General features: G+C 40.7%; 2 protein-coding genes across 3 annotated transcripts; both read right to left on the bottom strand.

Annotated features, from left to right (window-relative positions):
- Positions 1-3,713: 3,713 nt before the first annotated feature.
- Positions 3,714-14,128, bottom strand: AMER2 (APC membrane recruitment protein 2). 2 transcript variants are annotated; one of them, XM_027677866.1, is made up of 2 exons: positions 13,209-14,108; positions 3,714-13,034 (listed from the first exon to the last, which is right to left on the bottom strand). In XM_027677866.1, exons 1-2 carry the CDS (start codon positions 14,026-14,028, stop codon positions 12,157-12,159), a joined length of 1,698 nt encoding a protein of 565 aa, XP_027533667.1. In that variant the 5' UTR covers positions 14,029-14,108; the 3' UTR covers positions 3,714-12,156. The 2 variants fall into 2 exon arrangements, with proteins under 2 accessions (XP_027533667.1, XP_027533668.1); XM_027677867.1 differs by having other exon boundaries at positions 3,714-14,128.
- Positions 14,129-44,280: 30,152 nt separating this feature from the next.
- On the bottom strand, positions 44,281-71,781 carry MTMR6 (myotubularin related protein 6). The gene is made up of 14 exons (XM_027677865.1): positions 71,668-71,781; positions 67,303-67,419; positions 65,222-65,384; positions 64,136-64,293; positions 63,289-63,417; positions 62,102-62,236; positions 60,841-60,973; positions 56,279-56,388; positions 55,064-55,189; positions 53,752-53,801; positions 52,790-52,990; positions 51,998-52,132; positions 51,792-51,918; positions 44,281-50,014 (listed from the first exon to the last, which is right to left on the bottom strand). The coding sequence occupies exons 1-14, from the start codon at positions 71,689-71,691 to the stop codon at positions 49,754-49,756; spliced, it is 1,869 nt and encodes a 622-aa protein (XP_027533666.1). The 5' UTR covers positions 71,692-71,781; the 3' UTR covers positions 44,281-49,753.
- Between the last annotated feature and the right edge of the window lie 308 nt (positions 71,782-72,089).

Raw genomic sequence — 72,089 nt, 5'->3', positions numbered from 1 at the left:
TTGCTTTCTGAAGCAGTCATTTATTTTAAATCGGTCTGAATACATGTTACATCTTGAGAAAGAATTGAGATCTGGCATAGACAAGTTAACTTGACTGTGTAATCTGGTCCAACTGTTTTTCCATAAAACATGCGGATTTATGGTATTTTCTATCAGACCCTAGGAAAAAAATACAGGCAAATTCAACAGCATGTAGTGATGATAGACATAAATATTTTAAGCCCCTGAGAAAGCAGCAATAGGCAGCTCTGCAAAGGATGCAAGCACCATTTCTGCAGTTGCTGCATAGGAGTATTTCTTACTGATTTTCAGACGCAGCAGCTCCATAATCAGAAACTAAGTCTGGCATGACAATGACTGGATATGGTCTAATTGGGAGGATCAAAAACTTAATTAGTTAACCGGGGGAAAAAAGACATCTATAAGCAAAAGAGTAGCAGGAGTGATTTCTTCACTAGAAGTGTTGCATTTTTGTATGACTTGTTATCCATCAGTAAACAAAACCTATTAGTGCAGAACATGAAAGGTACAAAGTCACAGAAAGACAGATATAGATGCAATATATCCCAATTATAAGGACAGACCCAGACTAGCTAAATTCTTTTCTCTCTCTATTTTTCCTTAAGAAATACTCAGAACAATCCTGGTGATTGTTGTTTTCAACATTTTTCTGATCCTCCATATTACTTTAGGAGAACAGATTATTTTTTCATGTCCACTTTAGATTGTGGTCAGTATCCTCACAGCCATAATCAAAAGGAGGTTTTACACTACTCATATTTACTTGGACACATTTGACTTCATTTATTCAAATGTATTTTGTTGCAAAATTCATCTTTATAGGAGAACAAATGGAGCTGGGTAGGAATGGAATAGATTTGCTTTACATGACATACAGATTAAGCATAAATTCTGTCCTTAAAATAGTGTTTTGTCATAGGATTTTTGTTTTCTTTGCATTCTGCATGTCACTCTGCATGTTCCCAGCTCCATGCAAGGAGCTCAGCACCATTTGTTCCCACACTGTGGTAGCCTACAGCTGAATATGTTCTTGAAGCACGTTGAGCCACACAGGTGCCCTGGAGGCAACCATCTCCCTGTGAAGCAAAAGAGGACACTGCTGCCCTCAAGGTTTCTGGCTGCCCCAGGTTTCACTGCCTCAACCTCTCCCACCACCTCCATGATTCTACCCAGTCAACCTCTGCTCATTCAGGACCTTTACCCAGAGGATCTTTACGCAAGTCTCTTCTCCGTCCAAGTTTCAAGTTACACCAACAGTGACACCAACAGAGAAGGCTGATGAGGCCAGAGGAAGGGCTTGTCCGTGAGTCCCACCACAACACATGGGAGAGCAGATCCAGCCATGCAATGCTTTTGAGCCTGCCTGGTGCAAGAGCTTAAGTGATAGCACAATTTTATCATAAAACCTCAGACCACAAGTTTTGAGCAACACCACAGTTAGGTGCAGCTGATTTTGTGGATATGACTTTAAAATGTGGCATCTGTAGGCTTCTGTAAGTTGAGAAAGGAAGCAGTGGAAAAGGGACTCGGACCTCCCTGATCCAGGACAGTGCTCTGTCAGAAGGCACAAGCCCTCTCTCCCCCTCTGATGGCAACACTTGGCTCCAGGTCACCTCTCACTGGCGCTCACACGGGAGTGCTGCACAGAGCCACTTTGTGAAGGTACTTTGCATAAGGACACAGCATCAGCATGGGTCATTTGTTAGTCTTCAGAGTAGCTGTGGGGAGTTGTACTTAAGTGACTCTTTGCATTTGTCTTAAGCTGGTAAAAATATACATATTGTTCAAGGACAAGTCTCTTTCATTAGTCAGAACAGGAGACTTCCTGCTCCAAGATCTAAATGAATACCTGATCCAAGCGCTAAGGGTCTTTGCAGAGCAAAAAGAGTGATGTGTCATTAGAGATGAAGCAGGTTCTTGGTCCTCAGCTGCCATAGCAGCGTCCATGGCTGCTGAAATAACCCTTTGAAGAACCTTTGAGCCTCCTTCCCATCCCCCTCAGGGCACTGTGGAATGGCTTTAATTGGAAGCAGATGTGCAATGTGGTAGGTAGGAGCAGGCGTCTGCTCAATGTGAGCTCCTAGTAAACAACTCCTGTACAATCACTTTGAAAGGGAAAAATACCAGGATTCAAGGGAAAGGTTTTAAAATGAGGCTAGTACTCACTGATGGTCAGCTGACTGGTCCATTAGACTTGCCAACACTCCTTACCAATTATTTGGAGTCAAAAATATTATCTTCTCTTTGTTGCTTGATAGATTTTGGATGCATCATTCATCTTCAATGAATGGGTCACAGAGAGATTTCCAGGTCATCACTTCCATTGCAAACACTTTTCCAGTAAGGTGGCCATGAAAGTCATAGAGATGTACCATCAGGAATGACTGATTTTGGTTTGAATTAGGGAGGGACTTTTAGCTCAATATGAGAAACTACATCTTGGTTTCAAAAGGAATATTTGGGCTATTCAGGAGATTTTTCAATTTTTTTCTATCACAGTGGATCTGTCAGGTTACTGTCATCTAGTTTTGTGGAAGGTGGTAACAGCTGCATCCCACATCTACAATTATCAAGATTCATAAGTTGTTGTACATCTGTCCTGCACTTCACTGAAACCCCTTTGTCCCCCAGAATCCCAGTAGCTATACTTGGACACAAGCAAGGTAATCACTAGGCAATCTTCTATGGCAGAGAATTTAAACTATAACTCCTCTGCTTTCAGATGCATAAGATAAACAACATGAACATGCAAGGCTGAGAAGGCCTGAATGTAAAACTGCTTGTGCGTTACATCACTGGGAAAACCTTTCTTCAGCCTCATTCCAGCTACTGGAAAGAGGAGTTACGCTTTTGTGAACATAGGATCAATTTATACTGTGTCACCATGTCCTGCTCCTTACTAGCATTAATGAGCTTTTCATACCTGTTGTTTTGTTATTGCCTGAAAACTTTTGAGGAGATTTTACTCCAGTACTTACTCTGGCAGGTTCAGTATCTTCCGTGGGAGAACCCTTAGCAAGGCGGTGCTACTTAGCTAAGCAAAGTAAATGAACTTAAGGATTAAAACTTGACTGATGCAAATACTTCATGTGTCTTCTAAATGTAAGAAATTTAGAGAAAGTTGCAAAATAGAGGTTCTAATAAATGTCATTTCATAGTTATAGCAATGAAGTTCCAGTTTTAAAGGTGGGAAATGTAGCTTACAGCAGACTGCATTTTCTGGCTGTCATACCAAAACTGCAACTCCCAAGTCAATTTGTGCCAAGAGAACCAGCTTCCCTGCTGGCTTCCCAACCGGGAGAAGCAGGAAACAAAACTGATTTAAAAAACAGAATGAAGCTCAGTCCATTTCATTGTCTAAGTTGTTTAAAGGGAAAGAAAAAGAAAAACCAAAACCAAACAAAAACTACATGCTGATGAAATGGAAGACCAGAAGACCAAAACTCTCATTTCTGAAAGCCCCTCTTTAAGTAACAAATTTAGTCTAGTTATTCTATGATGTTATTAGTAGAATTGCTAAAGGCATGTCTATATAAAAATCAAAGTGCACACAAGCCCAAATATTCTCTTTTATGGTATTTTGGTGACATAATTTCCTAATGTCTTGCTTTCAAAAGTCTAGTATTTTCCAGTGCACTGTATAGATTGGCTCTATCTCTAGATAAAACATCAAAAAGTAACCTTCACATTCATCAATGAAAAGTGACAACTGGTTTTATTAACTGTATTCATTATAGCACATGACAGTGGGAATATTTTTCACTGTTAAGATTTTTGAATGGAAGAAAAGTGCAGTTAGTCTGAGTTCCTTACATTCATTAGAAGCAAGACTATTGAAACCATCAACATTTACAATGACACATAAGCAAACACCAGAATCAGTGCCAATAAATACACAGAGTACCAAAATAAATATTTACAGAATTAAAAATATAATAAACACTGATTAGTATATCCTTGTGAACTGCCAGGGAAGAAAGACATCTATTGCTATCAGTTAAGTTGTAAATACATTAAGAATACAGTGATTCGAGGAGACACATACTCATCAAAGTTTGTAGAAGTGGAAAGGAGCAGAGTGTGTTTAACAGTCTCTGTTATAAAAACGCCCCCTGCCCGGAATATTGTGAGCTTTCACTAAGAAAAAGTTGGTGCACACAGACTAGCCAGATTATTACCAAACCTTTTAGATAAAAGGAGAGGAGAGTTCTGGCTTACTCACTCATTACCTTGAATAGGTCATATGCTACCTTGCTGGGGGTGGTTGACACAAAATACGAGGGAAAATTGTAATTAACAGTGATCTGTCAGCTATAACACATCTTATAGAAACAGGCTAAGTGACTCCTAGCTGGACACATATGTCCCTTTCAGCACGTAGGAAACACCAAGAGCATTGGTTTGTCCCATGCAGTGCGGAGCAGTCCATGCTACCATTTCCTCATGCATACCATGATGCTTAAGCAGAGTTGGGCTGTCATTAAAGACTGAAGTCATAAAACACTGGATTTATTGAATCTGTATTTTCCACCAACCACATTCATACTTCATCCCCCATTTCAAAAGGGCCACAAGCTTCAACACTAGAACTTTTCTGAGGCAGATTCTACTAACAGAGCAAGGAAAATTCAGATGGGATCAAATTATGGAATTTTCACTCAACCTTAATAACAACTGGCACTGCTAGCAGATCCACTGATTTCAGAGAGAATATTGGTGGAATAAGATATTGTCTAGCTGTTACAATTTCACCCATGGCAGAGGACTTATTTTAATTAAAAAAGAAAAAAAAAAGGAACAGTTTTAGTCTTGCTCCCTCTTTTGAAAAGCAGGATAATGTTGCTTTTATCAAGCCACGTGCCTAGTACTTGGTAGTGCTGCTGCACTGTGTGTGCCACACTCCCTCCCCACTTGTACTTGGGCTGCAAGGGTGCAGCCAGAGCTCCCTACTCTGCCTAGGGCTTGCGTCTTCACATCTTCCCGGAAAAATGAGGACGGAAGAGCAGTGAGATGCCATGAATCAGTGCTGGGCTACAGAGGATTTGTGGACATTTCTGTGCTGAAACTGTCTTTAGAAACTAAAACACTGGGCACTGTTCAGGTGTCGATGAAAGCAGTCATACTGTAGTCCACCGGCAGGAGCACTGGCTTCAGCACATGCAGACTCACACCAGCTCCTAACCCAGTGTAACACAGCAATCCAAGCATCAATGCAAGAAAAAAATGTATAAATCTCTTTTTCCACAAGGACAAGAAGTTCAGCCCTTGCTTTCATTCCATCTCCCAGACGCCCTATCAACCCACCCACTCCAACACAGTACCACCACCCTGGTTTTTCCTGTTGTTGTCCAATTGGGCTGACACCTGCACATGGTGACAGCCTACACCTCTCTGCTGGGACCATATGTCAGGGTCAGACAGCAAATGCTCCCAGTGACTGGAGGTGCCTTGCTCCCCCAGTCTACAGGGTGCAGGTGAGTTAGGACACACCTTCCCATCTGATGCCATTAACCAATATTTTAAGATCAGGCTTAATTCAAAGCAGATTTAGCCAATTTTCTTTTATGAGCACATTATGTTCAAAGCTCCCAGTGCATCTGCATAAAAAGCCTATGGAAACAACCCGATACTGATTTAGCAACTGTTTTGATGCAACATCATCCAAAATAATAAAAATCTGTTAAAGATCTTACCATTCAGTCCCTACATACTGGTCCCCCTAACAACATATATTAAAAATGTGGCTGTGTAATCGTTAAAGGGAGGCTTCATTAGTTACCATATCAAAACCACAAACAATAACAAAATAAGCAGGGGGTTTAGAACTGTGGAAAGAATCTGGTCCTGTTCTTGCCATCAAGAGTTAAATTAAGGAAGCCAGTGATTGTGTTAGCTGTAATTTAAACATGCTGAGCACTGGAATTATGTGCAGGAGTGCAGCTTGTTAAGATGGAAAAACAATGGACAGATATGTTTTGTATTCAGACCAGTGAAAACACTACCACAGTAATATAAAAGACTGCACAAACATCTGAATAATGCTAATATTTGGAGGAAAAAAGGAAGACTTATTTAAGGAACACTTCCTATTTCCTTAAGATAAGAGATTAAGGACCTTTGCCAGTTCTTACTGGAGTCAGTGGAAGCTTTGCCGCAGCAGAACTGGACCTTGGAATGAGATTGTCATGTTGGCAAATGCCCCTTTTCTAACTTTGTGGCCATAGCTGGTTTAGCTTTTATTGCAGACCATTGCTTGGAGCTGAAGTCAAAGTAGGTAAAGCAATCTTCTTCTTTTAGCCATTGCTACAAGAAGCCTTTCAGACTAGCAGTTGAATCTCCTTACCCTATGAGGTACATAACCTTTTCCTCTCTCCACTACAACTTTGGCTCTATTTAAAGTATGTACAGAAAGGAAAAAGGAAAGCAGTTCTTATCAAAGATAAAGAAAATCTGGACACAGATTCCATAACAAACAGCTCCTAGGCTTTCCTACAAGAGTGACATGCTTCCCTGACAGATTTGCTAAATTGTCCACAAGAGGAAAGTGGAGGGATGCATTCCATGCTATGCAAAATATCACTCAACATCCTCACCCATGTGTATGAGATCACACAGCAGAGATCTCCATTTAAAATATTTTTGCAGCTTATTCTGAGGGGAATTTAATTTTTTTTCAAGACCAAGAAGTAGAAGCAAAGATCTCCTGAGGAACACACTGACAGCAGCTCCTCTTTTCTAGTGCTGGAAGGCTAGATCAAAAATCTCAGTTTCCCAAGCAACTGCAATATGGCTGAAAGGGAAAGAGAGATATAGAAGGAAAAAAAAAAGGGTCCTAGGCAATAGTATTCACTGTTTTGGATGGAGAAGTCTTCTAAGGCAAGAAGAGCTTTAACAACCTGCTTTTGCAGGAATAAAGACCCACATGATGTGGTTCAAGTAGGTATAGCTATTATTCCTTTGCATATGACAAGTTTTTCTATTTCTCTGTACATGAAATGGACGTAGGAAACACCAACTCAGTGCTGACTGTTCCTAGCTGAGATGCTCACAAGGAAGACAAGATGTGAACTAATGAGCTAAAAAATTCTGTGAGTCAAATTAAAAATAAACTGTCCCCTGAACACAAACAGCAAGACAGATTGAGATACCTCCTGCACACAGTAAACAGCACGTGTACTCATGACAAGAGAATCCTGTCATCCCATCCCTCCCATCCCTCAATGGAAGGGAGGGATGATCAGCAGGAACCAGTCCCAGGCCACTGAAGACAGCTGACAGTGTATTCTCAGCACTGAATCTCAGAAGAGTCAATTGTTGTGCAGTTCTGCTCGGACACGTGGGGTTATGTCATTATAATGGAAGCATAAACAAAGGGGTGAAAAAAAAGGAAAAGCCAAAATAAAACACAAAACCAAACCCTGCAGAAGCTGTCAAGTGTAAACTCTGCCAAGACGCATTTCTGCGGTGTCTTTGAGTTGGTGTCAATTTGTTTTTCCAAGACAGAGGCCTCAGCCTTTCATATCAGTAGCTATGAAAACACATTTTCAGGCCACCTTGCCTAGAGTCCCCCGTTGTGGCTGTTGGATAACCATCTGTCTTGTAAGTGGCTATTGTTACTGTGATCTGTCTCTTTTGTACCACTATCTTGCTCAAAAGCCTTTTCGGAAAGTAGTCCATTAGAGCACGGAAAGAAAAGCCTCGGTGCATGGCCATGCCGCAGAATCAATGGCTCCCTTTGATCTGCAAGCTCAGTCAGTACAAAAAATTTAAGAAACAACAAGGTTTTGCTTTGCTAAGCAAAGCCTGTTAATTTGGCTCATCAGCACTCATAGCATCTTACTGAAAATGCCATCTGCATCAGATGTTTTAAGACTTTGGTGCAATATTCATTTAGCTTAGATAAATAATTAAGTAAGAGTCATTAAAAAATAATCAGTGAATTAATTTTCATAGTGTACATCTATGCATGTAATTTTTAAAATTCAGTCCTCTACTACCCTGAATGATGGTAGTGAGAATATTCACAGTGGATGAAGAAAATGCTGGTGATTGATGGAATAAGACTGAACATAGATTTTTCTTATTTAAGTCATAGAATTTCTTGTGAAATCTATTACATGTAGTTGAGTCCTATTACTGGCAAGAGCAAAATGCATATGCACTACATGGAAAATAAGACCTTTTATGTCTGTTGCAGGCCACACATATAGTACAGAAACTGAGCTCCTATCATGACAAAAGAAGTCCACAAAAACATCATTTCATGCTACCGAAGGGAAATCCTCTGTGCTGATATAAAGGACGGGAATGTATACCACTGAAATCACTGTAGCTAGCTATAAAACACTACGCAATATATAGAAAAATTCTAGGAATATATAAAATTTACCAGTAGGGACCTGAAAGTGCAAAGAGTACACATAACTAAATACTGAGTCCTGATCTATAAAATCCTTTATGAATGGCATACAGCTGTTAATTACAAAGCATCATTCAGACCACCAAATAACAAATAAAACAAATTTTAAAAAGTATTGTTTAAGAAAATCAAAACAACGACAGCATTGGGAATGTGATCTTTGGGACTCAGAACACCATTTCTACCTCAATTCCTACCAAAGCCAAGAAAAATATATGCTTGAACAGGGTAACATAAATAAGAATGCAAGCCACAACAGAATGCCTCAGGACTATTGCCTCTTTTTGTCTCAGCCTTTAAATCCAGGAAGCCATTAACTGTTTGTTCTTAGGCATCTCACAGTATTTTATGGGGATCTTTCAGGAATTAAATACAGGTCTAAAGAAAGCCTTTGAACCTCCTTCCAATGATTGTTTTAGGCATTGTGTGGAGTTATACAAATATATTTGTGTGAAAATTGAAAGCCCGAGTAAATATTAGATTTTCTATTACCTTTTGAAATAAAGAACATAGATGGCTTAAAGACAAAACTGAATTTTATAAATACAAAGTTAATTTGAACATTGAATTTTGTCTTTACTCTCACACAACCATTACCCTGAATAAACGTCAGTATGCTGCAATGATTCAAAATACTGACGCCCTACTACTAGCTATTTTCCTGTTTTCCTTTTAAGGATATGATTGTCCTTAAAATATGTACATAGCAAGCAGCCAAACGAACCACCAAGAGATTTGCAAAATGTACTTACACTGGGTATGCAACAGAAAGCTTGAGAGAGCGACTGGGGAGCACCTGGCATCGGCAGGCAGGGCGGCTGCCCTCCCACCCATGCTCGACTGCGAGCCCAGGGCTCCTTGCTCCAGGGATTAGCACCGAGGGGGAAGCCACCCACCAGCATGCAGAGGATGGAGGAAAAACATGGCAGAAAACAAAGGAGAGAGAAAAAAATGAAGGGAAGACAAAGCATTTTAATGATGATTCGTGTTAATGGTTACGTGAGAGGGAGTTAGTCTAGTGTTATACTGGTTTCTCAATACAGACATGCCACAACGCAAACAAAAAACATATATGGTGAATAATTTGCCACACACAAGTCCTGTACAGATGACAGTTGGTATCTCCTAGCGGTTTTAAAGATGCACCGCTCCTACTACCTGTACTCAATGCTTCCAATTTTTATGGTACTACCCCCACATCCTCCCTCCCTCTCAACTTCCAGTACCCTATAGAATCTTTCAGCACAATTTGTCCTTAGAACAAAATGGGGAACTAGGATTTTTCTGCAGAGTTGTCATGAAAGGAAAGATGTGTCCCTTACAGTCAAGCAAAAACAAAAGAACAGAAAAAGGAATGTTAGATTTAGGGCTGAGGAGCAGGATAATATTCCATGTTCTGTACATACATCCTTTTGAGGGTATTTGAGCTTTAACTTTCTAAAATGCACAAGTAGAGTCAGGCCAAATGCAAATCCCTTTCTCAGGCGAAGGAAACCATCGCCAGCATGTTTGGAGACAGATCCCCTGAGCCTGTGCGTGGGAGCGGGCACACATGGCTGTGCTCACATGAGCATGGTGCACGTACCCTGGGAGGAGCTGCGTGTGACTACACATGCATATGCACAACACAGCTGTGTGGGGAGGCATATAGGAAACCACACACGTACACGTAAGAAAGAAAGCATATAAAATAATCTTCCTTGAAGTGTATTAGGGTTCTTTCTCAAACCATGAAAACAGGGACCGGTCAGGAAAAACTAACACTTTCACTGGTGTGTTGCAACTCGGTATTAAATCCTGCAGCAATTTCAGGACTAGATGCCAATTTTACCTTTGTGACTCTAAGGTCATTTCCCCAGTGAACCATGAACCACACATATATATATATACACAATTCTTATTATGGTATATCCTGGCTTTTTATGGTTTGCCTATAACCTTAATATCCTTCAAATGTATATTCTGTATATTTATTTTCCTTTTTTTCTTTCGATTTAAGAGACAATAAAACCAACTGCTATGTAAGATCAGACCCATTAGCTTCAGTGATGTGAATTTAGGATTCTCTGCATAATATAGACATGTATATTTTTAAAATGTATATTATTTTTAGATACACTGGAGTATATATTTTATATTAAATGTGGTCTGATGATTAAATACATATATCAAAATATTTTGTAAATACATAACATTTACCTTTAAACTTCAGTGAATTTTGGAGCTTTTTCAGTGTATCATAAAAATATGTCCTCAGGCACATTAAAACCCTATTAAATTTCTTTAAAATGTTGCCAATGCCCATGTACAGTAGCCATTATTTAAAAATGTCCTGGCCATTAATACATTTCTCATAAGAGACAAGCTCATCAGACCATTTTATGTACCACTAGCTTACCATATTTTCTTTCTCTCTCTTAAAGTAAAATTATTCTGACATTATTAAGAATGAAAATAAAAAGCAACAAGAACCCAAACTTTCTTTAAATAGTCAAAAACTAATTTTATATATTTTAAAAAATAATACTTAAAAAACACATTTCTTTGCTGGGTTCCTTCTCTGTAAGGTTTAAGCCCAGAGCAACTGTGTCTAAACCCCTGAAAATAGAGGTTTGCAGTGGCAGTGCTGTCAGAACCTCAGCTCTGAGCCATGGAATGTGCCACTAGGATAAAATCAGCACTTCAGACTTACTTATCTGGGGATGCATGAGCCCATACAAACCAGAGTTTTGCTCTAATTTAAGGTACTTACACGAAGTTCTATCATTTTAGAACTGTAAAACTATCTACCTATAAAAACTAACTTTTGCTTAAACTCTAGATAATAAGGACGGGTGACTTTTTTTTCATAAAAAATCTGTAGCACTGAGTAAATCTGCTAAAACATGTATATATTTACACATAGCGAGAAAGTTATTGTATAAATGTGGACAGTGTGTATATATTGGCATTTAGTAAAATGTTTCCCTGAACCTGATTGTATGCATTATCTGACAAGTATTGATGTAAACATCTGAATCTATGTCAGGTGTCTGTGTTACCCATTTACATTAGACCAGATCAAAACCAACCAGAGAGACAGACAAACAAAAATACGTTTTCCTGTTAGACAAGTCCACCTAACTCCTTAGTTAGCTCCTGCACACAAGTCAATCAAGTCTGCTGCTGAGCAGTGCTCTCGTTCTTACAGCAGGTAAAATACCTGTTATGTTGGTTGTTTTTTGCTTGGCATTTTTTTCCAATATCTCGAAGAGCAAACATCATTTTCAGAGCCAGGCACCCACCCTTCACTCCTCCCCCAGAAATGATTAAAAGATAAGTGTATTGAAGAACCTCTCATGTTGCTCCTTTTTGTAACTTTGTTCCTTTGAAGAACTCATGATACTGCTTTGCATGAGGAAGGATGGTCATTTAGGCTCATAATCCAAGTCCTACATCCAGAAAGGTGTGTAAAAATGAACCTCCCCAGAGTTTAGTGTTGCAGAAAAAAGATACAAATGTAAAAAAAAGTGCTCAAAAAGAAGTCGACTTTTTATATTCAGCCAAACAGTCTAGTAAGAAGAGATTCAGAAGTGCAGGCCCATGGAGTACAGTGAAGGAAGCCTTTTAGGTGCCTTTCTTCAGGTGATGCAAAACTAATTCATTATCTGTGGTCCCTTATGCAGACTTTCACATATTGACCTCGTTGTCTGTCTTTGTCTCCACCTCTTACTCAACTACTTTTTGGCACTGTCCTGGTAAGTGGCAGCTTTCACTGTTGTCCCTGCTACGCCCCTGCTACTGACCCGGCGTACCAGTACTTTAGAGACAGGGATTTTTGTTCTGTGCATCTCGCTCTTGGCTAGGTGATGGTGTGCCACATGATGGCTGTTACTGGCATCTGCTCCATGGCTGGCGGGATGCGAGGAGAGGTGTTTAATGCTGATGGGTATCTTGGAGTCCTTCGCTGTGCTTGAGGGTGTTTTCAGTGAGCTCGTGGTCGTTATTGGCGACACGGGCTTGGAGCGTGGCACGCTGGTGACTTCTTCGTTCGTAGGCCCCACTGGTGGGTTCTCATCTGGCTCAGCATAGAGGTCGTAGAGAGCATCCCCGCTGTAACTGTCCCTGGGAATGGTTTCCTTCTGGATGCTTGTGGAACCATCTTCCTCAGGACCAGGGGTGGTGGAATCCCAGTAGCCCTCGTCACTGTTTGGGATGCCTTCGTGTTGCTCCTTCTCTCTCCCCTTCTGTTCCTCTTTGTGGTTGACGTGTATGGCAATCTGGTGGAGGTCACCACGCTTCACCACCACCCTATTCTGGGCACCTTCGGTACCTAGGTTTTCCTTCAACTCCTCGGGCTTCTTTGTCCCGCCTCCACTTCCTCCTCCTTCTGTCTGAGTGTCGTCTTTCTGTGACAGCATATCCCAGAACTCCTGTAGGCAGGTGTCATCCACCTGGTCCGGGCTGGCCATCTCCTCCCCTCCTCCCTGGTAGGCCACCATGGTGGGGTGCTTCTTGGTGGCACCCAGCTTGCCGGCCACGGGGGTGCTCTTCTCGCAGACGCCACTCCCGCCGCCCACATCCTCCTCGTGGTCCGCAATAATATCTCCGCAGCCTGTAAGAGAGTCAAAGCTTTTCAGTGAAGTCACGTCAGCAAACATCAAACAAATACGATCAATCGATTGCTCTGAGGGTGGATCAACAGAGGAAGGGTCAGGGGCGGCTGCCGTCTCTTGACCGCTATCACAGTGAGGTTCAACAGGGGGGATAGTCGTTATTGGAATTTCACCTGTTATCGCCGCATCCTTCGCAGTCCCAACCTCTACGGCGCCTGGCTCCGATCGCTCGCGGCTGAGCTCCTCGAGTCGCCGCACGGCGGCGGCGGGGGCCGGCTCCTCTCGGTGCGGGGGGCTGCTGGCCCGGGGCTCCCCGCCGCCTGCTTCGGGCTCCTCAGCCTCGGCGGGCGCCTCGCCGCTGCGCTTCTCCCGCAGCGGCTCCGGCCCCGCGTCTCCCGCGCCGTTCGGGGTCTCAGACAAAGGTTTCGGCGTCTCCTCCTTGATGCACTCCAGGCTGGCGGTCAGGGACCCCGGCATGATAAGGCCGGACGGGATGTCCGAGGTTTCCCCCCTCTCCTCCTTGCCGTTTTTGTCCTTTTTGTGCCACCGCATGCTGCTGAAGATCCCCTTCAGCCCCTTCTTTTGTCTGCCGCCAGCGCGGGACTCCGCGCCCTCCGCCTGCCTGCCGTTCTTCCTCAGCAGCGAGAAGAAGCTGTGCGACTTGGCCACCGCGCTGCCGGCGGGGCCGGCGGGGCCGCCGAGGCTGCCGGCCGGCCGCTCCTGCGCCTCCCGACCCTGCGGGTCGCCGCCGACCGGTTCCTCCTTCTTGCTGCTCTCCAGCACGGCGTCGGCCAAGCCGTCGTGCGTCCGGCTCCGCACCATCCCCGGCTTGCCGGCGCCCTTCCCCTCCCCGCCTCTGCTCCGCACCCCGAAGATGCTCGGCATGGTGCCCCCGGACTTCCTCCTCCTGAACAGCTTGAAGGCGGTTTTGTTAATCCTCCCCGACGGCTGCTCGGTGGCCGGGGGCTCGGCACAGTCGCAGTGCGAGTCCATGTCTGCCGCTGCCGCCGCCGCCGCGGCTTCCCCTCCGCCGCGGAGCGCGGTGCGATCCCTCACTGACAGCCCCGCCGCCGCCGCCGCCGCCGCCCGCCCGTCTCCATGGCAACAGGGAGGAGGGAGGGAGGGGGATAAGCCGCTTTCCGTCCGCCGCCGCGGGCCCGATCCAGGCGGCCGCCGCCGCCCGCTCCGAGCCGAGCCGAGCCGAGCCGACCTGCGCCGCCGCAGCACCGCCGGCAGCGCCCCCGCCCCGCGGGCCTTACATAACGCGGCCCCTGCCCACTGCCTCACGCCGCCTCTCCCTCGCACGGCCAGGCTCGCAGGTGCCCTGGGAAGGTGCCGCGACCGGGCGGGCAGGGCTCATCTTTTATTTATGAGAGCGTTTTGCACCGCCGCTGTGTCCTCCCGTCACAGTCGTTCCGCGCCCCGGACCGCGGGCGTTGCGTGGCTGAGGCCGTGCGGTTCTGCGGCGCAGCGAAGCACCCGCAGCGCCGAGAGAAAAAGGGGCCGGTGGGGCTGTGGGTGGTGACAGTCTGCAGCTGTCAGTGCACCACACGGTAGGAACAGACAGGTGGGAACATGGGACACCCAGACGGAACCGGACGTAAATACCCCCGGGGGCAGAGGCAAAGGATGCCAAGTTCACCCCCCTCCCCTTACTTCCCCATCTCCCACCTCACCAGGCTGACTCGCACTATCCCTGTGTCCCTGTTTCTCCCCAGTGTCCCGAGGCCGCATGTCCCCACTGCCGACGGCCAGCGGGGAGCAGTGGTACAAGCTGGAGCACAGCCCAGCCCTCACCCCACTCGCCTCCCCTGCCATGGAGGGGAAGGGCGGTGGCAGCTCCTACGCAAACCTTTTCCCAGACCCTGTATCCACTGCACAGTCATGGCACCCAAATCATGCCCATGGTGAATTGCCAGGGATGATGGCCAGTAGTCCAGGGCAGCTGGTGTCACCCTGATCACAAAATTTGTTAATCCTCATTAGCTGCAAATCTATCCAAGGTGCAAACAGAATAGGAATGGAATGGAATGGAATCTAGAATAGAATAGAATAGAACAGAACAGAATAGAATAGAATAGAGCAATTCAGTTGGAAGGGACCTCCAACAATCATCTAGTCCAACTGCCTGACCACTTCAGGGCTGACCAAAAGTTAAAGCATGTTATTAGGGACATTGTCCAAATGCCTCTTCAACACTGACAGCATCTACCCCCTCTCTAGGAAGCCTGTTCCCCTGTTTGACCACCCTTTTGATAAAAAACTCCTTCCTCTAAAGTCTGAACCTCTCCTGGCAAAGCTTTGAATCATTCCCACGCATCCTGTCACTGGATACCAAGGAGAGGAGCTCAACACTTCGTCTCCGCTTCCCCTTCTCACGAAGCTGTGGAGAGCAATGAGGTCACCTCTTAGTCTCCTTTTCTCCAAACTAGACAAACCTGGCCAGTCAGTAAAAGGTTTTGCCATTGACTTCACTGGTTGGAAAAATTAGTTGTGGCTTTTTTTTTTAACATCATCAGACATTCATTACATTCTCCCATGAGAGCAGGTTGAATTATCTGTTGTGAATAATTTATCCAGTGAATTTAGTCCTGTTCATGTATAAAGAGTGCCATTTGCATTCAGAATTACAAGCGTTCAATAAGAGCAATATGAGCACATCATTCAACTTACATGTCTTTCCTGCCTTCTGCAAGAGACAGAGGGAAGGACAGATGAGGGAGAAGCCAAGAAGATATTGGCTGGAGGAGGAGGAGTGAGTTACATTTTACAGAGTGGAGTTCATAAACATGCCTAGAACCCAGAAGCCATCGGGACAGGAGTCTGACCAGAACCATGACCAATAGGTGTAAGTTGCTCACCTTGAGTGTGCCTCCATCAATTGTTCCATGTCACGAGTTCCCCCATTACTTGATCATATTTCTGCTCTTTAAACAGCTGAAGGAAATTTGATAAAAAAAGTGAAAACACCAAATGCTCTTGAGCAAATGCAAATACACCAAGCCAGGTATCCTTTCAAAATTTGAAAGAACAAAGTCTGATCATGTATCTTGGAAAAAAGTGGGAAAAAATGCTAATGAGTAGAACTGGGTCACATGGCTGAACTTACCAATTTTTGCACTTTCCTACTGGTGCTTTGCTACATTTCACCAATCCTTTATATTTCACAAGTTCTTCTTACAAGTGTTGAATCCCATGGAAGGAGATATAGAGATACAAAAGGCAGGGTCAAGCTGGCTTAAAGCTTCACAGCTGTATGGAACAGACAAATTACTATGTCTTCTTTCTTTTCGTGTCAATATCTGTGGTGGATATGGTGGTGAACAGATGATGGTGGACTTTCAGCTTGTTTTTCAGTCCACCTAAAATCCAACTGTTAATGGATGAAAGTGACTTGAGGTCAATCTGAAATTACTGCTTGGGAAATGTTTTGACAAATTAATTTTTTTTCTGCACATTTGGGTTCAATCCTTTTTGCACTTTAAAAGTATTATTTAAATAACCTTGAAGTACCTCTGGAAATGGATAGTCATTCTAAAATGAAAGGTTAAAGAACTGAATTTTGAAAGTGACAAATTAAATATTCCCATTTTTTCATTTATCTTTTATTATTTTGATTTAACCTGAAGACAGCTATGGATTCATCATGAATTTATTTAGTCCCCTGAATTATGATAGGGATTTCTTTATGGCTTCCCTTCGTCTCTTGTAGGTCTGAAATCGAACTCTGCTTCTGACAGTGAAAATGTCATAACTCTGTCTGCCTGGCAAGGGGGAAGACAGACTGACAAACACCTTGCAAAGTGGAAGCAAATGGGCACTCTAATTTAAAAGCACACAGAGACTCCACAGCCATCAGGGAGCTCCTGATGACATGCAGACAAGGGGCAACTGAGCAGCTGTGGTAGGAGAGCTGTTTCTACTGAATCCCCACAGCATGACTTAGCCTGAGGGGCATCTGACATGGTGGAAGAGATCCCATGCTGAGCTGCATGGCACAGTCACACCAGCAGGTTTGTTCCAGCTGAAGGGGATATGGAAGAAGCTCTATGGAAGAAATGTTCTCCAAGGTAGCTTTTTTTTTCATGTTTAGACTGAGTATGAATGAAGAAAACCAGACAAGAAATGCTACATAACAAAATTATTCAAAAAGGGTAATTTAAAAAGTGTAGCATTTATAGGTACACATTTTTTAAAAAAGAAATTAAGGAATTTGAGGTGGAGTCTATTCTCTCCTTGTTCCCTGGACATACGCTACAGCTATTTTGGGCTGCTTGTTGAAGCTTACTGTCACAGCCTGCTGGTCCAGCTCTCAGCCTTGGTTCCACCACTGACCTGTGCTGTGATCCTCAGAAAGCCAGGGCTTTGCTTCATTTCAGCAGAGGGTGCCTTCTCCAGTGACCCACAGGCACCACAGTCTTGTCCCAGCCTCACTCCCTACAGAGTGCCAGAGCCGCAGGGGCACCCCCTGCAGCTGAGCCATCCGGTGAAACAGCATCAGCATCAGCAGTAATTACAAACCAGCTGCAGAGACTCACCCTGCTTCTCCCCAGTGATTATACCAGGCAGACACTCTCAGATCCCCCAGAAACTGCGGTCTGTGGCACAGAATGAATACTGAATAACATCCTAGGATTCACCAAGTATGAATTAGTGATGGGGGTTATAGCTAGCAAACAATTTTGTCCCTCATTTTGACAGGAGCCCCATTTTTTTGGTATTTCAAGGCTGCCTCACGTGCTGAATGGGAGCACTGAGCACAGGGTGATAGGACAGAGCTGTTGGAACATCTCTGCAGGAGTTTTTCAGTTCATGCTTCATTTCTGCATAGGTTTAGTGACTCCAGAGAGTCAGGAGCAGCTGTCTCAATGTGATACCCAGCATATGCTCAGTTTTAAGCCAGAGTTTACCCTTTTTTTTGCTGAAGTTCTCTACGGTTTTTTTTGTTAGCATTCTCCATAATCGTGTTTTAACCATCACATATACTATAGAATCATAGAATCATAGAATCGTTTAGGTCAGAAAAGACCTTTAAGATCATTGAGTGCCACTGTTAGTTGTACATATGTATATATAATTCATGGGACTCGAAGAGGCTCCATCAATTTAAAACTTGTAGGTCCTCCTAACAATAAGCAGTGAATCACAGAAAGTTAATTGCAATGCTTTGGCCGGCACAGTGCCTGCATCCGGGCCCCAGCTGGTGATGGGAGAAAGTCAGAAGGCTTTTAAAAAGCCCTAGATAATTTCCATGTTAGGGTCTAGAAGTTAAGGATGAGTGCAGGGAGGCCCAGAGCAATAAGACGTTAGTAGGGAAAAAGAGCTTACTACCTGAAAAGTTCCTTTGAACACAGCAGTTTCTTTTTACATGATTAGGTGTGTTACTGCACAGATAAACTCTTATAATGCATTACAATAGCAGAAAATGGAAGAGATGCTGTTTGCTGGATTACAAAATCAATGGGCTCATTAGGGAAGACATAAGCACTGTCAGATGTCTGCTGATACCTTAAAATCTGCTTAGGGAGCGATTGGGACTAGAAAAAAAGGACAGTTAAAACCAGCAAAAAAAATTCAGAAAAAGAAATGGGGAATTAAAGAATCCCTCTTATTTTCCATGTGAGCCTTCTTGCTGTAACACGTATCAGTGGCAAGTGCCTGCTCATACAGGTATAGGGGGAAAATGTCTGGGTTTCTAACATTTTCCACTCATTTGCATTTGTCTCCCAACAGATCCATGTCCTCTAAAACTGAATATTTCCTTCCTACCTCTCCAGCCCATGCGGCAGCACCTAGGACCTCTTTGGGACCACTTACTTCGTTACTCCTGCCTTTGTTTTCCCAGGTCAGACCATTTTCCACATCCTTTTCTGCAAACTAAACTTCCTCCAGCTGCAGAGGCATAAAGAGCGTAGATGTGCAGTTTAGCATATCCATAGCCTGGGCAACCCTTACTCAGAGGCAGCTCAAATTTGGGGATGTCTCAGGGAAAAAGTTTTTAAAGGAATCTAAAAAATTCAATATATGGAAGGAAGAATAAAGAGTGGCAAGTAGAAGATGAAGGATAAAGTGAATTTCCTACACTCTGCCAGACTGTCATCTCCACACAGGCTTCATGCTCACCAGAAACTGTCTGGTTAACATATGAAAAACTGTCACTGGGAAAATGTACTGTGAAAAAATCAGTGCAATGTACAGATAACAAAGTTCATCATGACTGGGAGATGTCCATGTCCCTGTAAAATATCTCCCTTCTCCTGGGAGATAATAAACTGTCATTACTGTGTTTCATTGGCTGAAGAGCTGCAGTACTGGGAAGTGTTCAGTGAGCAGAACAAGACCTATTTCTCAAAATAGAGACCTGGACTCTATTTTCAGAACTCCACAAACTTATAGAATTTGAAAATGCCTGCTGCAAAACTATGTAACTTAAGTAACCAGAATGTCCTCTAAATCTAAGAAATCACACCAAACAAGTGCTGAAGTACAGATTCTTGAACAGGTAAACAATCTTGACCTTTCGCAGCATAAATATGGAGGAAAGAAAAAATCAGCCGCTAACTTTTCACATGTTTAAACACTGGTCCAGTCTACCTAAATGGGAAGAAGTCTCACTTCATGAGCCTGGAAGACTGTGTGTTAGACCTGAGACCTTCTAGTGAGGACTTCAGGTGGAAGAACACTTCTTGTTCTCACTATCCTTGGAGCAAAGGCCAACAACTTCTTTGAATGTGAAAGGAATCCTGTGGCCACTGTGAGGTTTTCTTTTGCTACTGTCACTCAGCCTCAGCATCCCTTCTGGGTGCAATTTTATTGAAAAATAAAAAAAGTTCCGAAACCATTGGATGTTCAGGTTGAGCAAACCAATCATAGGGTTTCTGAAATCAAGTCAACAATCTCAGGTGAGGAATTATGAAGATACAATAGTTCATCCAAGATTTTGGTAGAGTTTTTTGTTGTTGAAACAACTTTTCTGTATAAATGGGGTTTTCTTCTGTATAAATGTTTTGCTGTTTTAAAGAGAAAAATAGGAAAATAACAATAACTCTCCCTAAATGAAGCAAAACATGAGCTAAACCTCAAAGAAAATTATTGAATGTTTTCCAGTTCAGTCAACAGATTGAAAAAAATCAATCCTCTGCATACTATCTCTGTTATCCAACTGTTCTTCCCAATGCAAACCAAAAGGATTACAGTGAAATAAGGAAGCAACTGAGAAACTGAAAGGGGAAAATAGCCATCATATTGTCTTAAAGCGAAATACGAGTTAAAAATGCAGGCAGTGCATGTAGTCCCCCAAGGGACAGACTTACTTCTAATTAATAATATGTTAGTGCCCTAGCCCTCTGCATTAAAAAAAACAAAACCCTTTAGATTAATCCTGCTGCAACGGTGTAGCCAGAACCTCTAAGAATTAACCCAGTCCAATCCCAGATTTACTTGCACTGTAATGACTGGAAATGTGGAGAGTATATTTTCTTCCATATACTGAATTGAAAAGAGGAAGGTTAAAAAAAAAATCCCATAAATATGGGATTTTTAGGTGGACATACAGACATTCTTCTTAGGATGTTTGCTGTATTCCAGATATAATAAAAACCTAATTTTTATTTCTAATTGTGCTAGTTAAGTTTTTCTACTTCAAAAATAAATTAAAATGAAATCTTGGCTGTGCAGTCTCAGCAGACATGACAGATAACAGGATCACAGGAGGGATGGGTCTTCTCCACTATCTTTAATTAAAAGCCCAAACAAGAGTGTAAGCAGATTAGGGGGACTATGGGGAATACTAGGTCAGAATATGATTTTTGGAGGATGAAGACGCTGTTACTGATAGGTAAGCATTCAGAAAACTTTCACTGCATAGAGGATGCCTGAGGTTTTTCCTCACCCCTGTACTACCTCAGCCCTTTCCATTGACTTCAGCAGAAATACTTCTGAGTAGTGTTAGCGAATGTCAAAGTCAGAAACAGACCCGTAATTAAAGATTCAGCCTCCCTAAATAGGATACCTAGATAGATGTGATCATATTACTTGTGCTTTTTTTTTATTAGTAGGAAATACTTCTCCAATTTGCCAGCAAGGCTACTGTGAGATTCAGCTGCTGCAGATAAATAATAAAAAAAAAGTCCTTTCATTACAAATACTGATAGATACATTATTAGTTTGATTTCCCGAGTGCTCTGTCTCACTTTCCTTCTCTTCCCTCATTTCACTGAGTATAAAGCAACCAGCTGCTGGGTATAACATCAGTTGGAGGGGCTGAGTGCCAGCACCATGGTAGCATGTGGAAGTCTTTGGGGTCAAGTGAAAGGGCTGAGAGGACAAATGTGAAAAAGGCATCTGAGCACATGTGAAATACACAGGCTGCGAGGGAATTACTGAAAAACTTTGGGACCAAATCTGTGCCTTGGAATGCGGTGGGAAAGGAGAGAAATGATTGTGATTTTTGTTATTACAAATTTCCAAAATTAATGACAGAATTCACTGTCACTTTTTTTTTCTGAGCCCGAAAACTGCAACTATTCCTGGATGGAGAAAGACAGTCTATATTTTCTGTTTAAAATAGGGAATATCTTCAGCATCTTCCAAATGATAGTTGACTATAAGATGCCATACAAAACTACCCCATGTGTTGTAGACCTGTAGGGACCACTGAATTCCATCTGCCTTAAACCAAAGGTTAGGTTTTGTCTCCCCATGCTTTAACCAGCTGCAGGATAAACAGCTGCATCTCAGCTAGTTAGCTTCAATCCCCTTTCTCTAATGGGCCAAAAGACAGGTATTCTTATGGTGTGGTTTATTTCACCTGTTTTACAGGTCAGCTTAAGGGTGGATGAGGTAAGTCTTATCCTAAAAGCTCTGAGCAAATGTTGAATGTTCAGAGAAAAACACCTAAGTTTGCTCAAATTGGCCCCTCCTTAAATGTTTCAGTACTTGTGGATTTTAAGTTGTTTCCTCACTTTCCCAAAAATATCAACCAACATTTTTCAGATTTTCTATTTGGAAAAAACATTGTTACACAGAAATAAAACATTTTCCATCATTTCTAATGCAAGCATGCGCATTGCTCAATGTATGTGCACACGGCAGTGCCTTTTACTTGCACCAGAGGATCTACTAAGATGGTTGTGAGTTTGCAGCACTAGGACTCTGGTCAAAGTTACACCATGAGAAAGGTTTGGAGCAGCCTAGATTTTGGTTGTATTGTCCCTCAGAACTGTGAGAGTTTCTAGAGAATCTGACCCCGCTTGTTCTTTCTAGAAACGATGCCTTGATGCACATCAGTGAACTTGTTAGTTGGAGGCAGTCACAGGAATGCTGGTAGCTTGTAGAGAAGCACACGATTAATTTCCCACACGGCACTTTCACTGATCTCTTTTTAATATTGGTCTCTGACGCCCTGCTTTCACTAAGGGGCATTGTGTTGTACACACGATACAAATAACACCAGAGGTTTTTTCCAAAAGGCTATTTTTGACAAGAGCTGTTGCTTTGACAGCAGATCGCTCGATCAATTCTAACTGAATGTCAGCTAAAGGACAGATTTCAATTGCCTTTTTTTCCTTTTTTTCATCACTAAGAAAAAAGAAGCAGTGGGTGTTGATTTATGACAATGTTACTGAAATATCTAAAGAGTATAGTGCAGTTTAAGAATAGATTAGTACCAAGAGGAATAATCACTTGGACTTCCACTCCTGCTCTTCTTCTTGCTCAGACAAAACAGGTTTCCAGAGAAGCACCACTTGCACAAGGAGCATGTAAGAAATGTAGGATTAGGCCCTTTGAGTTGGCTGCTAGGGTACATGGTAGGCACAGCCCCTTGGGACCTAGAAGGCGTTCCTCAGTGGTATTTCCACACACAATAGCTGGATTCAGCATCTACCAAGGATAACCCACCAAACCAGTGCTGGATCAGGGCCAGGGGTGAGAAAACTGGAAACCAGCAGCACAGGTTTTCCCAGTGTTGCTGGCTAGTTGGGAAAAGCCCATTTCTCTTGATTCTTGGCCAGGGTATATCATATCCTGCTTCCAGCAAAACCAATGGGAAAACCATGCACCAATCCAAAAGATGTCATATCTATCAAATGGGGCAGTCAAGATCATCCACTCATTTTTGTGGATTTTTTTCCATGGAGCTTCACAAAAATAGGCTGACAGGTGGTCACAAAGCTCTGCCTGAACTCATGGATTACCAAGCCAGAAGGAAGCATCTTGTGGCTGTTAGATCTGCAGACTTAGAAGAAACAAGCCAGAGAAAATGACCTGATTTTTTTTCGAAAACACATGCCTATGGCCTCTCTCTCTTCTGACTTTCTTGCTTCATAACACACGTGCGCACACATATGTGCAAATATAAACACACAGAAGTCCCAAAGCATTTTTTTTCAGACAGATTACTCTCTTTTTCACACTCTGGTCTTAAACATGCCTAACAGTTTACTACTCTCTCTCAAAGTAACTCTCTGTATTAATTTTTTAAAGTGTAATCATATCCATGAAATAGTACAGGGGATAAACAGACAGCAAACTGCATCCTTCACTAAAACTTATCTCAGATCAATTGATAATCCCTTTTCAGGCTGATTGCTGTCAAAGCCAGGACAAGCAAAGGCATTTTTCATTCCCACCATTGCTGCTGTTGTCTTTTTCTGTCAGCCCAATTAAGCACAGCAAAAATGAATAGCACCGTATAAGAGCCAGTTTGCCTTAGGATATAAATTGTCGTCTTTTATTTGTCCATAGCCAATGCTGCAAGAGTAACAAAGCGATGCCATAAAACTCAACCACTGTGCTGAAAACACAAAGGAGCCATTTTTTCCCCTCCAACTCAAGATGGCATCCAGCCATGCTGCCCCATGGCACGCTCCAGCTCTCCCTCAGCCTGGCTGATGACAGGGCTGAGCACAGTCATCCTGTGTTGCCTAGGGCCAACCCTATGCCCCTGCTGTTGGGCATCAGGGCTCAGCCTCCCTCAGCCTAAGCCCAGCAGAACTGACTTCTTCCCCCCCCACTCCAGAGCCAAGGGGTTTTGCAGGGTGCCTCCATGAAAGCTGTTTTCTCTCCTCCACTGCTCCTCCACACTTGGCAGGAGAGAGCCCTACACCTTTCATCTTGGAAGCCAGGAAGAAGTCAGTAATTTTCTCTGGCACTGCTAGCCAAAGCACTTCTGGAAAGGAGCTGACACTATTATTGTAGAAGTGTAGCTGACTTATGGCAACAAATGCCAAAGAAGTGCATCACCCTTGTGGCTTGTTGTCTGCATGGCAGGACACCCTGTTGTGTGCTGGATTGTTACATGTAATCTATGCAAATGCAGTCATTAGCTTTAGCAGATGTTTTTTTATCATGCTGTCTCAAAACTGTAAAAGGGATCAGCAGGCATTTTTGTTTTCTTACCTAGATTTTGAGGAACAAAATAAATTGCAACAACCTGTTGTTAATGTGAACTCACCCTTCCTGGTACCTAAGGTTTTGCACCTACTTCTACTCCATATAAGAACATTTTCACAGAATCATAGAATCATAGAATAGGTTGGGTTGGAAAAGACCTCCAAGATCATCAAGTCCAATCCCTGATCCAACTCCAATTACTATATCATGGCACTAAGGGCCACGTCCAATCTCTTTTTAAAAACCTGCAGGGATGGTGAATCCACCACCTCTCTGGGTAGGCCGTTCCAATGCCTGATAACCCTCTCTGTAAAGAATTTATTTATTTACTGCTTTTCATTTTCTTGATCTAATTTTCAACAAAATCCTTGTAACAGCTTTAGGAAAGAAGGGATTTTTTTATTACCTGCCTGTAACACATTGACACAAACAAACACCTTAGCAAGGTATCAGAGCAGAGAATCAGCAGCAAATTTAAGTTCTTCATTCTTGGTCTTTGCTGCCAGGCAGTACCACTCATTACAGAATACATTTCTGCTCTCCTTAGGCTGATGCATCTCAATTAGGTGCCTATGACAGCTATCAGAGCAGCAGGCAAGTTAGTTTGGATGCAGCCACTTGGTTTTGGGGGCAAAATGGTCTAGTGGCATGAATGCAGGCTATTTTGTGCCTGGTGTCCCACTACCAGGCACAGAGCAGATATAACCCCAATGTTCCATCCTTGAGCTGTGGTTGGGCCATGAGAGCTATGAGGGTACAACCACGGTCTGACTGCAAGAGCTTGCAGTGGGAACTGGGACTGGAGCAGGGACCAAGGCAAGACTGACATCAAAGAGGCAAGAAAGAGGGTGAAGCTGAACTAAGAGGATTTGCTGGGGGCAGTGCCAGGGAGCCCCCAGAGCAGCCATATGGCTGCAGGCAGTGCCGGAGTGCCGGGCACCACCAGCTCCTGTGACTGTACAAGCAGCTCCTTCTCAGCAGCATGGCAGTGGCTTGCTGGGGTGGCACTGGGCTCCCCGCCTGACTTCCCTACGCTCTGCAGCTGCTTGCCCAGGGCTGCTGGGCCTCAGCAAGGTGTGAGGGGAGAGGGTAGGGAGGGCTCAGGAGCAGTGGATAAGGGGAGCAGGGAGTGGGGGACTGGAGCAGCCCAGCAGAGCTCTGTACTGCACAGCCCTCCCCACCAGCCCCCAAGCATGAGCCCACCACCCTGGGCACAGAAGAGGGCATTAGGCTGTGCTGCGGTAATTAACTGTGGATCGTGGGTATATCTCCTGGATATTTAAATGTGAACCAGTTTAACTGAGGTTTAATTAAAGCTGTTGTGAATCGGCTTAAATCTGTACTCCTTCAGTTCTCTAGGAACATTTTAGCTGCAGAGCTAGGATGCTATCTCCTGGAAGCAGGAGGGTTTGAGCTAGTTAATTGTTAGAGGCATCTGAAAACCTAAATATGCTGACCCAAATGCAGCTCTCAGAAAGAGAGAGTTGTCTTGGTTTTCTTGGAAATCACTGAGCCCGATTGCTCTGGGAATGGAATCTCACAAGGACTGGAAACATTGAGCCTTAAAACTCTCAGTCCCACGTACAAGGTACGCTTTCTCTCTCTGTTTTCTCCAATATAAATAAATAGGTTTGTGTATCCTAAAGAAAACAAAACCTACCAAAATACTCAGTTGCACAAATGAAAGGGAAAGGGTAAGAAAAAGACCAAATCATACCAATTAGCTCCCTTACTGAACAATTGGAAAGCATTCAGTGATAAAAAGGCATATAAAATAATAATAATCAAAGCAAAATACAGTAGCACAGAGCACTAATGTAAATTTGGTGAGACTCCAGCATCTGACTTGTCTTTTGCACTGCAAATATGGTGAAGCATTTTTAGGGAATGATGCTTTTCTATTAATCATTTATAGTATTGATACAGTACTTCTTGTAAGAGTCTTCTTTGTTTCCACTCACTGAACATTACGGATGTTCAATTATAATAAAGCATTACAAACTATTTGCTTCTAGCTAGGGAGAAAGATTTTTCAGAGAAGTTTCTCTTAACATCAAAAGTAAAAAGTAATTTCCACTAAGGAAATACATTAACCTGCTACCAGTTAAGGGAATATAGTAATCTCAAAAGATTTCTGAAAATTTTAAGTAACTTAGCATCAGATGGTAAATTATTATCTTGTAATACAGTTTTTGTGCATAGCTTGTCATGTTTCTTTTATACTTAATAAGAATTGAAGAGAACAAGAATGGCACAGGATACTCTTAAAATGACAGGAAGCGATAATCAAACATTCTATCCACCTTCATTTCACACTGGTAACATGTTTTTCACTTTCCTTTGAAAGAGAGAATACAAGAGCAGGCCACTACAACACTCTGTCCAGTGTGTTGCATTTTACTGAGGGTTTACTGCTATAAGCCATAGCTGGAAAATCATCATCATCATGGCTAGGCTTCGCAAATGAAGATTTGGGGAGGGCTCTACCCACGTTTGTTACAAGCGCGCTGGTGGCTAAAAAGGCCAATACGAGATAGACATGTCCGGTTGCAAAAGGCACAGCAGAAGGACTCCTTAGGTGGTATATTCTGCAAGGCACGATTCTTTCTGCATTATCTTTTCTCCTCAAGGGTGATCCTGCGTGCTTTCTCAAAGGCATCAGTAGCGTTATAGATGGTGTGTCTCCACATCTCCCGATTGGAGGCCGGAGTAGACCAGTTACGTTGATCAATATGGCCAAGGCTGAGATGTTGTTTCAGGGAGTCCTTGTATCTTTTCTTTGGGGCTCCTCTCATGCGGCAGCCGCTGGCAGGTTCACCATAAAGCAAGATCTTGGGGAGGCGATGGTCCATCATCCTGGAGACATGCCCTGCCCAGTGCAGCTGTGTTCTCAGCAACATGGCCTCGATACTTGTGACTGCTGCTTGTTCTAGAACAGATGTATTGGTCACATAATCTGACCAGTGTGCGTTTAGGATTGTACAGAGACAGCGTTGATGGAAGCGTTCCAGGAGTCGCAGGTGGTGGCAGTAGATGACCCATGATTCAGATCCATATAAGAGAGTAGACAGCACTATGGCTCTGTAAACACTGATCTTGGTACTTTTCTTCAGGTGTTTATTTTGCCAAACTCTTTTATGAAGCTTTCCGAAGGCACTATATGCCTTTGCTAACCTGTTATCTATCTCTCCGTCAATCTTACCATCCGAGGAGATGAGGCTGTCTAGGTAATTAAACTGCTGGACTGATCTGAGCTCTGATTCACCAATGGTGATACGGGGATGATGGAAGACTTCCTGAGGTGCCGGTTGATAGAAAACTTCTGTCTTCCAGCCCAAAGAGCTCAGCAGTGTCTGCAAAGCAGGATGTTAAACGCTGCAGAGCTGCTTCTGTCTGGGTGACAAGGCCAGCATCATCAGCATAGAGCAGCTCCCGGACAAGATAATTTAAGGTTTTAGTATGGGCCTTCAGTCGCCTTAGGTTGAATAGGCTTCCATCAGTACGATATCGAATGTAGATACCGTCCTGATCCTCGAGGTCTGCCGTGGCCCTTTGGAGCATCATGCTGAAAAAGACTGTGAATAGGGTTGGTGCGAGAACACAGCCTTGTTTCACACCATTAGTTATTAGAAAGGGCTCAGAAAGTGCATTGCCATATCTGACTTGGTCTTGCTGATCTTCATGGAGTGAGATGATCATTTTAAGGAACTTGAGGGGACAACCTAAATGTTCCAAAATCTGCCATAGACCTTTTCTGCTCAGGACGTCCGCTATCCGCAGAATTGAGTATGGTTCTGATGTTCCAGCATGCTAGAGTTAATTTGGGTGCATCTTTGGAGGCAGGTGTATATGCCTTTGTCTTTTGATCTTTGTGTGACTGCATTTGTAGAAGATGGTCGTTTCAACCCTCGCCCAGCTTTGCAAATGTGGGTAAGGCCTTCGAGCCTGCGCAATGGATTTTTTAGGTGAGATGCAGTATGCACGGAACTGAACCCACCCTTTAATCCTAAGGTTCATCTGCCAGGGCCGAGCGAGCTTGGACGGTGGCAGCGAGGTCCCCAGGATGTAGTGGAATATCATACTACTGGGCTAAATTACAAAGGCAGAGCTCTAAAGTGTAGTTATTTTTATACTACATCTGTTAACACCAGGATCAAGCAGAACCCCAGGGTCCTGGTTGTGTAAGACAATGCTCTCAAAGATGTAGAAAGCTGCACTTGCCCGTAATTTACATCAACACATTTTCAAGTGAGAAGTACAGATCTAGACATTGTATAAACCATAACTTGAGTGCCTACATTTGCATTTAGGCATCTTAATAAACAGCTAAATGAAAGCACCAAAAATCAAAGTTCTAATACAGGAATAGCAGCTGACTTAACACAGAGCTCAGCCAGACCCTGCAGAACCTGAGCCAAAGTATAAGCAGAACAGTGAGGCTGTAATTTTGGTGTGGGGATGTTGGAGAGGGCAGCTGGATGCACTGTGGCCAGCCTTGGGTCTACTCAGGAGGTGGTTGCCAAAATCCTGGTTCCCCACTGTTCCCCTTCCTTGGGTCTGGAGACCCCTGAGGAACACCAAAGAGATCACTCTTGCACAGTCAGGGAAATATTGGGTTGGAGGTGCCACACAAAGCCAGAAGAGGATTTCCGTTTCCCATAGGTCTTATGAAGACTGTGGAAGTGAATGTGTCTAATCCCAACCCCTCAGACCTCTCCAAGGGGAAATGAGCACCTCCCAGGGAAGCATTCAAGGGAAGAGGACAGCTGTGGACAGCATGGAGGAAAATGCCAAGTGCCTTCTTCCTAGTAAGGCACATTGTGCTCAAGTTACACACAATGCCTCCAGGAGCCTCCTGGGCCATATTTGATATACCGCACACTCATCAGTTTTGGATCTTCACCCAGGCTGAAACTATCTGTTAGTAACAAGGATGAAGAATATTTTTATCTCACTCATAAAATATTGGATATTACTGAATTGTAGAAACTATTGACCTCATATTTACCACATCATTTTTTCCCTTAATGTGTGCAAAGATTTTACTATTAGGGATATACAGGCTCCATAGCGTAGACAGTAATTGTCCAAAAGGGTTTTTTCCTGTCTCTATGCTCATTTAAGCAGTTTTCTGTAAAAATTCAACTGGGAATTTCCTAAAGATACTGAAACTAGCAGACCAGTTTAATCCCTGCTTGCTTTATCTGCATTTCTAAGTCTCAAAGTTATTTAATTAGTAACCAGTATTACAGTATATGTGGATTACAGTCCTATTAAGACAACAATTTTTTTAGCAGGATTAAAAAAAATTTGCAAACCTCCTTCACTCTGGCCCAGTCCCCAGCCATTCAGCTGGACAAATGGTAGCTCACGTTGGTGAAACCGTTTTGGTTTTGAGCACATTTCTTGAGTTTTTGCACCAGGTAACTGCAGACTTTGGAAGCTCTTTCTGTTGCTCCTCTAGAACACAAAGAGTATCATGAACCACTGTTGTCAAAATAGAAATGGCTGATTTTTTTTTTCCATAAATATACAAGTAACTTTATTGAACCCTGGGATGGATAGTAATCTCTCCTGACGTCTTGCAAAGCAGGAGCTGGTGTGTACTGGGGTTGGCCCTTGTGAGCGGATACAGCCCCACACTCCAGAAAGCAGATGGGCTAAGGAATGAAGAACTGTTTAAAAAGCAGCAAAAGGATGAAGACAGAAAAATTATAAGGCCATGCCATACAGACAATACAGTATGCAGACATTAATTTCTGTCTCTAATGTATAACACAGACTTCAGTTCAGCTGAGAAATACCCTGGGCTGCTGCAGCACAAGATGACACAGAGGCTGATGCATATGGAAGTGATGCCCAGGAGCAGATCACAAGCTCAAGCAGACCTGGCCCAAGCCCCAGCACCAGCGTTTTTGTGATGGTGTCAGTGTATCAGTTGTACTGAAAAGCAATCTACTGAAAAGCAAAGCTGGAAGCACAGCTGAAGTGCAGGCAACATCGACTGCCAGGGCAGCCAGCAGTCTAACATCATGTTTTGAAGGCAGGAACAGCCATGAGTGCTGCAACAGAAAGTCAGCCCCAAACCAGGCTGCTGCAGTGGTGTCTCACCAGAACTGACACAGGTGGGACCTGGTGGGACTGACAAGGAGTGAACACTCACAGATGTTCACAGAGGAACCTCTCGTCTGCAAATACTGCCCATCCTCTGGTGCTTTCCAGATAGAGGAGACACCTGGCTACATGACTGGAGCATGAGGAGAGAACCCCTGAGGCTACTTTGTCCAGTGAGAAGTGACTGAGACCCTCACTCTACACCCGTTTCCATACATGGCTGAAAACCAAGGAAATGAAATAACCCTGAACTTGCTGGTAGTGTTGCATGAAGATAAGGGGAAGGAAAAAAACACACATGCCTTCTCTTTTGTCCTTTCCAGGCAAGTGCAAACAAATCTGGCCAGGATAGTAGTTTTATAACTGAATTAACCTTGAAAAAAATACCTAATTTTGCATGAACTAAGACTATTTGAGTTCTCTCTAACACCCAAATTGTTCCTGGGTTTGCCTGCCATGGGCCAAATTCCAGCTGGCATCCTTACTGCCACATCTGACCACAAAGGCATTGTTACTGGTGTGAGCAAGCTCAACTCACCGATTACTGATCTTCTGGCCCTTCCAGATCTTCATCTCAGTTTCCTCTCACTGTTAAAATGCAACGCTGTCAAGAGAGGAAACTGGAAGCATGGGAAGCAGTTGAGCTTCACAAGAAGTCCCAGGTAAAACCCCTCTGATTTCTGTTTCTGATCACTTATTTCCAACCATTTCTCAGCTGTGTCCTTTAAAAATTCCTTGAGGGAAACATACTCCATGGAAAAATTGTCCTTGATACTCGTCAAAGGTTGAATGTTACACAGTTGATTTGTTCACTTCTTTTCTTCCCGTACTTGCAGACAAGAGACATGTTCAACAGCATTTTCAAACAGACACTTCATATTCTTGTCCTCAAAAGTAGTGCACACATTCAGTTCTTTATTGCTTGAGGCAGTGAAGAACAAACAGGAAAGGACGAGGTTTTTTGAGAACCACCTGCAGGAACAGAGGATAAAATGCAGTGCCCAAAATGGGCGAGTTATAAAAAAGGAACAAGAGCAAGAGGAAACAGGAGCAACAAACAAAAGGCAGGGGAGAACAAGCTGGTGTGCAACAGAAGTCTGACTAGGCTTCTTGCTGGGCCTGATGAAAGGCACAGACAAACAGAGAGACTGGAAAGCCAAACAAGAGGCCAAAATATCTGCACTGCAGTGCTGTATCCCAAGACATGCCCCAGTATCTGGGTTGACTCAAAGTAGAGGAGCCAGGACATCTGTAACCAGAGCCAGCACCCTCTCCAGCATGCACACTGATGGAAAACTCATCACCACCATGCCCACACTGCAAAAGCCAATCCTCTCTGGAGCTAAAAAGGGCATCAAAACCCCTTTGAAAATAAATAGCTCATGTGTGACACACAGAGAGACATTCATATATGTATGTATGTCCCCTGCTTAAGGGTATGATTGATTCAATGGACATGTGTGATTTGAGTAACTGTAGAATTCCAGGTCAAAGTATGTGTATGTGACAGACAATTTCATTTTAAAAAGTAAAAAATACAGAATTGCCAGTTTTTTTAAGTGGCAAACACTTGGAGAGTCAACAAGGGATTCACAAGGGCTCAGTGAAACCCCCTCAAACTCAAGAGCTGCTAGCTAACGAGCAGCCTGGAATTATTTGCCTCAATTAGTTAAATTTGTGATATCACTCTCTCCAGGGTGGTTTGGGTTTTTTTTTAATGTTTACAAATAAATTCCTTAGATTCTTAAATCTTGACAGAACAGGTGAATGTCCAGACTCTCAATTTACATTACTTTTTCTTTCACTGATTTTGCGGGAGAACACGGGTACATCATTTCAGTACTCAGGTTTCTGTTTCTCCAGCTACTGAACGGATTAGTAATATGGTGAATTAATGCTTTAATGTTAATTTAGGTTCCTTAAATTGATGATGCTGTGCAAGTGGAAAAATAATTAGTATGAGACCTCCTGGTCTCATGTGAGAGCTGTAAGAAGCTGTGGCTGTTTCTTGCTTTCCAAGTACAGAAATTCAGTCTGTTCCAGCAGAATTTTTATACTTTTGTTAGTTGGTGTAAGGCCGTGCCTATTTGCCCTTGATTAATTATTTAATTAGGTCTGCAATATTATATAATTAAACAAGATCTGAAATGGAGATTAGTTCTTTTTAGGATTCTCAGCTTACTCATCTCTTTTTACTACATGAAAGAGCCAATGCATTTATCTCAGACACTATATTAACTCTTCATGCTGTTGCCCTAGTCCAAATATTCCAACACTTCCAATCAATATGTACTAAAAAAACCAACCAACCAAAAAAAAACCAAAACCAAAAACAAAACAAAAAAACCCCACCAAAAACTAAACAAAACCCCAAACCAAAACAAAAACCAAACCAAACAAACAAAAAAAACCCCAAACCACCAAAAAACCAAGCAGCTAACAGCATTCTGGGATAGGCTGAATTTTCTCTCCAGCCAAGCTCCCACCTATAAAATTTCTTCCATCAGCAGGTCTCCTGCCTGCCCTTCACTCCCATTGAAGCAAAAGTAAAAACAGCCTGCATGACTGCTCTGCTGCAAAGTTTCCCTCTTTCCACCCCAGCTCCCAGCCTGAATGTGCTTTGTCTGGGCTGCTGCTTTGATGTTGCACCAGGCAGCTTTGGAACAATAACTTGAAGACAGCCTTAAAGCCAGCCAAGGGTAAAACATCCAGCAACTACTGTGCAATTGTGCAGATGACATGCCATGGCTTTGCAGGGAAGCTGGAGATGGCCACATAAGCCCCTGAATTTGAGACCATGGGCTGCCTGTCTGCCTCTCACAAGGAGCTCTATGAAAGCCAGGCCAGAGCAAAGCTCCATCCTCCTATTTTAAATGGGTCACTACTTTGAGTGCAAACAAGATGGATACGACCTTGCCAGAGCTGTCGTCATATGTTGTTTTTAAACAATGGAGGATTGAGAGGGGGGAAAATAAGTTGTTTGTGTGTGTGTGTGCATCTGTCAATAAGGGAGCTTAAGTTGGGGATGAGAGACAAGTGCTGGAGAGGTACTTAGAGAGATTAAGTGCAGCAGATTTATAGGTGAAATCTGGTTAGTGTTGATGCAAAAGGTTGTGGGGGAGATTTTCAAAAGCACATGTGGGAGGAGACTGCTTGCATACTATTGATTTTCTATTTTGGTGCCTAGCTCTCATCACTGTATGACAGTCTTGTGAAGCACCAGAGCTCCTGGAAATACTGGAAGATGTCCCTGAAACAAGCAGGTGATGACTCAACACTGACACCACCATCCACTGCAGAAAGGGAGAGAGAGGAAACCATAGGACAGAGGCTCCCGTCCCCTCCATGTTGCAAAGTGAAAGCAGTGCAATGGTCCCTACTTCCCACATTTTCTAAGTAACTGGTGGCACAAGCAGAGGTCAAAGAGCAGGAGAATGATACACAGCACACATTCATGAGCTGGGCGTGTTTCCAGCTTTGCGAGCAGGAGTCATCGCTGCATCAGGGAGCACTAACAGAGGGGATTGCAGCTCCTGAGTTCGCTTTCCCTGTAATTAACTCATCCTCATGTGGAGACAATCTCTTCTTCTCCTCTGTTTTGTCCAAACCTGGATGATGGCATCCAAGCACCAGAGATAGGACTGCAGCAAGTGCCCCCACACACATGGAGCAGGGGGAGGAGGATGTAAAAACAGGAATGGTTTTAAGCAAAGCTCTGAACTAGGGGCACTACAGCTCTTCACTTGCTGTCAGGAAACAGCAGCTGCTGCTCCACCACGTGCACTTTGTTTTTCTCTGAAGGCAGAAAATAAAGTAGGTCACTATTCTATTTTCCAGAAGCCGAGAGATTAAGGATATTAGGAAAGGGCATAGTATAGTGTAAGCTGCTGATGAAAACACCGGACACCCAAGCTGCATGTGTTTACACATGACATGAAACTCAGTTGCTAACACGAAAAGCAGAGATCATATGTAGATACTACATGAAGAAGAGATGTCAGGTGCATTAATTAGAGGCTATTAAGGCAAAAACATAAGGTTTCTGGCTCCTGAAAAAAACAGGAGACAAAGTAGAAAAAATATCAGCTGTCACATAAATTGAAGAGTGCTAATCAAGTACGTCTATTTTCCTCAAGAAGCCTCAGTTTTTATAGGTGTGCAGTGCTTTAAAGCATCTTTAAATTGGTGAAAGCTGTGGGTAACCAACAGCATTTAAGATGACCAAACTAGTATGGGGAGCAGCAGGACATGAGCTTTAGGGCCACGGCTATAAATCTATAGCCATTAGGCCCAACAAGCATTGTCGCATGTGAAGGGCTTGGGTGTTTTGTCTTTAAATCTTCACACATTGAGATGACAATTGTTCATACTCCCCATTCAGGCATGTCCCACAAACAGACAGGGAGTCCCAGGCTATGGCAGTAGGGATAGGTTGGGGTATGCCCCTACATTCACACAGGTGCCCGCAGAAAGAGCAAAGGCAGAATTACTGAGGCAGACATTAAAGGCAGGCACCAGCCCCAGCCACAACTGAGACATGAGCTTTGTGTTGCCCCTGTATGTCACAGAGCCCCTGGGGGTCCACTAGTGCCACTCTTATCCTACAGAAGAAAGGAAAAGTTATTTCAGACATGAATCATCCTTCCCATTCAAGCACAAGAAACCTGGAGTTAGAGGTCTAAAACTGCTACCTAGAAACATCTTTTTCTCCATTGTCTACAAAGGTATCCAGAGGACTTTCAAATGCTGTCACCTAACATCTGGACATAAGCACTTAGATATATACTCTGCACCTTTGTCCCAGGTTCCTTGTGCCACCCAAGAGAGATGACTAAAATCATGCTAATGGGGGGGGGGGAATGTGCTGTGGCATGAGGACTTAAGAGCCCACCAGAAGGAGCTGGCAGCTCCCATGAGAAGGGCAATCAGAACTCAGAGGTTTGGACCTGCTTCACCGAAGGCAAAGAAATCTGGCTCCTTGATGTTGGTTATCTGATTCTGAACAGCTTCCGGATTCTCATTTTCATTAATTACTGCTTAATTCTGTACTTCCCAGTTTCTCCAAGGCCTCTAGATATAACAATTTCAATTCTTCTGTTTACAAAGGAGAGCTAATACATTAAAACCATTCACTTTAGACTTTTGTTTTGTGTGTTGTTTTTAAGTTGTTCTTATTCTTCCTCACTTTTGCCTCACAAGCTAATGGAAAAGAAAGATTTAATACCTTAATTTTCACTGGTACTGATCTTCAGCACTTTTTCTTACCCAACAGATCTGATGCAACTGGGGGAATGCTACTGTATGGCTTCTGCAGAACTTATTTTTTTCCTTTACAAGCTCTTATGACAGTATGTTAAGACATAACAAGTACCAGCCATCTTAGATTAAAAACAGCACTTTAGCATAAAATATTCAGACTGTGCCAACACTGGGGACCTTCATTTGTCAGCTGTATACTGTTGTTCCCATCATCTAGATATAATACTGCCATTCTGCAATTTGATAGAAATTTCAAGCGGTTTGGGAGGAATTGTTATTCAGTGTGATTTTAGTGGATTCATGGATTAATTGAAGGTATTTTCCATACAGTACTATTAGAAAATAGAATTATCTGTAGATCCAGCTTCAGGGCCCTCAGTTAAATTGGTCCATATAAATCAGATAAAGCTAAATCTCTGACCTGAATAGATTGCAATCTAAGCAAACCAAAGGGAGAACTGATGAAAAGAGGATATTATCATAGTTTTCCACAGGCAAACAGGAGTAACACTGAGATTAAAAGACTTATCTGAGGTCAGAGATAGCCTGCAGCAGACTCTGCCATCCAATTCACATCTCCCAGAGTTCCACATTTAACTATGAAGCCATCTTCCTACTCTCATACAATCATACGAAACAATTAAAAAAGCTAGAGAATTAACTCTTGGTTTATTATAGTCTGGAAATTATTAAAGTGTCTCTAAGAGAAACAAAATATCTTTCTCTGAATCTCATATCCACTAGTAATTTAACTGGTTTTCCAGAGAGCAAGGGTATAATAAAAAAATTTTACTTGTTCCACCTAAAGAATCTGGCATATAGGAATATTTACAAACTACTTAGGATGCTTTGGTGAAAGCACGTTGCATAATTCACTATTTTGTTAGACTTGTCACATAAAAAGGAAATACGGCTCTCTATAGCAATTGCTACAGTATTCCACATTTACCTTGAAGTAAATCTCCTTCACAAAGACCAAAACTAATTAGGTAATGAATTAATACCTTCACTTAACAGCACAATTGCTGACCACACACATAGCAATTTTTATATTTTGTTCTCAACTCTGTATTTTCAGAGAGAAGTGAGAGGAGGATTTCCTACGTGCCCAAGGGAACAAAAGTTTCACCTCTACACAACACATGGGGCTTCATCACCAGTGAGGAGCACCTCAATGTAGTCAGCACTACAGATCATGCTCTTCCACTTCCCAGTTCAACATACTCAACTGCTGGCATAACTTCTTGGCCTCAGACCCTAGTATACCTATGGTATCATGACACATCTGGAACATGCCTTGGAAATAATTAGGATCCAACACTAGTATAACTGAGCCCTTTAGGAAACATGTGTATGGGGGAGCAATACTCCTTAGGGACATCATGGGACATCAAATGTTAAGCACATGAAGTACATCTCCTTTTAGCATTGCAAAACTCTGCAGAAACCTGTTTTTTAGTTCTAGGTTGCCTTTCCCAGCAACATACTTACAACACAGGCCACTTCAGACACAACCATTTTCAGAGCTAATTCATCTATTTAGAAGTCTCTTCTGACCTTTTAGGCTCAAATCTCCCTGCCTGGGGTAAGGACTGTGGTTCAAAGCCTTCCCCTTATCCCAGCTGGTCTCACTGTATCCCCTGAGCCCCAAGGAGTCCCAGAGCACTTGGCCAGGAAGATGAAGACCAGGGTTACAGTCATCTTAGATCTAAGTTCCCTCAGAATTGTGCTTCCTCTTACACCCCTTTCCTTCTCTTTAATTTGTTTGTCTTGATAAGTTACCTGAAGGCCTGCTTTGCTTCCCCAGAGGGATAGAAAGCTCTACAGTGCTCCAAGGCAAGCTTTAGTCATCACAGAAAGGTCCAAGGAGAGACCACAGAGGAGAGGGTGATGCTCTCTCAGGGTTTCTGCTGCGCTGCAACCCTGCTCAGCCCAGCAACACAGCCCAAGTGTCAGCACAGCCCTGCCAGAGAAGTGCCTGCCTGAACCCACCCAGGTCCATTAGGAAAATGAACGGGAACCTCTCCTTTCACATCCAACTCTTAACTATTACATTAATAGCTAAAAGGCAGCAGACCAGAGGCAGAATTTGGGACCAGACCTCCTGGCATCTTTCGCCAAGCACCAGCATTTCTTGCTGGCAGTCTCTTAATCAGCTCCCTGCTCTGCACACTGGTGTTTTGAATCCTGTTCTTCAGTTTCTCTTGCCAGCCAGGCAAACCTATCTCTGGGCTGCAGCCCAAGCTCTGCTACTAGTAGGATGAGACTTCAGATTATGGCATCTAGAAATAGCAACTTGTGAACCCCCCAACTCTCCACAAGCAGCACAAGGTGTCCAGGGGCCTTGGAATGCTCCCAAGTGCTCCTCTAGAGGCCATTGCCATGAAGTGATCCATCTAATAACCACTGCAGTGTTGAACATCTTAGGCACCTTGCTCCTTCATGAGCCCTTACATTCCCAGGCATGTTTCTCAGCTACTCCAAATTCTAGACCTTTAACCTGTACAAGCAGCAGGGAAGTGACTCACAGTGCCTGACTTTGCACATGACTGAGCAGGTCACCTGAGGCTCCCTGCAGTCAAATGACAGAAACAGGCTTTTTCACCATGTGGTTCATATGACCCATTTCAGACATGCACCTTCCTGAGGGCAGCTGTGCACCAGAAACAGCTGTTCCTCTGTGCAAGGAGCCAAGGGTGACCAGCTCAGAGGTTACATCTGCACAGAAGTGGGTATATAAAGCTGGGGATGAATCCCACTGGGTGCCACTGGGACCTGGGTACGTGCCAGCAGCTTGTGATACCTCCTTCAGGGTCACTGGAGAGAGTGCTCAAGGGTTTTGATAATTTACATGGATACTGGCTGAAGTGGGCAGGGTAATTTCATCTCTCCATTGCTTGTCTATGATTTACAGCTTTGACATGTATTTCTGCATTGCTCCTGTTTTATTAAATTAGTGCTAGGATCTCTTGAGGCAACTTTTAAATAATTTGCACAGCTTACCTAACATTCCTTGCTAGCTCAAGGTCTCATATGAAATTCGCTTGTATTCCACATAGCTCTTCTAGCCAGCTAAATGTATTATTCTGGAAATGACTGAGAATTTCAGGATTGATGAAGTGTTCAGCAACCTCATCATTATTCTGCAGGTTTTCAGTCCTGTTTGTAGTCTTACAGGACTTGATAAAAGTAGTAATTTTATACAGATGTCTTTCCCTGACATATTTGTGGCTTTTAGTTTTAAATAAAATCTGTTTTCCAAAAATCAGACTTGTCCAACTAGTTTGATAAAACATAACCAACTACATATTAAAGTCTCCAGAAATGGCAGAAAGTAAGAGGGCAGTTGCTACTATCTTTGCACCATAGAAGGAAGAGAGCAATGCTTAAAGTGGCAATAAATCAAATTACAGCTGAAAATGATAATGTCATAGCAGCATAACTGCATTACGTCAGTAGCCTCAGGCTCTTTCCATAGTTCTATCTTGGCCTAGATGGCCCATAAAAGCAACAGGACGACAGTGGGTGTGTGCTTCCAATCGCACTGTCATTTGAATGGCAGTAAAAACAATGAACTAAACACAGTGTTGAGAGCTGCCTCTCAAGCTCAGATTAACAGTAGCTAATACTTCAATTTTCGAGTCACTATAAAGACTGGTTCCAGGTATTTTATATTCAAACAACAAGGTGCACTTAGCTTTGACAGATTTTTTCTGGGGAAGTGCTTCTCCGCCTGCCCCATTCTGCTTAGCTTTATGTCCAGAGAGTCAAGATCCCTAAAGAAGAGTAAGCAGCTGGATGAATAGGTCATGAATGCATTTCTGTGCTGAGCCCTTCACCCTCAATGAAGGTTTAAAAGTGAAATGAGGCTTTGTTTGGTTTGTCAATATGAACAGACTACAAAGGCTTGACAATTCCCTCTCCTAAACCTCAGTATATTTGAAGACTTACACTCAAGAATGGGCAATTAAAACATTGTGGAGTACATGTCACCATTATTTGATGGATATTAATAAAAATATTCCACAAAGTAAAAAATATTTGGAAAAAAACAAGAGATTGTGAATACATCATTTCCTTCATCCAAAACAAGTTAATGCCTCTGCACAGCATCAAGTAGGAACATCTTCAAGAAAATGGATAATTTCAAAACAATCCTTGCATGCAGGAAACCATCCTACGCCTAACAAAGTGGCAAATGTTGAGGCCACAGTGTTCATTATACTATCTTCAGAGAAGCATTCCTTACCCACTTCAGGTAGTATGAATCCACTATATAAAAAAGTATGAAAAAAACCATCAAATACTCAGTATTATTTTCAGAATTCATCCAAAAGATATCTTTATTGTGTTTTTTATTTTCTTAAAACTATATGGATTAAAAATGTATTTTACACGAAGTCCTACCAGTTTTAAATTTGTCCTACCAGTTTCAAATTACTACATTAAATTCAAAAACTATTAAACAGACACAGGAGCATCTTAGACATTTTTTTCCTCCTATAAAGCATATTGTAATTTGTAGCCAAATACAGAACATTTGTTATCCAAAGTGGAAAAGTCAGTTTAGCCCAACCTCTACCAGAGAGCTGGGAGGGGAGCTTTTCCTTAACTTACATGCAGTAGAAACTCACTTGGTGGTGTACTTGTAGTTGTTTAATGGACCAAATGCTGCTAAAAAAAAAAAGTTTCCTTGACCTTATAACACCTGAGATGCCTTAGCTCATTCTAGGCCATGATTACCAATTTCTAAACACACTTTCAGGGAAAAAGCACAGCCTCAATACAGCCACTGCTGTTTAAACTAACACTAAAGGAACCCCATTATCTGTTACGCTAATAAACCTACAAAGCAACAGACTGCGCATGAGCAGCAGAGTTTCAGAGCGCCTTTTAATTGCAGCAAATCAGAGCAGCTCTCCCTAATCCTCAAAAGGAAAGAGCACCACACTTCACATCCTCAAGTGCTGCTCAGAAGTGCTGTTCTTCCAGCTCTTGCCTAATGGTCCTTTTCAGAAGGAGGTTTGGCCATTAGCAGTTCTACAGACCTACCATAATACCAGTTTCCAAATTACCACACTGTTCTGCAGCTCACACCAAGCATGGTGTACAGTTGATAGAAATTGCAAGTGGTGGCTTTCTACCTTGCTGACTTGGATAGCTGTTACCAAGATGAGCAGCTCAGTAGTAAACCACTGTCCCTTGGCTGACCTCTGCAGCTACACATGAGCAGCTCTTCTCAGCCTCAGTTGCCTTGGAGTCTGACTGAATATAGACAGAGAAGAGAGGAAAAGCAAGAAAATAGCAGAAATCACCAGAAACTGAATAGCCTTAAGAGCACTTAACCACAAGAGAGCATAGAGGACTCAATGCATATCAGCAGATGATAAAGCAGTCTCTGCCAAATTGTGTTCTTTAAATAAACTTTTGGCAAGACTTTACAATAGCAAAGCAGAATTTTACATATGGATTCTCATCCCGAAATAGAACAAGCCTAATAGAGATCCAGGAATTTGAATTTTTAGGGCTATATATAACTCAGCTTTAGGATAATGTAAATATCTCAGTTCCTCTATACACTACAATACTTCAAACATCAATAAATTAAAGTAGTTCTTATTGCTAAACCTAATCCTTTCCCTACTGCCGAACTCCAGCCAATCAGCCTTTCTCCTTCAACAGTCGAAGCAGAAATTCATTCTCTGACAATCTCGTGACCCACTCTTGGTATGCAATCTCCTCCACACGATCTATGCCTGGGAAGCAGCTCTCCTTTCCTTTTTCTTGGCTGATATCAGTAAATTGCTGGATATCAGTTATCTCTCTCCTCCCAGGCTGTTCTTTGGCAGCATGGATGGACATGTGTGCTATGGGATATAAGCAGCAGCAAAGGAATTAGAGTACAGTTCAGCCTTAATTTTTTTTACAGCTATCAAAATCTCAGTGCTCTCCTCTGCATCATATTTCACAGAATTCATAGTGATGCTTACATCTAGTTGTGCTCTATATTCTCCCTTTACATTTTCCTGTCCCAAAAAGCATTCACCATCCAAAGTCAACTCACCATAAATTGTTAAAAAGAACTATTAGATTAATATTTACAAAGCTTTGTCTTCATAAAGTACCAAGCACCAAGAGTGCTTATGCTTCTCTTTTGAGACACTACTAACCACACACCTCTATCATTCTTGCTGCATTCACATAGGAATTTAAATATTTGAAGAAGTAGTATTTTCAAAACAAAACCCTCCTTAAATATAGAATTAACATATGCATAAACATTCATCCATTTTCTTCCATTAACCATTCCTTTTCAGTATGCTTCATAATTGCTGTAGGTACAGAAATTTCACAGAATATTCTGAGTTGGAAGGGACCCACAAGGATCAAGTCCAACTCTTAAGTGAACGGCCCATATAGGAATCATAGCCTTCTCTGACATTTCCTGTACCCACAATGAGCATTTAAAAGCCATCTAGATAAATGATATAACAGCCATTAGAACTTATTTTTCCCGCTAATGTGCTGTCCTCACATTCAAGGATAAAAAGTAATCAAAGTTATTATTCTGTCATGGTAGTCACACTTTTATCTTTTCAACATATTGTGGACTAATGGGACACTTGCACGTCACCAGATAACCTAGAAAGCCAGTGCACGTGCAAAGTTCAGCAACCAAGCAAAAAAACACCTGGTTTATCAAGAATCATTTGTTCCACCCGTATACTACTAAAAACAAGTTTACTAAAAGCTTAAAGTGGGATTAGAAGATAAAGAGGGATCCAATCACTGACAGCATTTTCCCCCTAAAGCATTCTCACATAAATCTCCAAGCACTAAGCTGCAGCAGTCTCATGCTTTCACAGAGGGACTCAGCCCGAGCAGTGTCAGAACCAAGCAACATGTCTGAACAACATCCACACTGCTGAATATTCAGAGAACAGCCCTGTTCTCTGCCAAGCCATATTCTTGCAAGAAAGCAGCCATCTTTCGTGTTGTACCCAGGGCAGCTTCAGGGGATGGAAAAATAAACACAAAACAGACAACATTTTTAGGATCACTCAGTCTTTCATCAGATTCTGGAACTAGCTCAGCTAGCATTGAAGCCCTCAAGCCACTGCAATATCAGCCCTTCCTCCTCCCCCAGCCCAGTGTGGCCACCACAAAGATCAAGAATGACATATCCATCTCCATTTGGCCTTTATATTGTTTTTATGTCCCACTTGCCTCACTTCAACCATTCTGCACAATAGCCAGCTATTTCTCACACATGTTGGCTATCCTCAGTTTAAACATGCACTCTCCAAGTAATGCATGAACTCTGGCAGGTTGTATTCAAAGACAGGTGAGGTAATGAATGCTCCCTGGACTAAGTCACTAAAATAAATAAGTGAGCCTCTAGGTTATTCTAGGAGCAAGTTAAACTCAGCTTTTCGCTCCAATTGTGTATGCACATACAAAACTTGCACTTTCAGAACAGCCAGTAGCACCTGCGCACGGAAGCACATGTGGATAAACGTGCTCGTGCACTTCATGTTCTGTGCCACTGGACACAGAACCAGCTGACGGATGTTGTGTTTGCTGTGGCATATGGTTAAATCATACTGCTATGACTTAAGCAGGAGTTTTGACATTTTCCCCTAATGGTACTAGCCAGATTCTCCCACAGTATATTCCATCATACAGCCTGCTTTACCCAAAAGGAAGCCACTTGAATAAAAGCCTCCAATGGATTGAAGAGAGCCCTTTAAGTTACATCTACCTACAGCAGGAGGTTCCCATTCTGTAATAAAGATCACAACACTGACTGTAAATTGCATAGTCCAATGCTCCAGTGCATTCGTTTCCCTCAGTACTATGCACAGAAACCATATTCTCAGCACAGATCAGCATGAAGCTGGATGTGGCTGAAGTAAATATGAGCAAAATGCTGTTGGAAGAAGCTTGAGCACTGTGCAGCAAGTACTAGTTAGGAAGAGCTTTATTACCATGACAAAAATTATTGCTGTCTTTACCAAATGAAGAATACAGCTGTATTCTAAGAATTAGAATTCTAACTAAGAATTAAAGAAAACTGTTCTTACTAGTTAATGTAAAAGTCACTGAGAAGAAAAGCTGGTGTTTTCAGAAAATTATTCCAATTTCCTAACAAGATTTATTGTAGCTGTTGAAAACACTTATCTGGGTTACCAAGTATGCAGTAATGGTAACAATAAGTAAATAAGTAAATTCTCTTGATACTTAAGTCCTAAATTAAGCTCAGAATAGTGATTGTAATTAACAGACCAGCAGTGTACAGTCAATAACACAAAGCTGAGCCAGTCTCCCATATCTAAAAGTTACAGAATCATTCAAGAAACTGATAAATAGGCCAAGTCATTTCTGTATTCTATAGTCTGTATCAGATATGAGTCAACCATAAAATGAAAATTTTAATGTTCACACACTGCTATTATAAATGGACTACTTAATGTCCAGTTAGATTGGCAATATTAAGATCATTTTATTTTAAGCTTTATGGATTTTGAAAACACGTACAAATAAAATACTTGTTACAAAACTCCATTTGCTGAAGTTTCTCCAGGAATATACATCAAGCATGATTCCAGCACACAGATAAATGACTTCTACAGAGAGCATTACATAGAGCAATAAATGGTAATGAAACAGCCAGTCTTTCCAGATACATTACAATGAAAAGTTTTCTCTCCCTTTGCCACATCTAACATTTGACTAAATGTTTTATTTCTAAATAGCCATGTCTGAAGTTAAAATGTGTAAGCAAACTGACTGTGGAAGTCAACAGGCACTCAGAAGCCCCAAAGGGAAGAGTAAGCACTATTTTTCAAGTTCACTAGTTCAGGGGTAAAAATTCCTGAGAGACAGAAAAACAACCAACCCTTTTTCTTCGATGGAAAGATGCTTGCCAGGGGACATTGCCAACAGACAGCTGTAAAGATAAACTGTAAGACTGAAGAATAATAGTAAGACAGAGCAAGGAAACCAATCTGTAAGGCTAAGTAAGGAGGAATGCCTTGGTGGGGCAGCATGGGACTTCACCAGGGCTGCCTGCTTGCAAGAAAAGCATTCACCAGAAATATATGCAGAGATACAAAGCACAAGATATGTACATGCTAATCTTGTCATTAAGATGGAAAACACCTATAGTTTGTGCCAAAACTATAATCCCACTTAATTTTAAATGGTATGCAACTGACCTCAAGAGTTAAAATACAAACAAGAATAAACAAAATATTGCAATCCAAAGTTACCATCAGGACATTTATTACATGAAGCAAGTAAATCAAGAAACACAGATCCATATATATTTTCTGTTGCTTGATGTCAGTGCAGAACTGCTCAGCTGCAAGTGTTTAACAGACCAGGTCACTGAATTCTCTGGGACCTGGAAACTGATCTCAGAAGCAGCATGCTTCTGACCTTCCATCTCGAGTCCCCAAACTGTTGCTGGACATCAAAACAGCTCTACTTCTTCTACTTTATGAGTCATACCCCTGCAGTGTTCTGTTCCTTGCTACATGCTGTGACAAGGGTCCCCAACTACATCCTTTTCCTTAAGTCTATTGTGCATACAGAAGTTGCGCTATTGAATTATGATGCCGTGTTGATTTTCAATGCAATTTAACATGTAGGCAGGTCAAGCTAACTAGATCAAACATGAGCTCACTCACACTGTTCACTGAGGCTGATCTGAGCCTTCAGAGTAGTGGAAGAAAGCTGCAGTACTTTCAGGTTATTGAAACATCCAAAGCATTAAGAAGCCCGTTACATCCGGCCGACATCTAGCACCACAATAAGCAATACCAGGAGGAAAGTGTGGCATAAACGGTGACAGCAAGTCAAAGCAGACTTCAGCCTAAGGATCTAATTCTAAAGGTTAATACAGGTTTCACAACCAGTACACTTAGCCTGTGATCAGCTACAGGTTTAGAACTATTAGCAAATAAAGAGGAGTTTTAAGAGCAACCTTTAGGTTCTGACCTAAAGATCTATAAATACCACTGGAGGGATGATCTAATTTGAAATCAGATTATCTTTAAACTAACTAGAAAGCAATCATGCTTACACGAGGCCCTCATGCTAGTCACACTTGCTCAAGAGTAGGGCAGGACTCTAAAGAACAGATGTTGACAGCATGTGTCCTGTGCTATTTTAACATCGAACTCCCTTATATTATTTATGTCACTTCCTTAAGAGGACAGTAGTTAAGCTAAGCTACCCCAGCCCCACTTCAGCCCAACTGAGCATCCAGTTACGTGCTCAGTTTAACAGAATGGGAGTAGTAAATTCTCAGAGATTTGCTGATGTGCTACTGTATCAAAAGGCCTCAGGAAAACAGCAACTAGAGAGGAAGAGCACATCATCTTTCCCAGCAAGGCATTCTCTAGCATGCTTATCCTGTGGAAGAGACACATCAAACTGTCAGTTTGTGATAGCTTTCCTTCTACAACACTATTATTCTAGGGCATTTGTTCCACATAGGAATGTGTGGCTTTATGGAAGGACTGCTGTTCCAGTTCTCTAAGTGGACTCTCCAGACTTCAGGCTTTTGCCCTAGATTTAGGTCACTAGTAATTGGACATGTGTAGAAAATGCACAGGCTCAGTTCAGTGTTGCCTAATTAATTTCTTAGTCTGATTTGGCAGTCGCCCTACAAAATAGAACTGTTGGATATTTAAACTTGTATGGAAGAATACCTTATGACACTAGCAAGCCTCCCAAAAAATCAGCCCAACTCTTTTGGTACTAGTGAAATAAACATTTTAAATTGCCTGGAGTACAAAATGAAATAAGTTCTCAGGTGAGACTATCAGCTTGGTTCACTAAAAGAAAAAAGATCAAGCACAGCACAAAATATAGAAATCCAAAGACTTCATGGAGATCTCCTGAAGATGAAGCGCAGAATTGACAAGTGCCAAAGTCTTGCAACCTATGGAGCAGAATCAACTGTACCAATTTTCTGTCTGGAACATTATATTCCCAAGCAACTGGTGAGCGCACCAATCAACCACAAACTAATGTCACAGCTTGAAAGAGAGAGTTCTGCACATTATTTTGATCTGTATGAGGCACCTTCCAGTATTGTAACTGCTCCTGGAGCAGCATATTCATGATGAAGACAAGCTCATCCACTGAAATAAGAATTAAAATTATTTCTGCTCCTAGGCTACTGCCACAGTTTTTTAGTCAACTTGATGTTTTTTAAACCCTTCTTGAAGGACACAGAACAGCCCCACTGCACTCAGTCCTGGCCATCCTGCCAAGTTTTCTGTTGGAGCTCACTTCACTACGATCTATTCACTTCACCACAGGTCCCATGTGCTTTAGGTAGTTTTGGCTTAAGCCTAAACAGCAAATGAGAAGAGACAGATGCCTCTCTGCAGGAACTTTTCTCACTGGTGACCCTGGGAGTTGAGTTGGCAGAGCCATCTGAACCTCCTAAGATGGCTGCTCTACAGAACAGCCTTATAAAACACTATTCACATATTAACTGGAGTAAAATATTTACTTCAGATCAGGAAGTATTGCATTATTTGACAGAGAAACAGGTTTGGTGCCTAAGCAGACAGTTTTGTAACATTTTAAAAGTGACCTAACATGCCCACCTTGATTTAAAATAAAATGGCATTCTGATTCCTTTCGCTAAGAAGTGAACTCTGCCAATTAAAAGGACCGGAAGACTGAAATGAACTCACTATAACAGTACTGAAAGGCAAGAGATCTTCTCTCCAAAAGCCTTATATAAAGGGTTACTCAGATGGCTGTTAAAGTAAAAACAAAATACAGTGATATTTGAAAAAAAGCTTAATATAATCTTTTGAGTCCATAAACTCTAAACAATAAATATGAAAAGTGTACATGGCACAACAGAGCAGCTAAATAAAAAAAAAAACCAAGTACAACTTGATAACACTTACCTATATTCTCAGTGATAAGTCTGCTTGTGATATAATACAGGCTTAATATACAAGATGTTTTTCCAAAGAAAAACCACAGAACAAAGTTAATACAGAAGGTGAAGGAGGAGGGGAGACAATAAATAACAAGGCACAAAAACCTCTCTTGTTGCAACCCTGTAAGGCACCACTTGTGCAAACGTGAAAACTATCAAAACCTGTAGTGGAGAAATTCTAAATCTCTTTAAATAACTGGATAATGTATTTTAAATATGACAGTATATGCTTATGCCTTTTGGAATAAAAATACTTACGAACCTTTATTTACACCAAAAGGCTTTTAAAAAACAAATTAGTGAAATGGGTGAATCAATAGCCAAATACAAGCGTCACAGCTAATTTCTCCCAGACAGCTTCAACAAGTGCAACTTGACCGTGACCTATATTGGCCTTGCTAATAGAGTCCTGGGTCCAACACAGTGCAGAGGGAAATGCTGCATATCAAATTATGTAGCATGCCAGTAATTTTGACAAAACGCAGGGATTAGGGTGAGAATAGACTTATTTTCACTTGAAACCAAAAATTATTTAAATCAAGAGAAAAAAGGTTAGTAGCATTAATCTAACATCACACCCAGGGATCTTAATACCCAAAGCTGTAATTTAAGAACTGGACACCAATATTTTTCTTCCTTATTCTGTTATGTGCTCAGAAAATCTATCATGATACAAACTTCAGCAAAAACCTTCTCTTTTACTAGAAAATAACAGATACCTAATTAAGCTTACAAATAGTAAGTTTCCCCCTTTTTTCTTATGTCCCATGATCTCTACTGCATCCTGCTAGAAATTTTTCTCCTCTCTCCAATTACATAAGAATCTCCAGATGATACTGAAGTTATTCACAATACACACAGGTTGAACAAGTTTTTACAAGATGAGAAGGGCTTTTCACTAATAACCAAAATTTTCTTCTAATGAAACATTTAGGAGACACTCAGTTTCTCATGAGCTTCAGACACATGAATGATTTTTTTTTTCCCCTTGGGAACAGTATCAGTAGACTACATTTGCGGAAGTTCTGTTTGCAGTCTTGCAACTTGAACAACTGCACAGCACACAGTAAATAATCTAAAAGAACCTGACTATTCAGTTATTAGCTAAGTTTTGTTTTCTTATGTGACATGTCTTATTCTACATGTAAATACCTTGTGCCCAAATTAAAACATTTGAGGTCAGACAACCTGTAGCTTCAGTGATGCTCCATCTACTGAGCTGCCAGAGAGGAAAATCAGGGCAATCTATTATATTTTAAACAACAGAGGAAATGGAAGAAAAAACACTCTTAAATGGTAAGTTAACATTCATATAGCTATTTGCTGAAAGGCTGTGCCAGCTTAGGCATGCTTCATTCCTTATATTCAGTCCTCTTTTAAGAATATAAAAATTTGAGCAAATACAATGTAAACAGAGCCAGGTAGACTGCAGTAGTAAAGAACAATATAATTGATCTGACAGGTTTAAGGCCAACTATTTATGATTTGAAATGTGTCATACTTTTCCATGGCACTTAATACACTGAATTTAATACTGGATGACATTAAACAAGGGTATACATATTCATATCTAATGCGATATATACATGTAGCTTCAGTCCTTAAAATAGAAAGTTCAAGTTTTCTTGTCCAAATCAAATCAGTTTGTGAAAGACCACCTGTGGTTTCCCATAATGAATAAAGTAATATTACTACTTTAATCAATTTAGTGCAAACTGACCTACGTCCAAAGACATACCATTCCTTGATTTTTAGTCACTACTTACCAAATGCCCATTTCTTTTAACAAGACAACTAGACTTTTTTTTTTCCCTTGAAAGAACAGCAAACACCTGACAACTAGCATGCTGTTCTAGTCTACATTAACAAAACTTGCTGATATACAAATCATGTTTTGGTCATGCAGCAGAGACCCATCCTCAAAATAATCCATCTCTCCATTCAATCAGTCAAGAAGAGCGCAGTGACAGATTTTAATTAGCAGGTCATCCTGGCCACTCCGTACTCCAAGCTGACAACAGCAGGCTCAGCTTTGGAGAACTCGGACACAAGCTCACTGTAACGATTGTCTGCTGTGTTGCTGCCCTCTATAGTTCTCATGCCATCATTCCCAGGGATCGGCGGCTGCTCCTTCTTGAAGCACGGAGGGGTCTTCAGTGCCACGGGGGCAGGATGAGCAGACTGCTGGTGTTCCTTCACAAGGACCACATCTGACTGCCCGTTTCTCTGCTTTATTTTCTGAAATACAGAGAATAGTTACAAATAGTGGGCATGACTCTTTACCGATAATATCCTGCTTCAAAAGGAAGTGAATCCCCTTCTTTTGCTGGCCAACTCAGCATCTACAGAATCCTGTATGACATACCCTAGGCTAGATATGTAACAGTCATGTTAAGTGTTAGGCCATTGCATATTACATTATTCTCCACAGCAGATGCTACAAGCACTGCTTGCTTAAAATTTGTAGCTGAGCAGAAGACAGAAAGGTTGCCTGCCAATTAACAAGCAGAGAGCTTGCTAATAGTAACTGGTAATTAGATGAAACTTGCTATTAAGTAGATTATGAGTCTCTCTTAAAGACATAGCAGTTTGATACCTAAGCCTACCAAAAGACTTCGGATCCAAAAAATACTAATACGTTTTGTTCAAATGCAGGAATATACTAAAACATGTCAACTGAAAAGCAGGACTGGAAATAAGGACCTATCCTGCAAGCATGAGCAAGAGAATAGGAAAGATTTGGATTAAGGGTTTTTTCAGTTGTGTGGTTTGGGTTTTTTATTTGTTTGTTTTCATTTTGTTTTTAATTCAAACTCACTCACCCAGTAACTGGGAGCTTGCACTAGTTAACTGAACAGATTTGTTTGTTGGTGTATTTGTATTCTATTAGAATGGAGACTAAGTCCAGAAGACTTTGGTGTTTCTTGACATCAATTTTTGAAGATGGAAACGGTAGTAGCAAAGTCTACATCAAGATTTCAAACAAATATATCTCTTCATCACTCAAGTGAGAAATGTGGGCTCAGGTGAAGTTATCATCTTGGAATGAGGTTCTAGAAAATTCAAAACTGAGACTTCACTTTATATCTTGCTTATTCTTTAGATTGCTTCATCTTGAGTTTTCATCTTGTTGCTTCAATTGTATAAAAACTTTTAAATATACAATTAAGATTTGAAATAGTATAAGATTAAGTGACCTGCATTCATTACATTACAGTAGGATCAGTTTAATAAAATCTTCCCTCGTAGAAAAGCTGTACTTCCCCCTTCTCCCCCCAACATAACAAAAAGGAGCGTGTTACCTTTCCAGCCAGTTACAAGAAGTAAAACTGATAATCAGAAGACTTTTGCATTCCTCAAAACATATTTTGAAGTTTCAGCACCTTAACTGACTATAACAGAAGTATCAATTAAAAGCCACTAAGTCATACTAGAATAAAATCAGATACAGCCTATCCTGGCTGTTTACACTAGCACCTAGAAGTCAATTATATTCATCTTATCTCTGTATTTAGCTCTGTCTTGAAATAAGCATTACAACGTACATGACCCATAATTATGGTGACTTACAACAGCATGCACCTGCGTATGAAGTCAAAAGGACAATACTTACTACTTCTATTTTAGTAGGTATAATGGGAATAAAACATTTTCAGTCTCCTTGGTTTAGCAACACAACTGTAGCTATCATGGATACCTTTTTATCCAAGGTAAGTTTCACAGAAATTTAACCTACATTAAAATATCTTCAGTAATGCTTTGATAGTAGAAGAACTTTTACATAGTGCAGTTCATCAGTAAAGCAGAATGATGCCTAAGAGCAAAACATTGGCTGCATAGTCTGGCATTCATCACAGAAGCATACAGTGGAAGTCAAAAGTCAACATTACACAGAGTAAGTGCCAGGCATACAGTAGTGACATTGACATGAAAGCTAGCAGCATTATTACAACTTTAAATGTGAATTTGAAAGACAAGAAGTCACACATACATACACTTATTTTGTAATACTTACAGCTTCCAGTTCTTTAATGTCTTCTTCCAGTTGTTTATTTTGCTCACTCAAATTCATTATAAGATTGAGCACAGACTGCCTGGGATGCATACTTCGGTCAAACTGATGGTACATATTTCTCCAAAACCTGTGTGAAGCAGACAGTTTTAACTATGCAGGATAATGACAAAATTGAAGAAGAGATACTGTGTCTTATTTAAACTTACTTAAAATTGAATGATACTGTATTAGGCTCCAAAAGAGTTAGTTCTGGCAAAAAGTCTGGATTATATAGAGGATTCCGATATTTCTTTTGTTCTGCCAAAAGGAATGGCCACAAGGAGTAGGTCTTCTCTTTTACTCTTAAAGCAAAAAGAGATAAAAGTCAACACAGTGACTGCAAGCAAAAAAACAGAAGCTCTTCAACTAATAAATCAATCTTAAAAAAAAAAAAAAAGTTACCAGAAATACTTATGAGTCTTGAATTAAAAGCTCTTAGTAAAATCAACTTCTTCCTGGCATATGCTAACATTGGATAGAAATGCCAATTTTAGAAGTACTACTGCTTTTAAAATACAATGTGAGACAAACTGACAAAAACTTTACAGAAGTTTGCCAGCTGAAAGCATTGGAAGCTACCCTGTTAATTCTTCCAACTGGCTAGTCTTGAGCAGGCAAGAATTTTAAGCTTGCCTAAAAAGAGATTGGGGAAGGGAACGAAGTGATACTTTCAAACTTAAGCTTACCTACTTTGAGAGGAGAAAAAAAAAAAAAAAGAGGAAGAAAGGTACCTTAACTTTCCCTACGAAAAATCAGCATGGGATTTTCTCCCAGAATTAGGAAGACTGTCTCCAGAATGCAAAAGCACAAGAAGCACTGCTGTTCCCTGATGCAGTTCAACATAATTTTCAGTACTACCAATCCTGCCTCCATTTCTATTCAGAGCCTAAAATGAAGATTCATGCGAGTTCTTAGTCCGACAGAATAAACAAAAGACACATTACAATGTGCCTGCTTACTTTAATTCTTCTCGTTCTTTTTCACAGTTTCCAAGGAAGTTACCAAACTGGCATGAATGGACATGTTCATGGATTTGAAGGAGGAAAACTTCATTGTACTCAAAGGCTTGTGGAAACTGCTCAGTCAGATTCCACACACATTCTAAAAATTGGGTGAACACTGGTGAGATCTCCTTTGGATCACCATCCAACTGACAACATCTGAAAAAGATTCCATAAACAGATTGAAACTGGTTTAAGTTAGAAATCCAAAAAGTCTTACCTGCAATTGTTTTTAAATGACAGCACATTAATTAGATTCTAGCCTTGGATTGGAGATTGAGCACCTTACTTCAAGAACTGGGGCAATTTTGGAATAGAAATAAGTCTATATTTAACCTGTTTTTCTAACTTATAAGTAATCACACATTTGTATTCAGTACAGAATAGCAACATAAGACAGTTAAGTTCCTTTGTGTCTATTATCTTCACAGTCTTTGGAGTATATCAGCTAAAAGCAAATTAACAAGCAGTAAATAGCAGCAAGGCTATTGTCATAGCTGATGACAGGCAGATCAAGGGAAAAAACAGAACTCTGAACATACAGGACTTCTAAAGATAGGAGTGACTTCATCATCAAAGTAAACATAAATGTAAACTCTTCTTTAAAGACGTCAAAACTAAGTGTTTCATATTGCCTAAATAGCTGGGACATAGCCTTAGATTGGTTTTGCACTGTCTATACATATGTGCAGACCTAGCTGCTGTCATCAACACTTGAGAGCAGGGTACCAGTAGTACTAAAAATTTATGTCTACAATATAAATTAATTATCCAATACATATTTGAATAAATAGAATACAGTGCATTGTTTACTGAAAATAGCTTGCTGCTAAACTACTGCAGCGTTGCTAGAAATTTAACATCCACAATCTTAGTTCAGTTTGCTGTATACATTTTACTAGATTGGAGGAGTGAACTACCTGTCAGAGAACTTGTGCCCAAAAGAGATCCAGTCTTTCTCTATCAAGACCTAGAGGGTAAACAAACCAAATTCTCATGAAAAATGTTACTCAATCTTACATCTTACATGTATTAAATCCACAGGTTATCCATATATTGTATCAATAAATCTGATTATTTTGTATTCTGATTAAATTGTATTAAATCTGAGTCCAACTAATAAGAGTAGGAACAACCATTTGTCACTTTGTAGCTTCTTTATTTTCTTGGAAGCGTTTCAGAGGAGATTCTCAAAGCACATTTCCAAAACTAATAAAAAAGTTCAGCAACTTGCTAATCAGATAATTGCTCTTAAGCCAGACTCACTTTAAGTATAATGTATGACTTCACTAGATTATCAACTTTCAAAATATGGCAAAGCATAGGAAAAATTTTAGTATTTCATTCCTGCTATCTTAGTTTACATAAAACCACACAATATAATCTTTCTAACACTTAGAGCAGTAAGTTTGTTAATATCAACAGTAGCTTGTTTTATCACTTCACAGAATCAAGCACCAAAAGGAACAAAGTACCATCTGACCATTGCAGAAGTCTTCACAAAAATCTAATTGAAAGCGAGGAGTAAACAAACCCAAAGAGACTAAATTACTTCCCTAAAGATTACACACATTCTCACTATTCACAACTTAATCCTCTTCCAATTCATCTTCAACTTCACTTTCATCGCTTGTAATATTTGTGACAGTTCTAATCAATATATTGTAGTAGTTTTGTGTACTATCCCTACGGAGTTCCCGTGACACCTTGCCTTGCCACTGCAGAACTACTGATTTTCCTACTTTAAAATCTGGAATAATCATACCGAAATTTCTCCTCCTCTCTATGGAAAAATGAAGAAATTTAAATTGCTTAAACATCCTCAGGCACTGAGGGAGTTGTCATTGTTACATTTTAAAAATGTTGATTTGGGGACAAGTGATAAAATACAGAGCTGCTGTAATTTAGTACATCTGCTATCTGACATAAGCACTTTGGACTATGTTACAGATAATGGGCTTTTTTGGATGCAAAAGACAATCATTGCAACATTTCTGCATGGTGCCTAAAGAAATCTGCTATTTGTATTTCAGTTTTTTAGATTTTAAATAAATGTTCTTTCCAGCAGAAAGTATTTCTGTAAGAAATATTTATCAGTATACTGCAAATCTCATTTTATATTTGTAACCACACAAAAAAAGGCAGTATGTTTACACTGCTCCCTTTCACACTCGAACATTTTACATCTTTTATTTACCAAGGAAGAGCTCAACAATGCAACAGTTAGCTTACCATGAATCCTTTGATTGTTCTGTAATAGGAATCTAGTAAGAGAGCTCCAAGAGAGCAAACTTGGGAAGTCCTATCCCAGCCATCTGAGCAGTGCACTAATACACTTGCGCTCTCCATCGCTATTGCCTACAAAACACAGTTGTTTCTTGATGAATGTTCTTTTCCAGACAAAAGTCAAAATTTAGTAGATAAATAAAAAAGCTACCTTTATCCCAAACTCATAGCATAGGCCATTTTATTTAACTAAGCTAGAAAAACGTTTATTATGAGGAAAGGATTTAAAACTGTCAGAAAGCTACGAATCTCTCCATGGAAGTATAGAAAACTCCTTACAAAGAAAAGAAATTCCACCACCACCTTTGTGTAAGCTAACATCTCCAGCGGCTCCCAGTTCTCTTTCTCTCCCTTATAAAACTAAACTTACAAGAAAAGCTCGCAACGTATACTAAAAAAGAATTAGACTACAAATTACAGAGTATAGATTAAAAAAAAAACAACACCACCAACACATCATTAAAGATACTCACTTCTTCATCATTATACTACACAAAAGTAAAGGCCTAGGAAATGTTTATTAGCTTCAGCTAACAAATGAAATCCTATTAGCTCAGATGTTTGTGAGGGTCATCTTTAGGAAAATCATCCACTTTTAACTCAGTTAACTCCCTGTTATTTCACCTAGTAAAAACAAAGATCCAGTTTTTTTCTTCACCAAGCCCTCTCAGGTCAAGCCCTTGGCTTCGTAAGTGCCTAGCAAAGGCAATTGTTCCCCTGAATTCCTCATAAAGAGTCCCATATCCTGGCCAAATGAAGTCAGCATAGCCACTTTGGCTGCTCTGCAATTACTGCCCCAGGAGTTGTTTTTCAGGGTGCACTAAATAAGTTTGTTCCATCCTCCTCCAAAGTGGTTACACCTTTCAGAAATACCTAAAGAACCAGGAAGCATAAGAATCCATTTATCTCCCAGCAAGATGACCAAATAGCATTCAAAAAATCCCAAAACATTACCTGGCATAAAGAAATGAAGAAATCAATCCAATCATAAAGAAACATGTAATACTTAAACCACCATATCCAATGTACCAGTATACATACTAAACACCTACGTCCAGAAAAGGTCAGTTGCAGAATTTTACACATTACATAACATTAAGCATAATTTTGCCTGGTAGCAAGTCAACTTCCTATCACACAAAGAAGCAGCATGCAAGTTACCTTGACTAGGAAGACAGCAGCATCCACCACAGCTTTGATGTGACGCAGCCATCCAGAATTCTCCAAACCAGACAAGAAGTCATTGACAGACAAACCCCTTGTGCCACTGACTGAAAGAAACCAGAAGTTAAAAAGCCTTAAGTAGTTGCAGCTACGTGAACCCTGCAATGTAGAAAGAAGAATAATTGCATTTTGTGTCTAATCTCCTGTGCTGTAAGTTGATCAGAAATCTAACAGGAAATCACCACTCAAATGGTTTAAGGGAGGGGTACTACAAAATAATCTCCATCCAGAATTCAACTCTGTAGACCTACAGTAATCACAAGTGACAAGATCTGTGTCTTTCTGACAAAATAACATTCCGAATAAATCCACTGGTTATCCCCAACAGGGAGCCTTACCCTTGTCTTACCAAGGAAGGAAATGCAAATGCCAAAGGCTTACCAGAAATACTTAAAGATTACTACTACTAGTAGGAAGTAGCTGCATCCAGACAATATACACAGTTCAGAGTAGTCAGACTGCCAGAGTTTCATCACCTCCACCCTGCTTAGGAGAATAAAGTGCCATACAAGGACACGGTGAAGAAATTAAATCCATTGAGATTTTGTCTACCTCCAGACTTGACACATCACATTTCTGACTGATCTCCACCATTCTTCCGTAATATACTTTGATGCTGTAACAATAATGCCAATTGAGAGGGCAAGGAAGAACTCGAGTTAAAGAAAAGATGCCTTGCAGCATAGCAGCAAGCAACGTAGACTAAAAGCTTCTCACACAGACAATTACCAATTCACAAGAGACAGATAACCTGGTTCTTGTACAATTTTAAGTAGCAACTTACACAGTTACACTACTGTCTGAATATGACAAACTTTTGGCAAAAAAAAAAAAATTTGCTGGCTAATATAACTTTAGCTATGTGTAATTCTAAGAGAAGGTACCTGTGGCTGCCACCTACAAAAATACCCGCCCTTGCTGCAGTGGAAGCCTACTTTCCACTAAGCTTAACAGTTGGTCTTGATGATCTTAAAAGTCTTCCAACCTAAATGATTTTATGATTCTAAACTATTGAGCCCCAATGAAAATAAAAAGGCTCTATAGATGAAAGCCAGCAGTAGGGATATAACAGCTCCAAAATAATCTTTATCTCTGATCATGGAAGGAAGTGAGTCAGCAGCAAAAGTAGAGAACAAAATTCACCAAATCCCTCTGTGACGCAGTTTCATATTTAACCAAGGCCCCTGATGTAATGAAGGCTATAAACTCTTAAACCGCTGCCTCGCAGAGCTTTCCTGTATCTGCACTAGATGTTTCTCAGCTTTCAGCCAAACAAGTTTTGGTACACTCCCCATTGCTCAGGAAGATTTGTAGTGCCGAATGCCGCTGAATACTAGAACAAAGACAGGCTTCCAAACAAGTATTGCAGCACCTTTTCTAAAACCCATAGATCTTTGTCATCTACTAAACTATCTAGCAAACGATAGCACAATGACGTAACAAAACATCAAGAAACCCCTGGATACAAGACCTAATTTTAAAGGTTAGTCTGTAGATATCAGTAGAAGCAAGCTAGTTTTCCCTTGTCTTTGAAAGAGCATCATTAGGCAAGAGTTCCACTTCCAAAAGGTCTAGCACATGGAAGAAATCAGGAGAAAACTACTTGATCCTTTCAGCTAGCTCACATTCTCTCTACATCAGTGGTTCCATACACCTGTTCAATCACAACAGTACACAAACAGGTCTAGCACTCAACGGTAAAGGAAAGAAACTAAAAATAGTCAAATATCTGGAAATTCAAACATCTGCAGGGAAGGGACTGGACAAACAAGGCAATGTCTAGAGGTACTCATGGTAGCTCACCCTCACATTCTGTACCTTTTGATTTAAAGCAGAAGCTTTCCAACTAGAAAACAAACAGGTTTCCAGCCCTCAGTTTGTTTTCACCCAGATACTGCTGTCAAAATCTGCTTTTGATCAAAACTTTTAGCTTGGCAGAAATATTTCACCACTAGTATTTCCCTCTTCTAGTTAGATGTCTATACTTTTATAAATGGAGGCAGAGATAGGAACACATATGTTGAGCCCATAGAGTTTCTATTTCTGTGAATTAACAAAGGCATTTTTATACTACTTGGTGATTAAATAAAGAAATTGCATTGACACTGTTCCAACACTTACGTGCTGAAAAAAAGTAATTTTCCAGATCCTTATGGTCTTTTATAGGGTCAAAGATGATTTATGGTACCACTAAGATGTTTAGCTACTTCACAAAAAATATAATTCAAGACAGTTTTGACTCTATGGTTGCCATCATAAAAAACACAAGTCCCAAAACCTCATCATTCCCTTGCTTATTTGTCCTTATTCACACTACTGCCTCAGGCAGCAGTTTAAGAGGTGACTAGACCTGCAGACTGAAGGACAGTGGGTTGCAGGCAGAAGTTGTTTTTTAACAAATAAAAAAACCTAAACAACCCCTTCCCCCATATACAAAACCCACAAAACCCCCTCAGTTAACACACTTCCATCATCAAAATATATGTAACAGATCACAGCAGCTATTACTAAGCCTTTTCCTTAAATATTTCCTGCAGAAATGCTGCCTCTGACATACACAAAACCTTTTTGCTGATTAGAGTTCCATCTTTTCTGACATGCAGTACTATATTTTGAATATATGAAACCCGAACTCTGTATTTAATGTCACAGCCACAAATTCAGTCTATGTGAAGATTCTCCCATTAGTGTTGTAGTCTGCCCATCAGGGGGGCAGTCATGTTCATAACTGAAGAAAACTATTTTAGGAAAGTTTGGTTGGGAAGGATTATGTCTTACATTCCACTTGAAAGCGGAATCATCAGATTCTGAAGGAATTCTGACACAGAACCTAGGCGCAAGACACATGCCAAAGAAGAATAACAGTTGTTTGTCACAAAAAGCCCAAACAACTGAGGACAGTCTCAGTTACAATGGCCCTTGAACAAACAAGGTCATTGATATCGCATTCCTGATTTGAGAACATTTAGTTCAGCACGTTCAGGGAAAGTGAGTACACAGAAGCTAAATGGCATTTTCCTCATTTTAAGTGATGAACCAGGCATCTAAATAGTAAATTATTGCATAAGTCCCTAAATTTTAAGGGTCCTTCCTGCCCCTAAAGAGGATTCTAATTCTAGAGTGGCATTCAGCAAAACCAGTGAATTATACAGACTGAACAGTGGTAAAACAATTGTGTTCATTTACCAAAAAACCTGATCTGAAGAACAACTAATAGACATCACTCATGATTTTGTTTCAATCAAGTTTAAATAAATCAATTCTCCACATGAGGAAAAACTAAAACATATTCCATCCTTAAAGAAAGCTACAGAAACATAGTAAGTACTGTTGGTGGGATGCTAAGTCAAGTGGCTAAGAATATGAACTCTGCGAAGCTTAAGTGTGTGACACACGTATTTCTGCATCAGACCCTACTACACAGGAGTAGGGCTCTTAAAAAAGTAGAAATACTTACTGGTGAGTTTTCTAGAATTGAAGATATTAGTAAAAGAAAGAGGGATTACGCCAAACCTAAAAACTGAAGCTCAGGATCACACTTCTCATCTTTCCCCTAGAAAAAGTACATGCAGGAATAACTGGAAAAATACATATTATCAAAGTTCAGTAGGATTCTGTGCAGAGTGCCTGAAGAATAGGTTAGCAGCACATACAGGCTCAATCAAAGCGAAGTAAGACTACACCACTAGTCTGTGAGATTTCTTGACTAATGTGGCCAGAACGTCTTCATCAACATAGGCTTCCATACAAGCGTAAGCCTTCTCCATGACTGGATATATTTGCATATTTCTGGAAGCCAACCACTTATACATGTATTGTCAGGTGTGGAACCCAGACTTCTGCCACTGTATTCTAATCTCAGTATTAGTACTCCACAAAGCATCTTAAATTTTCTCTCAGCTGTTTACCTAAATACAATACTAATGGAATTATGAACATACTTCTGACTCTCCATTTTCACCACCAGGCAGTGAAAAGGCAGGCAGTGGCATGGTGAAGTGGCTCACATTTTCCCTGCCCCCTTCCCTACAAACACCTACAAGCACAGAAGTGGCTCACCAGGTCAAAGAGCTCAAGTTTCGTACAGACCACATGCTCATTGTAAATTCTGTGGACCAAAGTGCTCCTTGAAGAAATGATATTCTGTATAAGAAAATGTATGTACAGACAAACACTATTTTGTGTATTTCCATTACATTGTACCCACGCTTAGAAAACACAGCAGTCTTTCCCACAAGCCACTGACATACTAACCAAGTTCACTCAAGACATACATGCCATTCAATTTTCTTCAAAACAGCTCCATGCATTGGGTTTACAGTTTGAAGGTAAAGGTTTAAGGTAATTCATTACCACAGAGCAGAGCAAACTAGTACTAAACATAGAGCTGGGATAAAATATAGAAATATCGATGCAGCTTGTGTAAGATATTATTAAAGACTTCAGAAAAATACTCATCCTATTTTCATATACGTTATGATAGTACAGTTAAAACATACCTTCCAGAAGTTTTTGTAAGCTGGATCTCATTACATGAATATTTTCAATGCCAACAAACTGGAACCTAATGTTAGAGTAGTTGTCTTCATTCTCATAGCCCTTCCCAGCAGCTCTGTTTGCCATTGCATTAAGCTTAAAAGAGGAAAGTAAAAATACTGATAAACAGTACTTGAAATAAAAATATCAAAATAAGAAACATATGTCATGCAATTTCAGTGGAAGACATAGGGAAAAAAACACAAGAGCACATAGTATAAACAGATTCTAATAAACAGTTTATGACAAATCAACTTAAAAGCATTAAAGTCTAAGAAAGGGACGATGAATAAAAACCAAGCTCTATATTTAGAGTTGACATATCTGAATAATGCATAGTAATTTCTTATTCTGTCCTCTATATTCCTACCAACAAACCTTCACCTGTTTCCAAACATTTTTGAGCAAAGACACTACAAAAAAAATCACCTAAAAAGCAAAGAGTAAGACTCAGACTTTTCCAGCTTCTCTGTTCAGACATTTGAGTGAAATTAATACCAATTGAAATGCAAATGGGTCTTAAAGAGTGGGAGTTACCCCACACATTCCAACACAGGTCATAACATAATTCAACTTAATAACATAACATAATCCAATTTAATTAGACAGTGATGAATTACAGTGGTGAGGCACTGGAAAACGTTGCCCAGAGAAGCTGGGGATCCTAGTAGTGTTCAAGGCCAGGTTGGATGGAGGTCTGGGCAACCTGGTTAGGGGGGGTTGGAACTAGGTGATCTTTAAGGTCCCTTCTAACTCAAACCCTAACCCTAACCCTATGGTGACCTCAGAAAGCTACAACAGAATTTCCTCTACTTCTTCCTTGCTAAGACAGACAGTTTGCACAGATCACTTACACAGAACACAGTACTTCCTCCCATTCCAAAAGAAACCCCAACACAGCTCATCATTTCATGAATTTCATTTCAAACAGTTAAAATTACTTTGATCCCGCTCAACTACTCATTTCTTAAGTATACCTTTAAATGAACCTCTCCAAAAGTTCAGCACCATATTCAGTGAATTCTAGCTGAGTCCTGAGATAGATTCAACTCCTTTAAGAAAGCAAGTAATTAAATGCCTCCATAAAGAGGCCTTACCTTCTCTTTAAAACATTTTTGCTCATGAGGGAGTCATACTTCACTCCAAATTTTTCTGAATTACACTGTATCCCTGTATTCTATTGCCCAGGAAAAGAGCCTTGTCTGAAAAACCTGAAGTACATACCTTCGGCCTGGTATCCATGACATACATGTAGCGATTTGAAGGATTTGCTTTACTGATGGCTTGCAACATGTGTTCATCTTCCAGGCACCTGGCACTGAAACCTGAGAGAGGTTGACTGCATCTGCAAATTGCAGCCTACCACAGAAAACAAAGAACAAATTAGCATCAGTGTAATACCAGTAGTTGAAATGCCTTGCATAATTCTAAAGAGACACGGAAACAAATTGTTTTATTCAGCAGATAACATCACTACACTGAATAAAGTTCAGGTATTCCAACTTTTTAAGCACATTACTTGGAGACCTTCAAACACAGTACTTACAATTTAAATCCAAAGGTTTATCAAAACATTTTTTCAGGCTTATCTACATAGGCAATGTATCAGTTTACATAATGGACCTAAAAACCCACAAAAAGTATAGGCTGGAAAAAAGTACACTTTAGCAAAGCAAGTTACTCCCTTAACATGAAATGGATTATGTTTGGTTTTACTAACACAAGTATGACTTCATTATTGCAAGCGCAATATGTTATTATCTAATGTAATTTTTGTAAAGTAATTTTCAATAATATGTTCTATTTCAGAAGGTATTGGGTACCAGAAGGTATCTTGCAAATAGTAATTATCTTCAAATCCATCTAGCTTCACAGTCATCATTCATAAATTCTTCAACTCAGCAAGGTGATTGTCTTTCTCTCTCTCCATATTACCCCCTAGCTGAGACAGACTGCTTTACGCCACTCTCTGTAAAATCTTATTTCTCATCCTGTAGGGGTTTTTACCTTGCAAATAACTCCTTGGAGAACCAATTCTATTCTTCTGTTAGTTTTGTTTGGTTTTTTTTTACCCGCCATTTTGACCTAACAGATTTTATTCCGGATACATCAAGGAACATAGATCCTTTAACAGAAAGCTATCTTCAGTTACTTTAATGTCAGTTTCTGAAAACTTTAGGAAATTCAACCGATTATCAACTGATTACTTAAGGATTTCTTGTAAACTGTCTTAGTTTAACTCAGCATCCTGTTAGGCACCACTAGTGTCAGCTTTATTTAAGGTTATCATGAGTCACACCATTCTCATACAAGTCACTGTACTTGAACATCCCTACCTACACCCCTGAACTACTGCCAAGTGTTGAGAAATACTTTTCAGCACATTTATGGTAAACGAAGACACATTATACCTCTTTATTTTTATGATAATATGACAACACTGGGAATCTTCCTTTGCTTCTGAACTTGGAACTACCAACAATTATGGGCTTGCTTGCAGTTCTGGGAACATAAAGTTCTCTAGGATAGGTTTCACAAATCTGAAAGACACAGATACACAAAGAATTTTACACGCAAGGCACAAAGCCTATCCTAGTTTTATTGTATTCAATTTGAAAGATATTAGGTGAAATAAGAAATAAGAGATAAAGGATAAACACTAACATGTTTCTCTCTAGATATGTAAATAACTCAGATGAGGAGATGAGACACAGATAAAGTAGTACAAACTGGTATCTAAGTTACACAGCAGAGTACTGCCCATACTGGCATTCAGTCTCAAGAATGCAATTCTTCAGTAGAAATGCTAAGAATATGTTTCAAATAAAATACTGAAATTATTTCCCTCATTTTTTTGTATTTGCAGACTACAAAGTAAGATGAATTCTAATCTAGGAATCACCAAACACTGCAAATGCTAAAGTAGAATCCTGCTCAGTTAAGACAGAAATCACAAAGCTGAAGAGCAACAGAATCGCTGGGGCTGGGCTTCAAATAGGTAACTATACTCTAAGAAACAACCCCAAAGAATCCATGCACACATACTCTCTCAATGAGGCCTAGGGAAAAACTTGGGAAAAATTAGAAAGTTGTGAGATTGCACACTGATTAAGCAGTTTACTCTCTCTACCTGCAAGTTTTTGCTTATACTGCAAGCCAAGTGATTTCATAGTATTAGGGTGTTTTCTATAGGCCTAGAATCGGAGCATAAAGCAGGAACAGATTCAGAGCAGAACATATTTCCATTACAACACTTACCTTATAATCACGATTTGCATCAGACAACTGCCAGTAAGCATTTGGCACTCCCATTCTTTTATATTCTTCTGCTAGATCAATAAGCTGCCAGCCTTTGACTTGCTCAGATTCATTTTGTTTTGGATTATAGGAAAAGGCATAAAGTTCTTCATATTTTGCTAAAAAGTAAAGAACATGTAATAGAGAGAAAGTTTCAGGCTTCAAGATTCACAGAGGCAAGACTAAATAGATACCTGGCATGCCTGAAATATTTATTCTGCAACTATCCTACAGTTAACTGACACAATTACAGATACTTAGAGGTAGGTTATGAGAGTTTTCCTGAGTGTACTAGACCTATTTCAGAAGAGACATTTCTAATGCCATAAGGGCAAAGCACAGGTCACAAAATGAAGACTGACAAAACTGAACAAGACAAAAGGCAGAATTACTAGAAGACTTCACAAGAGCTAATAGAACAAACTATTTTAGGAGGCAGGAACTGAAATTTATATCTACTGACCTTTAAAACCAGTAAGTTTTAAAGTTCCCTTTAAAACAAAAAAGATTTCAAAAACTTTCTTCTTCCTAATATGCTATTCACTTATCACAGATGACATTTTACACTGTTCTAAACACAAAGCATAAAATGCAAAAGACCATATTAACTGACAGAAGTCTTTTGTAAAGCTGAAATGGTAGTGTTATTCTAGCATCAATATTTCAGCTTTATTTTTGAAACTGCATGAAATTAGTAACGACTTAGTATTTGCTTAGTAGTTTTTTATCTATGGAACACACAATTAAGCAAGACTATACACATTTATATTCAGGGACAGAAATGTAAAAAAAAAAAATAAAGGGATCTTTCATTCTGTTAGGGAACATCAGAGACCTACAAAAGCCAGACAACACATCTTCTGAATTTTTATGTAGATTAATATTTAATCAATAAAATTCTTTACATACTAAATTCATGTAAGACTTTACATAAGGCATGTTTTTTAAAGAAATAAATAAAAAAGCCATGAATTCACACACACACACATGTCAACTTGTTATCCATGCATATATCCATGCAAAGTCTTTTACAGTGACAAGTATTACCTGTTTTTGACAGCTGAAGCAAAGAGTTATAAATGTCATGACAATCTCTCTCCCTGGGAACAACAAAGTGAACTATCCTGAAGTTCTTGCACTGGATGACAAGGGGGCAGCCAGAAGTAGTCAAGGGAAGTTTTTCCACTGCAGCAATGTGATGATGCAGTATCTGTGACATACAAAAACTCACAGTGTAAGCATGCTGATGAGAAATAAGAAGAGCATACTATTCAGATTAGCAGAGGTAAGACACATTATGCAACGATGAATATGGATTTTGACTAATTTTGTTCATCGATTATAAAAAGAAATACATTTAGAAGCAGAAATCCAAGAGTGACATTTTGGTTATGATACCATAATTGATAAAAATTTAATTTTTCTCTTCTGTCATTTTTAAGTGTTACCTAATGTTTGTAAGAAAGAGTAAATAACCTTCTAAACGCAAAAGTGAGATGCAAAACGCCACTGTGGTTGGTCAGTTTGCTTTAACTTAGCTAACTGACAGGCTTATATCTAATTAGGCAGTGTCCAGACAGGATATCTTTTTTTTTCTAAGGATCTACAGGAACATACTTCAAAATTTTCAAAAAGTAAAAATAAAGTCAGGGAAAAAAATTCAAAGTATAAAAGACACAGAAGATCCTGATAATTTTAGAATTCCAATATTTAACATCTACAGAATGAACAGGAGATAAGAAAAACATCTCCTGTATTACACACTGTGTCATGTAGACATGACAGCCTCTCAGCTAAAAGCTTTTTGACCACTTTAACAGAAGACTGTCACAGCAATGGACAGAAAAAAGTCCTCCCTAGATTTTTATCCGTGTGGCAAATCTACACAAGATTTAGGTAAATGCATGGCCAAGTAACAGCTGTTCAACTGTGGGAAGAAAGGCAAAGATACATTACCTCAACAGAACAAGATGTTCTTGATAGAACTTCAATTACCTCACTGAAGCAATCAACTCCTCTTAAATATTGATCAGAATTTGACAGACATCTGAAAACTATGCTGCCGAATATGCATTTGCAAAGAGACTATACCTTGAAGACATTATGATAATTATACTTGGTACTTGCACTGTCATCAGAAATGCAGTACTCTTGAGTATAGGTTCCATTTCCCCAAAATGAAACCTTTTAAGTGCATAGGGAGACACAAGCAAATAATGCTTCTGAATCATGTTCTCCCCAAAAACCCATTTTGTATGAAAGGATAGCAGTTTGGTTTGTACGAAGTTGTACATTGTATCCAAGAATAACAGAAAAATAAATTTTCCTGAAAGCACCATGAGGCATTTAGTCAGACAACCACGATCCAGGGAAATATAGCCACAGGGAAAAAAATTAACCACAGCCAGAGAAAGAAGATTTCATCCTGGAGGACGAAAGACTTAAGGCACTAACTCAAGCTAGGTAGCTGGTCTCCAGTGCAAGGCAGAACTTGATGACCACATATGTGCCACCAGGGCACTGAGTAGAAAAAACTAATGGGAAATGCTGTCCTAGACAGCTTTGATTATACAACATTGGTAATGGTCAACAAGCAGCTGCAGCCCCTTCTGAAATGTTTTATTCCAGAGATGAATACTTCTGAAGAAACAGATGCTTACTGCTCTAAAAAAGTGCATGTTATCTTCAATACTTCACCAAAACCTAGATTTTTGGATTTTTGCTGTCTCATTTAACCTAGATAGAATCTAATTACGAGGTAGTTAACACAGAAATTTTAAACCTGATACTTAAACTATCAAGCAGTCTCCCACTCCTGCCTCTGAATTGCGATGCAAATCAGTTATTTAGAGAAAACCACCACACATTCACTCAGGAATACAAGTGAAGACTATGGAAAAAATTACAGCAGCTTGAATAGAAGTGAACATTTTCAACATTACCTGATGTCAACTGCAGCAGTGTCATGCAAGAGTATAATCTGCAAATTGTTAACTTATTATGATACCATGAAGGAGGAGAGTGCAGGGAATAAATAAGAAGAACGTTTTAGTAAACAAATTCAACCTTGGATCAGGAAGAACAAACGCATCTGGAGAACCCGTGCCACAAGCAATCATTATCCTTACCCATGTCTCTTTCTGGCTTGAATCTATGAATAACAAATGAGTTGCTGTAAGGTATAGAGTTCCCGTCACCGACTTATTGCTCGTGCTGAACCTATCTAGTAATTTCACTTGCTCTACCTGTAAGAAAAAAGAGGAGGGGGAACAAAACTTAATTTTAAATTTTTGCAGAAAGTAAAATCCTAACTTAGCAAAAGCTTTGTCAGTTTGTGCAATAATTTTGAAAACGGTAGAAAACATAACACAGCACACACAGGGCTATTCAGGACAAACTAGAGTGGTCACATAAGCTTTGAGAAGATTGACTAGTTAAAACACCCTATTTCTATACAAGAGTGCCTAATGAAGGCACAACACTAGGCTCGTCAGAATACTTACTCCATACACATTGACTACTGTTATTTACTAGTAAAAGAGACAAGGATATAATTAAAAAAAAAAGAATTATTAATTACTGAGTTTTTAGGCTGCTTCCCCAAAATAGAGTAAATACACACTAACAATTTCCTGTTCTTGAGATGCCAGTAGTGAATTAACAGCTGATCTCAGCAAGATGCTTCACTGGCTGTCTGCAGACTAAAAGCTATAAAGATTATGTTCTCCTGACTCCAGTTGTAGGTATGTACTGTCTTTTACATAATCCTCAACTTTGAAAATCTAGAACATCATAACCCCGCCTTATAGTCAAAATACGTTCTAATGAAATGAAAGTATTATATTAATAATTATAAAAACTCATAGAAATTCAAGGGCTGTGCTGGCATTTGAAGCAGATATTTCAAGCTTGAGTCCGGCAAGGGCAAATGACTCCTGGTATTCCATCAACATTGTTAACTCAATCCTACAGAAAACATTTCAAAAGAAAGTGATTTCTAGATAGCCTGCATTTTATCAGCTGCTTATAACTTCATGGGCTCCAAAGTTTGCTGTATTTGAAGCACACATTACATGATTCTTGGTGTGCAACGACATGAAAGGCAAATGGCTTATCTCCATGCATTCCTTTATTTCTTGGCAGCACTGTCTCATTAATGCCAAGTTAAAGCTCTTTGCCACCATTAAGTGCATGGCAGAACTCCAAAATCTTCCATGCCAGCCAGGCCATCACTGAGATGAGGTGACTAGGAGAGCCTACATCTACTGTGCTGATGTTAAGCCAGTTAATTCATATGTACAAACATATTTATCTCTAAAAGCACATATAAAACACACACAAAAAAGTTTTTTTCAATTTAAAAAAGCCAGTTAATGCAAAATAGAATGGAGGAAATAAAAATATCTACTAGAAGTCAGCATTATTATGATATTCTAGATTTCAGTTTATAAAGCAAAAAAATTGGAAGCTACATGCAATCAGTACTTCAAAATACATTATGCTGAAACCAGCAAAGTATCAGTCCTCAGATATAGAGCAGCATAAGTGAATACAGCACAGCCAAAACAGAGAATTCATATTGGGCAGATCTGTAGCAATAAGTGCTCAGGTACCTGGCACTGCACCTCCCCAGCAAATTGAGAAGTGCACAGAAACTGCTCCAGTTTTGTTCCAGTAACACAATGCACAAAATCCTAGCATGTGAGCTTTCATTCTCCTCCATGTAACAAGGCAGCTATTCTCGAAGTTAGATCAGGGCAGGCATTAGTGCTCCAGCTCCCTCTTACATAGGTAAAGTCTTCAAGAATCTGAAAACTAAATTGTAGATACACTTTTCCTAAAGACAACTGAAATGTAATTTAGATTCAGTCTCCATAGATGACACATTCATTCAAACTTGACTCAAGTTTGTTTCAATGGGTACTCAGCTAATTATACACTTTTTTTTTGATTTTGTTTTGCCTTTTAATTGTGAAGTTTGGCAACTCCTCAGTCATGGAAAAAAGCCATCAGTTTTGAAGACGATGCTTTTGAGAGATTGAAGACCACTACTAAGTTTTAGCACATTTGTAAACAAGGATAATTTAAGTAGTCAGAAGCAATATTCTGATGGTCGCTAGCACTAATAAATTAGTGAGTTTTTAAACCAGTAAGAATTTGAACAGCGACCTCAATCATACATAGTATTTATAGGCAAAGAGTCACCAAAAAGTTTATCATGACTAGGAGTTACATATTACTGGGAAGAAAAAACCCAAAGAAGTGTTCTCATAGAAGAGAGAAGTTGAAACGGAGAGGAAGGGGGAAACTACATTTCTAAGGTCTTGCATTAAGAAAGTGAAAGGATTAAATTCGAACAATTAACCGAAGGCAAAATCAGTTACCAAGATTTTTTCATTGTAACTTTGTATGACATTCACTGAAATTAAAAGGCATTTTCCCTTTCCCATTTAAGTTTTAGGCTTGCAAATGTAAGTTTAGGATTTAGCAGTCAAGCCAAGCAACTTTCCATCTCCAGTAGAAAATCCAGCAGTATTTTCACTTGAACAGATTTGACTGAAGAATTTCCAGTCTTTTCTACCACATTTTGCTTTACAATATCTTTAAGAACACTTTAAAGATTAATTGCAAAATCATAATATTCTTATTTGTAACTTCTCCATCCCATGTTGTGAACTGAGTTTCATCATTTGTTGCTACTTTAGTAGAAAAGTCTCACAAGCAATTTTTAAGTTGACCTCACCTCTTTATTCAACATAAATATGTTGGACAGTTAAAGTTTAGCTTTTTGTGACATTAATTTCAGGTAGCTGTGCTGACAGTTCTAGAAGAATTTTAACGTCAACATTTCTAGCAAACTGAAGTTTGAGGAGGTATAAAACCTACTTCATCATATTCTCCTAAGGATAACAGCTGCCCTGCAGAGAAGCTAACTTGTGCAAAACTACAGTTATTTTAATTTTATTTTACTATTACTTTAATCAAATAAATTGAAAAAAACAAGAGTGCTGTCAGATTAGAAAACACAAGTATGTTTCAGAACAGTTGGAATGAGATCCAACTTGAACCCACAAAAAATCTGAACTTTTAAGACTTACAGTGCAGGTTGTACTTCAGGTTTTTTTGCTTCCTATAACTGTAATACTCAATTATTACCATCTAGCCTATATGCATTTTAATCCAACTGGATATTCAACAAATCAACAGTTTACAAAAAGCTAGGCGAGCATCACATTTGTAATCAAAAAAAATCATGCTATTTCTAGCCATGAAATTGATGTTTTCTGAATGGATAAATTTTTTTGTATGAATTATAAAAATAATTGCTTCAGGTAGTAAGTCTTGTATCTTACAAGTTGTGTTCAGGCCCCAAAAATGTGCAGAACCACCACCTGCAGATGCAAAGAAGTCAGCTACCTAGCCTTTCTAGTCTCAACTGCAGGTTTGAAACTTCAACAGCTCCTCTGCTCATCAAGAGACTTTGGCTTTAGTCTAGTTATCATTTTGAACTCAGCTATTGACTGTAACCATTCAATATTAAGTTCCCAAACAAGGAGTTTCAGGTTTATAAGTAAACAGGTTGATACAGAAACTTTATCTCCCATCTGTCAGCTTGGTGAAAGATTATTCCACCCAGTGAATTAAAGTGTCACTAACAACAGCTTTATCAGAGACCTTCCTCCAGTTTCACACATAAACATACAAATGTATATAAAAAATAAAAGGAGCTATACACATTTATATAAAAGTTATATAAGCTATTACTCAAAAAATTTAAAAGCCTGTTCCTTTATGTAATTACTGGTTATATATCCACCATTTGGAATCGAAGTATGACCACTCCTTTTCTAAACATACCAGTAAATCTACTTTAAAATCAGACTGCCGAGTTCAGGAATTAATCACAATTTCCAGGACCAAACAGAGAAGGGCAGTCTTTTCAGCAGCCCTTGCAGCCAGGCAAGTCCAAAATGTCAACTACAGCTTAGCTGGTATTTTTCTGAATAGCCTAATACACATTGCACATGCACTGACGGCTTGCGTCCTTAACAACACTCACAGCAGTCTTCAAAACAGAAAAAAACAGAAGCGTTGTTTTCACAACAGATTTGCCTCCAAAGCTGGGAAAAGCTGCACGGAGCCACATCCCGAGCACACAAACCAAGTGCAATTCCCTCCCAGACGGCTTCTCCCGCCAGAGAACCCCCCGCTACAGCACAATTTTTAGCATCTTCCCCTCATTACCGAGACGGGGCCCCTCCGGAGCAGCACTACCGAGCTCCCCACCGGAGCTCCCACCCCTTCCAGCGGCACGGGCCGCTCCAGAGCCCCGCGGGGAGGAACAGCCACAAATCGGCAGGAGGGAGGGCGGGAGAACAACAACAACGCCCTCGCCCGCAGCGGACGGGCCGAGCCAGGCAGGCCCTCCCGGCCCCACAGTTACCGCCGCCGTTCCCTGCCGCCCCTGTGCCGTCCCGCGGCGGCGGCAGTACCTTGGTGGTGCGGATGTGCTCCATGGCCGTGCCTGCCCGGCCGCGGCCGCCCCTCGCCCTCCGCGACACAGCCCAGCCGGGGCCGCTCCCCCAGCGCTTCCGGGCACGGCCAGGGCCGCGAGGGGCAGGGGCGGGGCCAGCGCCGAGCGCGCGCCCTGCAGCGGCCCCTCGCGGCGGGCGGCGGGAACGGCTGAGGGGCGGCGAGGGATGAAGGGAAGGGATGGCTGAGGGGCGGCGCGGGAAAATGACCACGGGTAAAAAGATAACGGTACGGAAGCTACAGGGGAAAACACAATCGCTACTCCTCCTGTTGGAACGCGGTCGGCGCACCCGACCTCCCACACTCAATACAATCCAAGGGGGACTAAATGGAGGGTGGAGCGGAGCGCAGACCCTGCGGCCAGACTGTCGAAACCCTTACA

Source organism: Neopelma chrysocephalum, unplaced genomic scaffold (genome assembly GCF_003984885.1).
Source record: "Neopelma chrysocephalum unplaced genomic scaffold, ASM398488v2 Primary Assembly neopelma1_43, whole genome shotgun sequence".
NCBI lineage: Eukaryota > Metazoa > Chordata > Aves > Passeriformes > Pipridae > Neopelma > Neopelma chrysocephalum.
The sequence above is the reverse complement of the archived record's forward strand: the minus strand, read 5'-3'. Positions and strand labels throughout refer to the sequence as shown.

Coding starts and splice junctions, on each gene's coding strand:
- AMER2 (XM_027677867.1), bottom strand. CDS start 14,028: ATGGACTCGCACTGCGACTGTGCCGAGCCCCCGGCCACCGAGCAGCCG.
- MTMR6 (XM_027677865.1), bottom strand. CDS start 71,691: ATGGAGCACATCCGCACCACCAAG. Junction 65,385..67,302: donor CAAGCCAGAAAGAGACATGG/GTAAGGATAATG, acceptor TGTATGTCACAG/ATACTGCATCATCACATTGC. Junction 56,389..60,840: donor CTTACAAAAACTTCTGGAAG/GTATGTTTTAAC, acceptor GGTTTCTTTCAG/TCAGTGGCACAAGGGGTTTG.